The 71,730-nt window shown below is 35.0% G+C and overlaps 5 protein-coding genes and 1 long non-coding RNA gene across 17 annotated transcripts in view; 2 read left to right on the top strand and 4 right to left on the bottom strand.

The window, feature by feature from the left end:
• LOC113702135 (putative disease resistance protein At4g10780) overlaps positions 1-2,518 on the bottom strand; it is a 6,429-nt gene extending 3,911 nt beyond the window's left edge. Inside the window, exons 1-2 of one of the 2 annotated variants that reach the window (XM_027223150.2) lie at positions 2,165-2,518; positions 1,211-1,359 (exon numbers count right to left, since the gene is read on the bottom strand). The gene's annotated coding sequence lies outside the window, so the exon portion shown is untranslated. The remainder of the gene's footprint in view (positions 1-1,210; positions 1,360-2,164) is intronic. The other variant, XM_072058891.1, reaches the window with a different exon arrangement.
• Positions 2,519-7,940: 5,422 nt separating this feature from the next.
• LOC113702172 (disease resistance protein At4g27190) lies at positions 7,941-17,548 on the top strand. Of its 8 annotated transcripts, none has more exons than XR_011818303.1 (5): positions 7,941-8,129; positions 9,408-9,461; positions 12,289-15,288; positions 16,304-16,419; positions 16,922-17,548. XR_011818303.1 is itself a non-coding variant. In XM_027223208.2 (5 exons), exons 3-4 carry the CDS (start codon positions 12,294-12,296, stop codon positions 15,264-15,266), a joined length of 2,850 nt encoding a protein of 949 aa, XP_027079009.1. In that variant the 5' UTR covers positions 7,941-8,129; positions 9,408-9,461; positions 12,289-12,293; the 3' UTR covers positions 15,267-15,288; positions 16,922-17,548. The 8 variants fall into 8 exon arrangements, 7 of the variants coding, with proteins under 7 accessions (XP_027079009.1, XP_071915117.1, XP_027079008.1 ...); XM_027223208.2 differs by lacking the exon at positions 16,304-16,419 and having other exon boundaries at positions 12,289-14,259; positions 14,383-15,288; XM_027223207.2 differs by lacking the exon at positions 16,304-16,419 and having other exon boundaries at positions 7,942-8,129; positions 9,408-9,455.
• Positions 17,549-20,556: 3,008 nt separating this feature from the next.
• LOC113700656 (uncharacterized) lies at positions 20,557-22,486 on the bottom strand. The gene is made up of 2 exons (XR_011818151.1): positions 21,414-22,486; positions 20,557-21,315 (listed from the first exon to the last, which is right to left on the bottom strand). It is a non-coding gene; the product is annotated as an uncharacterized lncRNA (long non-coding RNA).
• A 6,873-nt stretch (positions 22,487-29,359) lies between these two features.
• Positions 29,360-30,983, bottom strand: LOC113701782 (uncharacterized). The gene has a single exon (XM_027222578.2). The coding sequence runs from the start codon at positions 30,874-30,876 to the stop codon at positions 29,638-29,640; it is 1,239 nt and encodes a 412-aa protein (XP_027078379.2). The 5' UTR covers positions 30,877-30,983; the 3' UTR covers positions 29,360-29,637.
• A 21,317-nt stretch (positions 30,984-52,300) lies between these two features.
• Positions 52,301-61,328, top strand: LOC113700398 (2-oxoisovalerate dehydrogenase subunit alpha 2, mitochondrial-like). Of its 3 annotated transcripts, XM_027220835.2 has the most exons (9): positions 52,301-52,639; positions 54,107-54,241; positions 54,376-54,558; positions 58,318-58,475; positions 58,573-58,672; positions 59,468-59,579; positions 59,658-59,797; positions 59,873-60,058; positions 61,058-61,328. In XM_027220835.2, exons 1-9 carry the CDS (start codon positions 52,388-52,390, stop codon positions 61,223-61,225), a joined length of 1,434 nt encoding a protein of 477 aa, XP_027076636.1. In that variant the 5' UTR covers positions 52,301-52,387; the 3' UTR covers positions 61,226-61,328. The 3 variants fall into 3 exon arrangements, with proteins under 3 accessions (XP_027076636.1, XP_071915639.1, XP_027076637.1); XM_072059538.1 differs by lacking the exon at positions 54,107-54,241; XM_027220836.2 differs by lacking the exon at positions 52,301-52,639 and having other exon boundaries at positions 54,109-54,241; positions 54,345-54,558.
• A 1,355-nt stretch (positions 61,329-62,683) lies between these two features.
• LOC113702407 (3'(2'),5'-bisphosphate nucleotidase 1-like) lies at positions 62,684-71,446 on the bottom strand. 2 transcript variants are annotated; one of them, XM_027223603.2, is made up of 8 exons: positions 71,138-71,446; positions 69,270-69,345; positions 68,279-68,352; positions 67,272-67,471; positions 65,520-65,730; positions 65,315-65,413; positions 65,054-65,207; positions 62,684-62,996 (listed from the first exon to the last, which is right to left on the bottom strand). In XM_027223603.2, the coding sequence occupies exons 1-8, from the start codon at positions 71,372-71,374 to the stop codon at positions 62,833-62,835; spliced, it is 1,215 nt and encodes a 404-aa protein (XP_027079404.1). In that variant the 5' UTR covers positions 71,375-71,446; the 3' UTR covers positions 62,684-62,832. The 2 variants fall into 2 exon arrangements, with proteins under 2 accessions (XP_027079404.1, XP_027079405.1); XM_027223604.2 differs by having other exon boundaries at positions 69,270-69,367; positions 71,138-71,339.
• Positions 71,447-71,730: the final 284 nt, after the last annotated feature.

Raw genomic sequence — 71,730 nt, 5'->3', positions numbered from 1 at the left:
ACATTGTAACTCTTTGTAAATTTCTTGTACATCCTTATAATAGATGTATGATATTTTATTACTATTCATGTGGGTCTCATATGTAATAATTGTGTCTCTATTGTTAGATCTTACAAGTAGTTCAAGTAGAGTTATACTTTATTCCAAAAATATTATATTGTTCCGAACGGTTATTACTCAAAATCGTCCAGATCCCGTATCCAGCGGTGCAAAGGATGGTGAGGGAAGGGCGAGGAATGGAGGGGGCAACAGTATGACACCTTCAAAAACACTTTTAAACACCAATTTTTAAGGATAATTTCAAAAATCTCCTTTGAAGTTTTCTCACCATAACGCTGCCCTCTTCTCAAGTTTAAAAAAATATAACCTATCTTCTTTGTCAGCCAATTATGGCCTAATACTAACATCAATAGTGATGAAATGATTCTTATACCCTACCTTTGATTGAGATATATATTTTGAATTAATTACAGATTGCACCGATATAAATAGGAGTATGTAGCAATTTTCTTCATATTTTTAAAAAATATAAAAATTTCCTTGCGATAACTAGCACCACTAACCTTCTGATGATTCTCCACTTATAATATCTTGGATAAATATGCCCCCGTTGTTTTATGCTCTTCTTTTTTAACGCAAACCTCGTATACAGGGCCAATCCAAATTTTATTAATGCAAACTAAAATAGAAGTGATGGATTGGAGAGAGACAAAAAGCTAACTTCCAGTACATATGGAAAAACGAGAACATTACTCTCTCTTGACCTTTTCTAAACTGAAGTCTAGAAATTCGGCTTTTATAAACCTAATCCCAGAAGAAACCTCAAAAGCCGGCAACTCTTGAGGTCCTTCCAGGGACTTATAAACCAAACCCAAACCCCCCCCAGAACCGATGTGGGATGGCAAACCCCACAAGGGCAAGCCAGTAAGGCCGCTGCTGCTAAGAAGTAAAGACCCCTCACGACACTCAGTAAACTACCCTTGCATGAATTTGCCTCTTGACCTTTTCTAAACTGAAGTCTAGAAATTCGGCTTTTATAAACCTAATCCCAGAAGAAACCTCAAAAGCCGGCAACTCTTGAGGTCCTTCCAGGGACTTATAAACCAAACCCAAACCCCCCCCCCCCCCGGAACCGATGTGGGATGGCAAACCCCACAAGGGCAGAGAACATTACTCAGTCACATGCATGATGAGTATATGGAAATCTAACCTTATCTAAACTACAAGAGTGGCGTGTAGCCTAGATGGATCTGTGGTCAGGAGTCCGGTCGTCAGCCAAGTATAGTGAAGTCAGATATCAGCAGCCGTGCTAGGACCATCAAGTTGCACCAGTTGGAGTCCAACTTTGAGTACTAAAACCTTGCACAAATGCCAAGTAGAAATATCAATTAAATGAATAAGCGAAGCCAACAACTTTAAAGTTAATCTTACACGTACTCGCAGTGTATATGCTATCATGATTAGATGCATGATATATATGTAAAATTTAAATTTCAAATTTAAATTTATATTATATATCATGCATCTAATGATAAAAGTATATACACTTTCAATATATAGAAGATTAATCTAAAACTTTATATGTTTTTTTCTTTTAAGTTTCACTCTGTTTATAAGTTTTAACTTTCATACTCTTTTTCTTATAAGTTTGGTAAAACCTTTTTCTTCTTCCTTTTTTTTGATGTTGCCAATGCATTTTATTTTATATTTGTATGTATATATTCAAATAAAATTTTGATTTGAATTAGCATTTTCTCTCATTTATAGTGTAGTTTATGTGATTTCAACATTTGTTAACAATTAATTTATCATTGGTATAGTTCTTGTTCAAAATAAATTACTAATTTCTTGGCAAAGCATTAATTGTTAATAAAATGCAAAGTTAGAAAAGTTAATTCTAGTAATCAATTCTAACAACTAGGAATCACTAATAAAAAAAGAAAATTGCTAAAACTTTTATGCTTTTCTTATATGAATTTATAATAAGTATATATTCTCCTTGAAAAAAATAAGAATATATATATTTAAGCATTGAAGAAAAATGTTATTAAGAATTAAAAAGATAAAGACAATAATAAATAAAAATTGAGCGGAGAATAAAGGATAAGGTTTCTATATTTTGTGAGTATTTTGGTCAAGAAACGTGAAAGAAGAGGTAACATACCTTTTTAGAAAATTCTGGTGGGCAAAGTAAATGAACTGCTTGTTGTGACAAAGATATGCAAACTACAAGAAGCTGCAAACAGTGCAATAACAGAACCAAAAGGGGTTGTCTTTTTACCCTAAAACTACTGAACCAAATAGCCAAGAAACCTGTCAGAGAATAATGGAACAAAGATGTGATATGATTAGGAGTACTCAACAGCATTAGCTAGAGAACAACGAAGGTAGAAGAAGGGAGTCTTTCACCGGGATATGATGAAAGAGGGAGGAGGAGAATGAGGCGTTAGGAGTTGTATTGTATGTTCTTTTTCCAAAAGTTGTAATGGTTTTTTGGTTTATAGACACAGCACTGAAAAGAGGAGGAAAATGATCAGAAGCTCTCTTGGAGATTTACTTTTGGTCTAGGGATACATGGTCTCAGCATGAGGCATCATCATGCAAACATGAAAATTGGAAACACGTAGTTATGGAAAGTGATTGAAAAAAATTCAGATAATTTTCTTCCTGCTATTGAATTCTTGCCATGCTTTCTACCAAAAAAAAAAAAAAAAGGAAATTAAAATCTTATTATGTGCTTCAAGTGGATCAATATATATTTTGTACTTTGTATTAATCTAAAACATGCAATGCCCCCGAGGCTTAGTCTGGTGGCATGGGGTTGCTGAAGACGGGGCTTGGTCTCTAGTTCGAGCCTCGTTGCCAGCAAGTTACGGGAGACAGAGAATTTAGTCTGCGGGATCCACTCCTTGCAGGGATACCTAAAAAAAAAATCTAAAACATACAATGACAAGTTACTACGTTTGGCTAGTATAGTTTTAATTTTTCATAACTACACAAATAATCACAAATCAAACTTGCTAATCATGATATTTTTCTTTTCTAGTTGAATCTTGGTTGCATCACCAAATGATTTACTAATAATGTCAGAAGAATTTATCTGCACTAGGCATTTGACAGGACTCTTCTGTTGGTTAAAAAGGACGGTTTAATTATTGGCTACCCCAAGTCCAAGTTCAGAATTAAGAAGAATAAGTACATGTGTCTGCGGTGTGCTGCCTATAAAAAGCTACCTACTGTGAGTAGTGGAAAAAGGTCAAGCTTGAAGCCTTCAACTGCATTATTATTGTAATAATTTGTAAATGCTGCACCTTGGGCCACCTCATTAAACAGGATTTACCTTGTTTAAAAGCGCCAATAAATTGATTTTCAAAATGTACATCACACACACACAGATGTACCTACGTTGAGAAGGCTTTGGTCTAATTGCTAAACTTGAGACCTAAGGTCATGTTTAATAACCAAATTTAATACTTAAATTTAATGAGCTAAAATCTTAATATGTTTAGGTGTGTTTGATAACCAGGAAGATCTGAATTAATCAAGTGCAATGAATTTTTTAGGCCAAATTTGCTGTAAAAAATAAATGATAAGCAGTTCACTTAACATTTAATGTGATATACGCTCAATGTATCAAATTTAACCTCTGTTTGATAATCCAATTCATCACTTAAATTTAATATATTCGGATCTTAACTTGTTCAGACACGTTTGATAACAAAAAATTGAACATCTGAATTAATTAAGTGGCATTGAATTGTTAAGGCAAAACTTACTCCTAAAAATAGGTGATAAGTTATTCACTTAGCACTTAATATGATATACACTCGAATGTATCAGATTTAGTGCTTAAAAATCAATAACTTAATAGATTCATGTTTCAGTTTTATCAAATGCACATCTTAATACTTAATAATTTAGTAATTTAATGGATTCATATTTCAAATTTCAGTTTTCAAACTTCAACTTTATTAAACGTATCCTTAGAGTTCTTGGGTTCAAATCGCTTTCATCCTTCTTGTTTCTTAGATCCCTCCCTCCCCATTTTTTTTTAAAAAAAACAGTTTGTCTTCAAATTTATCTTCAAAATGTGTGTGTGTACACACATAATCTCTCTCTCTCTCTCTCTCTGCACAAAAGTCACTTTGCTTTGTTACCCAGATTCTTTTTTACAAATTTTTTCCCTTTGGTACTAAGACCCACCCTCCAAGGAATTCATAGGGAAAAAGAAAGAAATTTCCTCCTATTATCTCCAATCTCAATTGACGACCGAGGTCAATGACTGAAATTTGCTAATTGCTTAACCGCGTAATCCTGCATACTTTTCTACACAAGGAAGGCCCGAAGATAACAGGTAAATCCGATTAAATTTCCAAGAAAAATTTCCTTCACTCCAGCAAAATAAAGGACATTTCTTTGAAGTTGCTAATTGCATGCTTTCATCCTCCGGGCACATTAGTCATTTTGGTCCACCTGACATGCACGTGACATCTGCTATCGTGTACCTTTCCTTTCCTTTCCTTTTTTTTTTTCCCCAAGATTGCTATCTTTTTTTCCATTTGGATTTGGTGGTTTGTTTGGATTGTAAGTTATTTGAGATATTTTTTCTGTAACACTTTTTGTGATGTGATGTATGTGAGATAAAAAGGTAATTGGGAAGATAAAAAAGTGTATTGGAAACTGTAATGATGATGTAAGCAAATACATTTGGGAAAATAATCAGCTAATGTTTTCAGGGCATCCCGACAATTATAATAACTTGCAAAATTCAACTAGGGTTTGGGGTCTCACAAGTTTTAGTTCAATCTAGATGTTTCAATCTGGCAATATCGAGTGTAAATAGTTCTTGTTTCAATCTAACAACATCAAGTGTAAATAGTTCTAGTTCAAACTAGTTGTTTCAATCAAACAATATCGAGTGTAAATTTGTGCAATTTCGATGTAAGTTAGTTGTATAAGTTACAAACTTAAATTTTATACCAAAATTGTGGTCAATTTACATCACAAGTTTCAGTTCAAACCAATTGTTTCAAGCTAACAATATCGGGCGTAGTAAATTCGTGCAATTTCGATGTAATTGTAATTTTTGTAGAAACTTTAGTTGTATAAGTTACAAACTCAAATTTTATACAAAAAGTTGTGTCAATTTAGATCACATGTTTTCTTCCTGCTATTGAATTCTTGCCATGTTTTCTACCCTAGAAGCAAAAAAGAAAATTAAAATCCTATAATGTCCTTCAAGTGGATCAATATATATTTTGTACTTTGTATTAATCTAAAACATACAAATGACTCTTACTACGTTTGGCTAGTAGAGTTTACTTTTTCATTTTTTTTAACTACACAAATAATCACAAATCAAACTTGCTAATCATGATAATTATCTTTTCTGGTTGAATCTTGGTCGCATCACCGAATGATTTACTAATAATGTCAGAAGAATTTATCTGCAATATATAGGCACTGGACAAGACTCTTCAGTCGGTTAGAAAAAGCACAAGGCCGTTAAAACCGGTTGAATTTTTCTTTTTTTTTTTTTGAGTTGCGGTTGAATCATTGGCTGTCCCAAGTCCAAGTCCAGAATTAAGTACAAGTATCTGTACTGTGCTGCATATTAAACTTATATATATAGTAGATCAATGAAAATAAGAGGATTTATGATCGTCCGTTTGGATTGTATTTTCTATCATTTTTTATGAAAAAATTATTATAGCGATTTGATATATGTGAGGGGAAAAGATAATAGGAAAATGTGATCACAGAAAATGATGCAATTTTCTGGCAGAAAATGGCAATCCAAATGTTGTATATATATATATATTCTGGTATGAGTGTTATAAATATTTGTTACAAACTTGTATCACCAGATTAACATACATACTGTGATTAGTGGAAAAGGGTCAAGCTTGAACTGCATTATTATTGTAATAATTTGTAAATACTGCATCTTAGGGGCCACCTCTTTAAGCAGGTTATTATACCTTGTTTAAAAAGTGATCTACTACAAATTGATCTTCAAAATGTACGTCACACACACACACACACACACACACAAAAGTACTTGCGTTAAGAAGGTCTTGGTCTAATTGATAAAGTTGAGACTCCCAAACTTAGAGCTCTTCAATTCAAATCTCCCTTCATCCTCTCTCTTTCTTAAATCTCTGCCTCCGTAACTTGGAGAAAAAAATTTCAATAGAAATCTACAAATTTATCCTCAAAATGTACATTACACACACACACACATGCACATATACACAAACACATATATGTATGTGTGTGTATACATATATATATACATGTGTATGTGTGTGTGTATATAGACACACACTCTACAAAAGTCAACTTGCTTTGCTACCAAGATTCTTTTTTACAATTTTTTTTTCCCTTTGGTACTAAGACCCACCTTCCTAGGAATTTACAGGGAAAATGAGAGCAAATTTCCTCCTATCATCTCCAATCTCCATCGACGCATTGACCAAGGTCAATGACCGAAAGTCACAAATTGCTTAACCGCGTAATCTGTACACTTCTACACGGCGAAGACCGGAAGACGACCCGTAAATCCAATTGAATTTACAAGAATAATTTCCTGAAGTGAAGGACATTTCTTTGAAGTTGCTAATTGCATGCTTTCACCCTCCAGGCTCATTAGTCATTTGGTCCACATAGCATGCACGTGACATTGCTATGTGCTCTACCTTTTCTTTCCTTTTTTTTTTTTTTTTTTCCTTTTCAAGATTGCTATCTTTTTTTCCATTTGGATTTTGGATTTTTTATACTCCTAATGTTTTAGGGCATCCCAACAATTATAATAACTTGTAGAATTCAATGAGGGATTTGAGGCCTCACAAGTTCTATCTCAAACCAGTTGTTTCAATCTAACAACATTGGGCATAAATTCGTACAATCTCAATGTAATTGTAATTTTTGTAGAAACTTAGACGAATGAGTTACAATGTCAAATTTTACACCAAAAACTATGTCAATTTACATCGCATGTTGTAAAAATTACACGACCGATTTGAACTAGACAATAAATCAGCTTGTGAGATTCCGGATCCATTCAACTAATTGCAGGCTTTCACCATCCAGGCTTATTAGTCATTTTGGTCCACATGGCATGCACATGACATCTGCTATGGTGTTCTACCTTTCCTTTCCTTTTTTTTTCCAAGATTGCTATCTTTTTTTCCATTTGGATTTTGGATTTTTATACTCCCAATGTTTTAGGGCATCCCGACAATAATAATAACTTGTAGAATTCAATGACGGATTTGAGGCCTCACAAGTTCTATCTCAAACCAGTTGTTTCAATCTAACAACATCGGTGTAAATTCGTACATTTTCAATGTAATTATAATTTTTGTAGAAATTTAGATGTATAAGTTACAAATTCAAATTTTATACCAAAAACTATGTCAATTTACATGACATGTAAGAATTACACAACTGATTTGAACTGGACAATAACTCAACTTGTGAGCTCTACATCCATTCAACCAGTGCTTGCGTCTTAAGCATCTAGACTCCTAAAGATTTTTTTTCTAAGCTTATAATATAATATTGATAGTTGTTGAACCATTTATCAATTTTTCAACAGCACTAAATTATCAATTAGTGACGTTGCAAATAGAAATTGGATGGTGAAATAAGTGTTTTTGACTCTTAGATTGTAATAATTTTAAAATTATAAATTATAAATCACTAAGATATATATTGAGGGACTGATACCCAAAAAGGACCGCAAAATTTTCCTACTTTTTGTGCCTCAAGTCAAGGTTTAAAAAAGGGCAAAAAGAAAAAAAAAAAAAGAAAGAGAGGTGAATTGATGATAAGTAAAATTTAAGAGGCAAAATCACACAAGCTTATAACAACAGGGGGTTAACGGCAATATTACCCTACAGAATTTCGAAGAAAACTGCAGGAAATTTCTTCACATTTTACCGCTATTGACTTCCAAGTTCCCACCTGAAAGTCTTGGCCTTTCGTCATTTGAGTCAACTCGGACTCATGTATTTACTTCACTATACATTTCTGGAGAAATTTTATCTGCATCTGTTCTTCCAGATCGTCCAGGCGGCACCAGCTTCTCTCCATCAAGTTTCGTGAATTTCAGCGCAGCATTTGAGGTAATACGACAATTATTGTTTGCGTTTTATGATTTTCGATGAATTTTCTGTGTCTGATTAATTTTGAATTCAAATGTACGAAGAATTTTTTAGTTCTAGGTTTCCAAAAAGCATGAATAATTTCATATTAAGCTGAATTTTTTTTTGGTTTTTTGTTTTTCTTGGTTTTTTTGGTTAATTTCTTGTTGGGAATTGCTTAGGGGTAGTTTTCATTGGAATAGTTCCTTGTCTTGTTTTTGTTCTTGGTTAATTTTACGAATTTTTTAAATGCAAATAATTTGCCTGTTCTTCATTGCAATTTTAGGATGTATTTGTTTCAACTGATTAGTAAAGTGAGCAAGTGATTTGAAAAGTTGCATAAAGGAACGAGTGTTGAGCTTTTTCAATCTGGATTCAATCAGCAAGGATTTATCAGGGTTTTATGAAGAATTTCAAATGGATGCTTATGGATTGGAATAAATCGTTTGAAAACAAAAAGCATTTGAACAAATTAGTTAAACCCACTGTTCAGTACTGAACCTTGTTTAATCATAAAATGATGAAATCTGATTTAGATGCAATGTGAAAAAATCCAAAAAATAAAAAAGACCAGGTACCATTACTACTCATTTGCCATGTCCAAGCTTGCTCATCGCATGACGATAAACTCACCAGATTCAGACCTTCGTAGCGAAAAAGTGAATCGGGGTTTAGGGCAAAATTATCAGATGCTCCATGTGCACCAGTTGACATTGCTATGTGGTGCATTGGTATCAATCATGGTTGTCAAAATCGCGATCCGGATCGTACGATCCTACGGTCCTACGATTCGGATCAGCAAAATCGATTTGGATCGTGCATAGAATCAAAAATTGCCTTAATATGCATAGAATCATTAGAATCATTAGAATCGTTAGTGAAATCATAGGATTGTACAATCCTATGATCCCATTGCGATCCTATGAATTTTTGAAAATTTTGTAAATGTGGGGCTAAATTTTGAAACTAAATGGAAACATTTGGAGCAGGTTTGTAACTTATCAAAGAATTAGATCCCTTAATTATAATTTTGCAACAATTTTTATCTCAAAAACAAAAGTTACAACAAAAAAAGTTTCAGGAATAAATGAATGAAACAAACAGAGACAAAGTCACAAAGGACAAAAAGAGAGAAATCCTCGTTGGTTTTTCCCCATCTCCATTCCAAACTTCTTTTCCATCTAGATTCCAATAAAATTTTCCAAAATTTTGCTAATCTCCCATTTCTAATTCTCTATTGATTTTGTATCCTTGTTTCAGCTCAAGGAATTTCCAGTAGAAGAAGTCGCCCAACGAAAACAACCACGAGTACCCGTAACCCCTAATTTGATTGTTTTTTTTAATTATGCCTATCAGCTATATATGTGTACTAAATGCTTTTAATATTAAGTGTTAAGATGGGTTGTATTCTTATTTTTAATTAGACAAGATGCCCAGACCTTTTTTTTTCATTTTAGGGTTCCGTTGCTTTTCTTTTTTTTTTTTTTTTGTAGCTATTTTGTGACATTAAAATATATATAGTTGTGGATTTTATTCTAGTGCTTGTTTCTAATATTTGTTGTCCTTGTATTACTTAATATTCTTGTGAATTGCATTTGAAGTTGTGTTAATGGTGTTTATTCTTCTATGTTGGTCTAGATTTTACTAGAAGTCTCGGTTTTACTAGAGGTCAAAAAAGGTCTAAAAATAATTGAGATACGTAAATAATTAATGATTTTAATGTTGGAGGGAAGATATGACTTTTTATTATTGTTGGAGATTAACGCTTATGTTAGATTTGAAATTATTGTTGTGTAAACTGTAAAGCATTTGGTTTTAAAACTTGTAATCATAATTTATAACTGTTTATATTCTTTTTCTTTATTGCTTGTCAAACTATAGGTAAAACATGCTATATGTTTATAAATAATTTACTTATTTGATATCATTTTGGTTGTACAAAGTTGTCTATGAACTTTAAATTAATTAATTTAGTTAATTTGGGAGTTTTTGGTGGGATCTTATGATCTAATGATCCGATCTTATGAAACTAAAATTGATCCTACATAAGATCCCGATTTTGCAAACCTTGGTATCAATAACCGATCACCAAGTAATGTTGGTGGGTCATACCTTGTCTAGCAGGTAGTAGACAAGGTATGGCGCATCGTGGTTAATAATTGGTATTAGTACACTATATGGCAATTCGCGTGGTACACATGGACCTTCTTGGGGTTTAGGCATATACTCAAACTCTTGATTGGCTTTCGTCTAAACATCCCTAAGATAAAAGCTTGCTTGAAGATTAGTCCCAATTTTGGTAAAAAAATAATGATGGTTTTCTTTGTTCACACAACAAAGTTTTGTTGAGCTAATGCAAGGTCACAACTAAAGGTGTCAAAATGGGTGACTTGGGTGGGTTAAAATAGGTAATGAGTATAAGTGAGTTAACCCATTTATGCCCATTTAATTAGATGGTTATAAATGGATAAGTCAAAAAATGAGTTGAGTAATTCAATTACTCATTTATAACCCATTTATTCTAATTTTTTATAGACCCACCTAAATTCATTTTGTAAACTAAATTACCAATTTATACCACCCTTTGCAGTTTGCATCCATCATTAATTTTAAATAGCTACTTATAATGCCCAATAAGTCTAATTACCATTTTTTTTCATCCGTACGCTATGTCACAAAATTGCATACTGTTTAATAATTGAACAATAAGAATATAAAATTTTGGACTAAATAATATGAAAGTTAACATAAAAACTTAATCCAAAAACTTTTAACCCCTAACATTTTTTTCTGTGTGTAAATTTAAATTTTCATTTTGGAAAGGTAGGAAAGGAGGATAAAGATTGTCATAAATTGGTAATGCTGAAAAATGAGTAAGTTAACAAACTACGAGAAAATAAAATGCTGAGATAAAACCAACAAATAATAATAATAATTGAAACAAAAGTAGTTAACATCATAAAAAAATGAAGAATCTAAGAACTTGAAATTGGATACTAGGAAAACACTAACGAAAACACTAATGAAAACGCGATAGAAAAATCTCCAAGTGTATAGTTATTTTTTGTTTTTAAGTTGAAAACTCGCCAACAGATTCTCCCACATTTTCATTAGGTTCTCCATTTTCTGATGCTACGTTTGGTCAAAGGTGCTGAAGAAATTAAAATACTATTGTTGAACACAATTCTAAATGGATGTGATTGTGAAGACAATTCTAAATAGGTTAATTGGGTTTGGTGGGTTATCCAATTATACCAATTTAGTAAATGGGTATTATTGGATAACCCATTTGTACCCATATATAAAAACTTAAGACACTTATACCCAACTATTCATGGGCGGGTATGGGTAAATTTAACTAAATGGGTTTGTTTGACACCTATAGTCACAACTAACATTCCTTCCATAGCCAAATTGATAAAAGTGACTCATGTGGTTCAATCAGAATTCAAACACCTACTCGGTCTGTAATTCTTCTTGATAAATTTGCTATCTTGTATGTGGCGATTATACAGGATTAACAGAGACTTTGTTTTTTGCCTTGTTTTTTGCCTTGTTCGAAAGCGAGAATGGCTAAAGAAAACAAATAGAAAGAAAGAGAAGGAAAAGAAATATGAGATTGCGCTGATTGGTAGATTGAAATCATAGAAAGAGTTAGAGAGAGGAATTTCAAATGACATTAGTTGAATGAATTTCCATTCCAATTGTTTCTAATAGGTGAAATCCTTTGGGACTTACGGTGGATTCTAAATCTGAAGAGTCTCGAGTTATCCAAACAACTCCAATGGACTTGGCCTGTAGGGTATCAAATCCAAACAGTTCAAATACACCTTTTCAAGAGGATTCTGTATGTATTGTGTCAGAGATGCATTACAAGTAAAATCAATTAAAGTAAAAACATATTATTAAAATAATCCTTGAACTATAAAAACAGAGTTGGCCAAGGAGTAATGTCCGTGAAGCTCATCATGAATTTATTGTTAGATACTAACTCTGACATTGTCAGCAATTTCATTGAGGAATTTTATAATATCCATAAACTGATTTCGTAAGGCTTATATGCTTTCAAAAACCTTTGATGTTTTGTCTTTAGTTTTTGGGAAACCAAGTTAATTGTTCCTCTTTTTTTATTTTTGGGTAGGGAACATGGCTAATAAACTTATAGACCTTGGTATCAGACCATTACGTGGTTACATTTCCCTTGAGAAGAAGATGCAACATGTTCAAAAAGAACTTGATCATTTGAGGCATCAATGGGACAATATGATCGCGAGAGTCCAAGGTGCACAGTCACACCTGCGAAAGAAAAGGAAGAGGGCAGTTGAAGAGTGGCTTAAAGCAGTAGATGAAATAAAAATAGAATTTGGAAGCCTCAAAGAACAAGCCCAGCAAGCTAGCTTTTACAGTATATATGCGCGTTTGAAGATGGTGCAACATGCTGATAAAATGATTAAGGAAGTTACAGAGCTGGGTGCATCTCTAGAGGAGATTTTGCCTGATGGGCTGCTAGTAGAAACAGAGTGGCAAGGCCAAAAAATTGAAACAAATTTGAAAGAAATCTGGGCATGGCTTATGAATGATGGGATCTCAAGTGTTGGAATATATGGTATGGCAGGAGTAGGCAAGACAACTTTAGCAAAACGTATCTATGAGGATTTTGTCATTGGAACTAAATTCTCTGATAAAGTTTACTGGGTTACTGCCTCACAAGAGGGGACCATCCATAAATTACAAGACAGTGTTGCCATAGCCATAAATGTGGATCTCTCAAATGAGGAAGATGAGAGGAAAAGGGCAGCCAAATTGTTCCTGGCATTAAGCAGAATGGAAGATTTTGTGATCATATTGGATGATGTATGGATCCCATTTGACATAAATAAAATTGGAATTCCTTTAGGTTTAGATGGAAGCAAGTTGATAGTAACCAGTCGATCATTAGAAGTGTGTCATCAAGTCGGTTGCCAAAAGGAAATAAAAGTCAAACCTCTTTGCGAGAAAGAAGCTTGGACATTGTTTCTGGAGAAACTTCGCCCTTCACTTGAACTTCCTTTGCATGTAAAGGAGATTGCGAAGTCTATGGTTCAAAGATGCGGTGGTCTGCCACTAGGGATTATCACCTTGGCTGGAAACATGAAGGGAGTGGATGACATTCATGAGTGGAGGGAAGCCTTGGAAGAGTTGGAAGGATCTTTTCTTGGGCAAAATGACAATCTCTTTGATAGCTTACATCTCAGTTTTAATCACTTGAGAGATAGCAGACTGAAGGAATGCTTCTTGTATTGCTCTTTCTACCCTGAAAACTACAAAATTCCAAGGGATGAATTAATAAGATTGTTGATTTTGGAAGGATTCATGGATAAAAGAAGATCAAGGCTATCGTTATTTGACCAGGGTCATGTGATGCTGAAAAGACTTGAAAGTATATGCTTATTGGAAAGCCATACTGAAGTTAATGTGAGTAATTATAGAGAAACTGAATGTGTCAAGATGCATTGTTTGATAAGAGATATGGCACTAACGATAATGGACTTTGACAGTAAGTATATGGTAAAATCTGGAAGATGCTTGAAACATATACCAGATGAGATTGAATGGAAAGAGGACTTGGAAAAGGTCTCATTGCTACATAACAACATATCATTAATTCCGTCAGGCACATCACCTAACTGTCCTAAACTTTCAAGCTTGAATTTGGCGAGTAATCCATTGAGGTTAATTCCTGATTCATTCTTTTTTCGGTTGAGAGCCCTCCGAGTTCTGAATTTAAGCCGCAACTGTGAACTTGAAATGCTGCCAAACAGTATTTCACAATTGGGGAACCTTACTGCACTGTTACTGTTTGATTGTTGTAGACTCAGTTTTGTACCGCCAATAGGGAAGCTCAAGGCATTAAGGGAGTTAGATTTATGCCATACTGCTATCAACAATGTACCTGAAGGCATGGAAAGATTGGTCAATCTGAACTGCCTAAACATGGATAGTACAGGGTTGAGGATGATTCCAGATGGTACAATATACAGACTCTCCCATCTTCAAAGCCTTCGGATTCCAGAAGATGTGGAAGTCAGAGTAGAAGAACTAAAGGCACTGAAACATCTGGAAGAATTTCAAGGTGGATTTTATGATATAGACACTCTTTGTCATTTTGTTAGGTATCACCAGAGCTATGAAGCTCCCATTTTTTATACTATTGAAGTGAGACCAAGTCTGAGCCAGTTAAGGTTTCTGTCTCCAGGTCCATGCCAAATAACTAACAAGAAGGTGACGCTTAGGGGCATGGAACTAGAAGGAAAGAATGCCATAGTGCTGCCAGAGGACATTCAACAACTTGCTATAATAAAATGTCACGGCCTAGGCACCTGCTTAACTTCTGCTTTTTCATTGTTCAATATTCAAAAAAGTGGCTTGACTGGCTGTTTAATTGACAATTGTCCTGAACTAGAGTGCATCATGAAGGTATCCTCTTCTGATGACCAACTAGTTGGAAAGAGAATGTTATCTCCTTGGGCCCCCCTGGAAAGCATTGAGCATTTGAGTCTCCATTTCTTGCCAAATTTTGTTGGACTTTTCAAATGGGAAATTGAGTTTGACCGTCCTCCATGTAGGATCTTTTGCCATCTAAAATCGATTAGCATCAGCCGGTGCAATACGATGACAACAATATTCACACCATGGTTGCTGCAGCACCTGCAAAATCTGGAAGTAGTTGAAGTACTGTCTTGTGATAGATTGGAAGAGATAATAGCTGATAAGGAAGGTGGCAACATGGTTTTCAGTCCAAGTGACGATGACCAACACTCATTCATAACCTACATCAACTTCCCAAGGCTTAAAAAGTTGACTTTACAACATCTACCAAAACTAAGGAGCATCTGTGAGGGAACAATAATCTGTGATTCAATTGAGAATATAAGGTTAATGGGGTGTAAAAATCTTGCATGGATGCCTCTGTCTTTTTCCAGCATCGGTGGACAACCAAATCCTCCCCCGGCCCTTACAGCTGTTGAAATCTTGAAAGAAGAGCTGGAGTGGTGGAAGTTGTTGCAATGGAAAGATCCCGGTTTGGGGAATGTCATACAACCTTTTGTTCAATTTGTTGCTGAATTTCCAGTAGTTTAATCAAGGTTCCTTCGACCCTCAAGTAAGTCTCTCTTTTCCTTCTCAGTTGTTCTCCATGTCCCTGCTACACAACTCCCTATTTGCACTACCAACACTTGTCTGAAATGATCTAACATGAAGATAAAGGCGTGAAGCACCCCAAAAAAAAAAGTGAAACACTAACTACTATGTTGCCTTTTCTTTCAGTTCTGTCAAATTCTGTTCATGTGATCTTATAGGTGAAGTAGCGTTTGAATGATGATCTGTTAGCTAGATGTCAGACAGATTCTTTCACCGATATTACTGTGGCCATTAATTTTGTTTTTTTACCAAATTCTGCTTGTATTTCCCTATGTCATGCATCATTGTGCATGTCCCAGGAGCATTCTGGTTTGGCCCTGATTTCTGCTTTTGCATTAAATCGTGTATGTTGTTTGCTATAGGTAACAGCAGTAATTACTTATGTACACTTTAATACTTTGATTAGTTCCTTGTGGCTGATATGGTGAAGATATCTACTGTTCATTTGCATATTCTCATTTTTATTATTTTGCTTTCTTTAGTTATAATTTGCTTGTTCCATCCTTTTCTGTACACAGCACAGGTTGAATTTATGGTCCCCCAAAAAAAAATGCAAGAAATCTATCCATCACTGGAGAATGCAAATTGAAAAACTAGAGGTGCAACGGTTATATTTCTAAATTGGTAGTTTGGGCTTGGGGAATATGGACTTCAAGTATTAGTCTCCAGTGGCTATTCATACCATGTCTGTCATTGATAGAAAAGTAGTAGTTAATCGAGTATAATATATTCTTGGGGTAGTCAGAGCTTACGAATTCTCAAATCTTGCAAAATAATGGTCTAGACAACTTCCTAATATTTCTCCTTTCGACTGACACATTTAGACCAGTTAAGCAAAGTTTGGAACTTAATTTTGAATTCTTTCTCATAATGGTCGGTTGACTCAATGGCCATTGTTTCCCATTCCATAATAATGACAGCTATTCTGTGTTATTAATATTCAAAATTTGGAGATACTAAGATGATCCCCTTACCAGGGAAAAAAGAAACATAAGGTCTCCATCAGAATGGCTGGTGCTCTGGCGAATCTTCTTGATTTGACTTCCATTAAGCCTCTGACCTCATTTTTGCCATGGCATCACCAAATATTCTGGTTGGTGATTGAGATCTTTTACTTTGGCCTTGTTCTCAGTTGCTTTAGATTTTGTAAAATCTAATTATGGAAAGTGATTATAGGAATAATTAGAATCAGCAAAAGCAACTCTTTGGTTGATTGTGGATTTTAGCTTTCTTGGTTATTAAAAAACCTATAATCTGAACACAAAACCAAATAAGAACATCACAAACATGAACAAGCCAAGAAATAATCAAAATAATCAACCGAGAACAAGCCAACATCTACAAACATGGCTAGAAGCCCTTGAATTTCTAGCAGTTTTCATTTTTGGTTTGGCTCTATTGAATCCCAAACTTCTGATTTGCTGAATAATTCCTAAGTTCCAGTTTATGGTGTAATTCCCCTTTCCTTGACTTGACTTGCTTGCATCAGCGCTACCCCTTAGCCTTCTTGGGCCTTGCGGTGTGTTCATATAGGCGATATCTGGTTTATTTTCCTGTGTGTTCTTTTTACTTTAATCTTGACCACATGATTATAGCTTTGCAGCACAGCAGCTGTTGTTGCTGGGAAGCGCCTGAGAATACTCGGAGCCTCTTTTGTGTTCATCCAGAGTTGGAAATGAAGTTTGTTATCATCCTAAATTCCCTTGGAATTTGCGTCAGTGCTTTTCAACCACACCAAGGTTTTGCTTCTCTCAGGAACCCAAGCTAATATGAAGTAACGACAGTTAATCCCAGTTGCCGAGTCTTAATATAGTTCTGAACCTGCATTTGCTAAGCCAGCTAGGAAATGCCACATAAGCAGTTAACAGTTATGGATTGCCTATCTGCCCTTTTGTACAGTTATTTCTCGGCTTTCATTGGCTTTCGATGCTGTCGAATTTGAACTTTTCGGTGCTTAAGAATTTACCCCAGTTCCCTTGAAACCTAGTCCAACTTATTTCAGCGGACACCAAAGTGCTGTCTTTTGGAGGAACAAATTGGACGAGTTGGACATTGTAAAACAGAGAAATCTCCAATAAACCAAATGGGGCTTTATTCATGGATTCCTTTTCTTTTCTTAATCATGATGTAGAAAGTGGTTGGAATGTATTTTTGAGAATAAGAAATGCAACAGATCTGAACATTTTGCCTTCCATTATTCCAATAATCAGTTGTGCTCGAAATCTCATTCTTATTTATTCTCTTAGAAACCTCTGTAACCAGAAAGGTTGTCTAGCATTTTAAGCTCATATAGATGTTTAGTTTCCCTCTTTAGAACAATGGCCAAATCCCATATATGGAAGTGTATGATATTTAATTCTATAGTCCCTTTCTTATGGAAGTGTTATTAAGTTACACTTACTTCAGAGTTTGTGACAATTCCAATGTTTAAAATGACAGTTTTTTTTTTTTTTTTGGAGACGATAATTATTATATAACATATTTATCCTAGACTAGAGGAGAGGGGAGCCTAAAGAGGCTTTATGTTAGGGACTAGTAGGGAGTAGGGACACAGACCTTAATAAATCAAGAAAGTATTTTGGCATAATCCTGATATTTTTTTACTGCAAGTGGAATTTAAGCCTCCACTTATAGCCCAAGCAGGGTCTTAAGACCCACCTTGATGGCCATTGAACTAAGCTCAGTGGTTTTAAATCAACAGAGTTATTAAGTCACATTACTTTCTTTATAGTAGAAGAAGTGGGCGTGAATGACAAAATTTTAGGACAGTTTTCCGGTACCAGGGCATTCGTGGTAGTAGACACCTCCAGAGTTTTTTTTTTTTTTTTTTTGGGAGCGCAAGTGGGGTTATTTTTTCCGGAGTTTTTTTTTTTTTTTTTTTTTTTCCGCAGACGACAACTATTGTATAACCTATCTATCCTAGACTAGAGGAGAGGGGAGCTTAAAGAGGCTTTGTGTTAGGAACTAGTAGAGACAGACCTTAATAAATCAAGAGAGTGTTTTGGCATAATTCTGGGATTTTTTTTACTGCGGGTGGAATTTAAACTTCCACTTATAGCCCAAGCAGGATCTTAAGACCCACTTTGGTGGCCACTAAGCTAAGCTCAGTGGTTTTGAATCGACAGAGTTATTAAGTTACATTACTTTCTTTATAGTAGAAGAAGTGGACATGAATGACAAAATGTTATGACAGTTTTCCGATACCAGGGCATCCGTGGTAATAGACACCTCCAGAGTTTTTTTTTTTTTTTTTTGGGCCGCAAGGGGGGTTATTTTTTCCGCAGTTTTTTTTTTTCTGGAGATGACAACTATTATATAACCTAACTATTCTAGACTAGAGGAGAGGGGAGCCTAAAGAGGCTTTGTGTTAGGGACTAATAGAGACACAGACCTTAATAAACCAAGAGAGTATTTTGGCATAACTCTGAAATTTTTTTACTGCAGGTGGAATTTAAACCCCCACTTATAGCCCAAGCAGGATCTTAAGACCCACCTTAGTAGCCACTGAGCTAAGCTCAGTGATTTTGAATCGACAGAGTTATTAAGTCACATTACTTTCTTTATAGTAGAAGAAGTGGACGTGAATGACAAAATGTTATGACAGTTTTTCGGTACCTGGGCACTCGTGGCAGTAGACACCTCCAGAGTTGTTTTTTTTTTGGGCCGCCTGGGGGGAGGGGTTTTTTTTTTCGGAGACGACAATTATTGTATAATCTATCTATCTTAGACTAAAAAAGATGAGAGTCTAAAGAGGCTTTGTGTTAAGGACTAGTAGAGACACGGACCTTAATAAATCAAGAAAGTGTTTTGACATAACCCTGGAATTTTTTTTACCGCAGGTGGAATTTAAGCCCCCACTTACAGCCCAAACAGAGTTATTAAGTCACATTACTTTCTTTATAGTAGAAGAAGTGGACGTGAATAACAAAATATTAGGGCAGTTTTCCGGTACCAGGGCACCCGTGGCAGCAGACACCGCCAGAGTTGTTTTTTTTTTTTTTGGGCCGCACCGGGGGGTTAGGGAACTTTGACAGGATATAATGCGAAATACTTCCTGCATTATATTTGGCAAGAAATGTCGAGTTCCATCATGCATATTCTATTTGGCAAGGATGTAAGTTTCTTGGAAAGAGATTTCTTCTTATTTATCTTCAACAAATAGACATAAAAGGGGTAGGAGTCAACGAGTCAAAATATTGGAAATAACTATAGGAACAGTACGACGACATATTTAATGAGTTGGTCAAACTTTCAAAGTTTCACCTCAGCTGGTAAGAATAACACTATCTAATGAGTCCTTATTTCAACTTTCAAGTTCTCCCGTTTGCTTCTGTGAACTTAGTTGCTCATTCAGCAGCTAGGTACCTGCAATCATTTGCGATTGAACCATTTGCTTGAGTTCCAAGCTGAGAAGGCATCCATGCAGCTCAACCAGCAAATTAGATGCTATTCCTAGTTTTCCTACTGAACCCTTTTATTCATTCCCCAAAGCGATCCGCTTGAGTCCAGCTCTAGCAGGGCTTAAAGTTTCCTTTGGTTGCTCTGTAAGTGTCGAGCGTCTGGAGTGGCGTGTGTATTGCGGATTGTCTTCCTAGTGGTAACCATCTTTGTTCTCAACTCTTCGAGCCTTTGGCACATTTATCATGTGTTCGCACTTGTAGCACTATATGCTGATGGCAAGGACTTCAAATCTTGTACTAGTCTATCCATTTTTCTGTTACCTGCTATTGATCTTCTGCCTCCTAGTCTACTACTTGTCTAGTCTACTAGTCAAATGCTGGGCTATAACCCTTGCTTAAACTCTGATATTCAGGTTAGAACATGAAGAAAGAATAAAGTTGAATCTATTCAACATGATTAAAATGTGACTTTTAGGTAGTATAGAAAAAATACCTGACTCTTGTGTTGGACTTGACTGAATTTAGTGTCTATTAGGCTGCAAATGGATGTGACTCTTGTGTATGATCCAAGTCAGGTCTTGCCATTTGATTAGGTGATCATTTTTGTATCACCACACTTCTTCTATCAAGACGAGTCAAAAGGGTTTAGTCACTTAATTATAAAGTTCAAGTTTCATGCATTTACGTGTCCATTCCCTGGTGGTAATTTTGGTTTTTTTTTTTTATTGTTTTCTGGTTCAACTCCAACCGATTAACAGCATAGGTTAACTTCCCTTTGTTGGTCACTGGGATATGACATTCTGTTGATATGTCTATTGATTTGCACAATGTTTGTCACTTCCAAATCAAACATTAGTATTCATATTGTCTCTACTTTGGGGAAAAAGAAAAGAGTAATACTATACCTAAAAGCAGAGTAATTTTTGCACTGCACCATTCGTTAATGGTACCATCTCCACCTTTTGAATCATATGAAAGGACAACAATACTCCTACTTCCATTGCAATTAGACTTAATTCCTAGTCCTACAAAGGAAATGCAGGAAGAGAATTGTTTTATCATGTAGGTTGGGTCACTCTTCATTATCTCAGCGGCCATGTCTCTTATCAAAGGATGCATCTTCAAGCAATCCACTCCATCATCATTCACAACACAATCCAGCAAAAAAGCCTTCACGAGTGCTTTGAGTATGGTATGACCCTGATGAAACTTTGCTTCTCTGCATCTTCTATCTAGCAATCCTTTCGAGATGAGCCCTCGAACGACTTCATCCCTTGGAATTGTTTCATCTTTCAAGAGGATAGAGCAATGCAAGAAGCAGGTCTTCCACCTTTCATTTCTCAAGCCATAAAAACTGCTTTTCATTACCTCAAAAACCTTGTCGTCTGGTCCTTCTTCCATCTCTGCCAATGCATCTCTCCACTCACGAATGTCATTAGCCCCTATCATGCTTCTCACCTTAGCGATGATTCCAAGCGGCAAACCTCCGTACTTTTTTGAAAAGGACACGGCCCACCTGGCAATCTCTAGGACATCTGGAGGGAGCTTTTGGTCCCTAATATGAAGTTTCTCCATAAACAGCAGCCAACCTTCATGAGCAGAAAGAGGGAAGTTGATGATTGGTTGAAAGAAGTAGAAATCAAGAAAGTGAAATACCGACACCTGAAAGGAGAATACTAGAGGAGACCATTTCGTTCACGTATTTCATTGGCACAGTGTGTTGATGCAATGATTCGGGAGACATCAGATCTTCGTGAACAAGGGTCATTTTGCAGTGGCTATACGATTCCTGTCCAAGTGGAAAATAAGCCTTGGTAACAGAAGAGCCAATCAGTTCAACAAAATTTGACGGACGCACGGGCTTGGTTAACGGATGACAAGGTTTCATGCAACGGGATCTATGGTATGCCTGGAGTAGGCAGAACAGCTGTAGTAAAAGAAGACAAATTTTTGAAGCATGTATATTGGTTCAGTGATGCTAATTCTGCAGTCTCCAAATTGCAGGACGACTTGGCAGGAGACTTGCATGTCGATATCTCAAATATGGATGTTGGTGATGATAGGAAGAGGGCAGCCAAATTATCAAGGGCATTAGAGAGGAAGAACAAGTTTGTGATCGTACTTGATGGTGTATCGACACCTATTGATGTTGGAAAGATAGGAATTCCTCTAGGAAAAGAAGGGAGGAAGTTGATTGTGGTTAGTCTATCATTGGACGTGTGCTACAAAATGGGATGCCAGAAGGAAATTAAGGTAGGTGGAACCACTTTCTGCTGATGAAGGTTGGATGCTGTTTATAAAGGAACTTCATATTAGGGACCAAGAGCTTCCTCCAGATGTCCTAGAGATTGCCAGGTCCTGGTCGCAGGGACAAAAATGGGCAAAACACAAGATGCTGCAAACAGTGCAATAACAGAAAAAATAAAAAGGAAAAAGGGATTGTCTTTCTGCCTTAAAACTACTGAACCAAATAGCCAAAGAACTTGGGAGAAAATAATGGAACGTAGATGATTTGAACAAGTACTCAACAGCATTACCTAGTGAACAATGAAGGTATATGGGACAATCCCTACTTAGATGGATTAATATTGGGAATGAAAGTTGGGCAAAATAAGGGTGTCTTCACCCCTAGATATAGGGAAATAAAGGCACTAGGAGTTGTATGTATTGAGTCCAGAAGTAATAGGGTTTTGTGGATTTTAGACAGAGCACTGAAAAGAGGAGGAATATGATCAGAAACTCTCTTGGAAATTCCTTTTGGTTGAGTGACATATTCTCACAGCATGAGGCAAGCCAAGGATTGGACTCTTGGCACTTAAAGCAGATTAAGATAAAATTACTACCAAAATAGTGTGGCCATAAATATTTTGAACAGAAAGTTAATTTTGTGTAAAGTGCAAAAAAAAATTTATATAATTTTCCTGCTCGTATTGAATTCTTACCACGTTTTCTACCCAAAAAGAGGGAATTAAGATTATACATATACATATGTATATATATATATATATATATATATATATATATATATATATGTGTATACATATATACCTATATTGAGGATGCGTTAATTTAATTGTTAAGATTGAGACTCTAAAACGTAGACGTTGTGAGTTCAAATTCCTTTTCACCTTCACCGTTTTTTAAATTCCTCTTTCCCTGCTAGGACAAAGTTTTTTTAAATAAAAAAACCTACAGTTTATCTTCAAAATGTGCATTATATATATATATATATATGTATATGTATATGTATATAGACAGACACGCACATAACCTACAAAAGTCACTTTGCTTCGTTAACAAGATTCTTTTTTTTATTTTTTCCCTCTGCTACTAAATAAAGACCGATCTTCCTAGGAATTTAGAGAGAAAAAGAAAGGAAATTTCCTCCCATCCTAGCTACAAGTTCCATTGAGGCATTGACCAAGCTCTATGACCGAAAGTTGCCAATTGCTCAACCGCGTAATCCTGTAAATGAAGTAATAACTTCTACCCTAGGAAGGAAGACCGGAAGATAACAGGTAAATCCAACCAAATTTCCAGGAAACTTTAGTAAAATGAATTGGACATTTCTTTGAAGTTTCTAAATGATTTTGGTCCCCATGGCATGCACGTGACATCTGCTACGGTGTTCTACCTTTCCTTTTGTTTTCTTTTTTCAATATTTAAATAGGTATGAATCCTAATTATCACTGTGTTATTTTTCCCACTTTGAATGAATTTTGGTTTCCCACCTAGCAATATTTTCCCTTTGTACAATACAATCTTACATTTTCTAAAAAAAATCATACTTTTTTTCTTGGCTTTGTTTTTAGTGTACAAAAAAAAAAATTAGAATGCTCTGTCGAGAATTAAAATATAGGGAAGTGACCTAAAAAAAGAATAGAAATAATATCTGTGTGTTTGGATAGGTATTCTGATATTACTCAGACTAGAAAAAAAAAATTTGATATTACTTTTGCTTTTTTCTATTTATCTTTCTCTGACTAAAATACTTTTGAGGGATTTAGGCGGTTAGGGAAATAGACTTGGAAGATAAAGAAGAAGGATTCTCATTTCAGAAAATTTACTCCACAAAACATGATTAATAGAAGTTGACATCTCTGGCCAAATGGTAGGTAATACAATAAACTTTTTCACATTTATATCCTCGTGAACATGGAAAAGATTCCCTTTGTACTGAAAATTTTCTAATGAACATTTTCGTTCTTGTCCAAAGCTATGTACATTATCAAAGTAGTATTGCTCAAGAACTTAACTTTCTTTCAAGATATACCCAGCTTTTCAAAGACTGACTAAAATGTAGAGATTTTTATTTGACAAGCAGTTTGTGGTTATGACTTCGTAAGTATGTCAAGTTTTGGATAATCCCTAAATCTTTTTTTTTTTTTTTTGGTCATATGACCACCTGTGGTATCCTGAATCACCAGACTAGTCTACACGTGTCCCACACCAACCTACCCAAGCTATGTGGGTTGTTTCACCGGGGATTCGATCCTTAGCAGTGGTATTCACCTAACTAGCCTACTACCACCAGACCAAAACCCCAGGGATAATCCCTAAATCAGTAGATGATGTATTAGTGTGGTTCGAGTTGCCTATGGAGGTGGGTTGTGTCCTTTCGGCTTCCATAGTGTGCCTAAGTATAAAATTTTTCGGCGAAGGAACAAATAAAATAAAGTTATGTTCACCCTGTGAATATAAGTGGATAATAAAATGCAGTCTAACTGGTGAGACATTTCATTTGTAATTCACAGGCCACGAGTTAGAGTCATTAATTAAAAGAGTAGGTTGAAAACTATTATTGATGATACACTTAAAAAAAAATAGGTGGACAATTATGATATTCACATAACCTATCGAATAGTAGAATATGTGTTTAATGAATTACATAATAGGAGGCAACAAGCCACTAATATCCTACAAGTTATTAAAGTATGAATTTTTTGTGTAAAAAAAAAAAAAAAACCCCCCACGAAGCATAAAGATTGTATTTGTAGTGATCAATTATATATAGTGACAAATTACTCCCATTACTTGTTCTCGTATTAAAAATTGTTATAAATTACTTGTGAACACGTTGACACACAGACATGACTTTCAACTAATAATTTGGGATCATTATCAAACTTTTTTCCACCCAATACCAAGGATGAATACCCTTTCATCACTGGAGGCACATTTATATACTTGTTGAGACAACTTGAAATTGACCCATGCAAAAAAAATAAGAAGAGAGGACTAGAAAATAAGAAAAAAGGAGACAATTGTTTAACAATAATTAACATGTTCCAATGATTGCATACACTATACTGATTCCAAACATTTGCTCAAACATTCTGAAATTGAACTCCTACAGAATCATTCAAACTAAACAACCAGAAACAAAATCAAGAATAAATTGCTGAAGAGATTATAAATCCCACCTCATGAATATCTCTGACGAACACCCTCACTTGACTAAATTAGGAAAACAGTGACGAATTAAATGAACACCCTCATTTGATTGGCTTAGGAAAAAATTGAATGACCAAAAAAAAAATGTAGGAAAATGACCGCTTCAAGGATGAAAAAGAGCCAAAAATCATATCCTTACAAGGAGACAATCAGAATGGTGGTTTTCTTTTTCTTTTTTTGTTTCTTTTGCCAAATTTAAAAAGGTGGTTATGGTGAGGAATTGTAGGACGAAGTTGAGAATACATGGCAGCTATGCGGTGATGAAACCGTTAGAGAGAGAGTTCTAGAAAGTCAAGACGGAGGAAACAATAATACTATAATCGTATGTTGAAATTATCAAATTGCCACGAAAGTTGCTCAAAATTACAGCAATAGCCACCGAAAAGAACTTTTATACTGGAAACTAATTTTCTTTGCTAATTTAGTGCCCACGTAGAACTCTATCACCCTGCCGTATTAGTCGCATCTTTTGCTTTTTTTTTTCTTTTTTTTTGGGCCGGAGGTGGGGCCAGGGGGGGAAGAAAATAGAAGGAAATAATTGAAGGTGATCTTCATAGAGAAATCTTATTAAAAAATTTTAAGCAGACAAGGCATGAACTAGGAATTTGTACAGGCATAGTATCGCAAAAAATGGTCCGTCCTCTTTAGTGCATCCCAATATACAAATCTTCTTCACTAGAACACAATAAAGAATGCCTATACACAATAAGGAACATAGGGTCAACATCTACACAGTATCGAGCAAAGGATGTTAATATTGTGTGGTTATACATCTATTTGGCACCATTCTGAACAGAATAATCTTAGGGGCACATAGTTTTGGTTCTTCATTAGCGAGGTCGAAAACCATACCAGTCTTCATTTATGATCTTTTTTGCTTGGCCTTTGTCAGGTTGAAAACTATTCTCTCGACTAGAATTTTTTCGTTTCTTGCTTTTAAATTAGCTTTTGAATATACTCGTATGATTATCAATCATGTTGCAAACTACTGACAGAACATTGCAGTGTCACAAAAACATGCATCTTTGTATTCAAATGGCTTTTTGAGAAGATGGCCGTAGAAATCAAGCAATACAGGTGAGAATTTGAGCTAATTTCTTAGAAAGTGGATCAATATATGATCCACCAGCTTTCATGCAAAAGCCATGGATCATATTGCTAAATTGTATCCCCCCAAGAGTCTAAAATATCCAAGAAACCTTGACGACCCAAATAACAGCTGAGCACAAATCAACGACCTAAGAGTAAAGTAATAAAATGTGCGACACCAGACCCATCCAAATCAGATTATAACTGGCTCCAGAGCTCCACAGAATCAAATGGTATAATTTAACCTATGATTAAGCAAGATGATCAGGATGGATGAATCTAGTATGGAATGCTGCAGCCCTTAGCCTGCAGAGACAGTTCTCTCATAGAGATGCCACAATGTCCAGGAAATATACCTATATTTTTTGTATAGCATCAGAACTGTTAGCTAAAAACATAATGCCGTGTTAGCAGGACAGAACTAGCTGTAGAATTTTCAGAAACTGATCCTAGCATCTTTTGATATAGCTTGTACTATTTGTTAACATCCATTTATTGCCTGGTATCCAACAACTCGGCACACATAGAATGACTTGTTTGGTAAATCATAGGAAAAACAAAACTGCAATAACTCGTACAGAATAAATAACTAAACTAAAACAATACAGAAATTGCTGCTGTTTCAAACTATTGAACTTCCAGGAATACCCAATTGCTATCAGTTCATACAATAATTAGAATGAACCAAGTCTTCTAGGCTGTTAGCGGATTTCACAAAATAAGTAGGAGAAAGTCAAAGCATTACTCCATGCACATAGCTATTCGTGGAATAAGGATTTTACAAGCAGAAGTTGCCGTCCATCTTCACAATTGATAAGTCCTAAAATCATTCTCAAGGAGTTGATCACTTTTTAACATCAATCAAAATCAAAGATATAGAAATCAGTATGGTAATCACCAACTGATTGCTAAGGAAAAAATGAATGTGGCAAAATTAAACTATACAGCTGACTGCATATTCATTATGATAAAACCAAAAAATAGAATATAAAATGCAGTATGAACTGAGGTTCGCCAAAGTTTTGCATGCAATCCAACTGTTTTCCAACTGACATGTCGAGAATGCCAATTGTAAAAAGGGCTGGCCTATTACATTAAACTCCATCAGCATTTTTATAATTGCAGATTCAGATTCTGGATAATGAAATAAAGAAGCAGTCCGAGAACTCAGCTAAAGCATAACCCAGTTTAGGTTTGACATGATGCATAGCAGTTCTTGATTTGGAAAAGTACAAACCCATAATTTGAGCACAAGATAAACTTTCACACAACAAAAAGATGATTACAGTTTGAAAAAGTTAAGAGCAGCCTTACTGGTAACAAGCTATACAAGATTACCAAAATGTATACAGATATTGCAAATCTGGAAATGGGACACGAAAAGAGTTATCGCAAAGTCACTAGTCATGACTTCATTAGTATAATTGAAAGGTGCATATCATATTACTGCAAACCATGTAATTAATGATTAATAGGAACGATTCTTCAAAAAGTCTAACATAAGGCTCATTAGCCCTAGTTTTGCACACATCCATTGCATTCTGCATTGCCTAATTGTATGTTGTACTAAATCCATAAAATTAGAGGCCACTGATAAATTTACTCCCCAAAATTAAACTATTCCACCCTGATTAAATGGCCTAAAAACACCACAGGTAAAAATCCAGAAAAAAAAATTGAAATTATAAGCCAATTTTGGGTTTGCTTGCAACAACAACAACAACCCACCAATTAGCAGCCAAACTTACTCAAAAACACCCAAAGGTCTACAAAACGATCCTCAAGTTTCATTTTACAACATTTTGTCAATTAAATTGACTTCAAAAATCTAATTTTGGTGCAAGAAGAGATATGGTACACACAGTTGATCAAATAAAACTAAAAAAAAAAGTGACAAAATTGAAAAGATCCTGGCATTGGGACTCCAAGTCATCGCTTAAAAATAATTTGATTCTACAGAAAAGTGGAAGCGAGAAGATGGAAAATAAGAGAGAAAATAGAAGGAGAATGGTGGTTATAGATGGTAACTCAGCAAGCAGAAGAAAAGAAGGGGAGCTGACAAAGTAGGAAAACCTCGTGGCACTGGACATGTCACTCAAGTGGCACTTCTTGGCATATATGTCATTGTTAGGTTACTAGTGGCTTGGGATTAAAAGACTTAATAGCATATCAATCACGTTGCAAGTAAAATTAACTTCATCCATCTAAAAGGAGGTTTTTCAATACAAATCTGGAAACCATGGGGGAGAATGATGGATAAATCTTTGAAGAGGTCAGTGCCATTAACCAGTGATACTTAACACTCCAAATAAGTAGTTTATGCTAGAAGAAATGCCAGGAGAACAATTAGTGCAACCATACTTTGATTCAAAATGGACTCTAGGTTTCCAGTGGAGAACTTGAGCAAATATCTTGACTAGGGCGCTAACCTGTCACAAACCGTCAAAAGTTCTTGGGGAGGATAAAGAAAAGCTGAATGCCTGCATTGACACTGTGAGTAAACACTTAGAAAGAATGTTGCAAAAGGGCATAGATACCTTAATGGTTCACATAGTTTGCTCTTTCTTTCTAGTTTCTATATCACATACCAAGCAATATAGAGTTAAAAAAAATTTCAGATATTTGTCTTAAGCACAAATAACAGGGATAGAGAATATAGGAATTGGGAGGTGATTACTAGATCTAAATCTTAAAAATGGCTTCCGCATGGTTATAGTTGCTTCTTCTAGAGTTGCACTCGTCAGTGCTTCATGTCATAGATTATGGGTTACAGAAAGGATCGACGCCAAACATGGAACACGTGTTAATTGCTACTAAGTTCTCTCTCTTAGAAAAATGGAAAATGGTACTAGCAGATTATTGTTGAGTCGGCCTTTGTAGCAAAAGCTTAAAAGAAGTTTTTATCAGCTACTATTAATTCCTTACCATCTCTATATGCCCACTTAATCATCAGGAAAAGGTAACCAATATCACAAAGCACATCATCAATATAAACCAATGTAGATGCATCTTGTTTTGCATACCAACAAGCAATTAACATCACATTTAAAGTCAATTACCATAGGAATCCAACTGCAACACTAAACAAAATACGAAAAAGCAAACATCCTAATTCAGCACATAAATACTGAAACATCCAAATCATCCCAGTTTCAAAATCATTAACATTCAAAATATAACCTAAAAATGGCAAAGTACAGGAAACCATAATTTGCTAATTACCGAACCTAAAACCATAAAAGTACTAAAGATATATTCAACACCATAATGCTGTGCTGCCTTTTGCCACTACATTAATCATCACCAAACCCCACTAATACAACTAACCTTTTCAGCATTCTTCCAACAACTCAATATCAACCCCCCGATCATTTCAAGCCCTCCAAGACCAGGTTACTCTGCTCAGCCATCAACTCTGATCTCCTAGCCAACAACTCAATCTCCTTGACTTTCAACTCCCTCCACTTCTCCTCCAATTCAGCTCTCTTCTTTGCATCCTTAATCAAATGTGCCCCATTCTTAAGAACCCACTCCTCAATCCTCAAACTGTCAGTAGGACCAAAACTCTCATTCTTCAACCCCTCCACCACATTCTTCTCACCCACCAAATCCTTCACTTCCTTCAGCTTCTCCTCCACCTCATCAACTTTAGGCGTCATACCCACCACTGCGCTTCTACTCCGGCTCTTCCTCACTGCAGTCCCATTAGCCTTAGTACTCTCAACATTCTCCTCCCCATCACCATTCTTCTCTTTGCCCCACACCTTTTTCGAAAATTCATAAGCTTTTTGCTCGTGGGGCTTCGAAAAGGTGAGTTCTTTATTACCCTTCTTCTCTCTTTCAGCATTGTTTTCATACTTCTTCTTCAGCCTCCTGATCTTATCCTGCAACTGAGTCTTGCTAACATCGGTATGGATATTTTTCTTAATAAATTCAAGGAAAGCATTCAAATCATTAATCGGGTCAGCCTTTTTCTTGGCCGAATAATCGAGCATTCCCTTGAGGATAGCAATCTCATCATCCTCGCTCCACAGCCTTTGAAACAACCTCCTCAAATCATCATTAGAATTCCCTTTTCTCTCCGAACTTTCAGCCTCCGCTTCGGGTTTTTTCTTCGACCTCTTTGCATCTTTCCCCTCATCACTCCCCGCTGCCGACGCCGTCCGTTTTGCTCCGGCGCCGGTGGTTGACTTCGCGGGGGAAGTGGGACCCAGCGCGTTGGGCTTGGATCTGGGCTTTTTTGCAGTAGTTGTAGTTTTCTGCGGGCCATCCATGGGTTTTGAAGCAATGGGTTTGATACTCGGGTCGGGTTTCTCGGAAGGGGTTTCGGTGTCGGAGTCGGTATCGGATCCGGACTCCTCATCTTCAGATTCGTCAGATGAAGAGGCTGCAGCAGCGGCAGATGTCGGTTGGGTTTTCGGTGTTGCGGATTCGGGCTTCTTGGTAGCCGGAGCGGGAGTGGAGGCGGTCTTTTTCTCGGAAGGTTCGTTTTCGGGTTGGGATTCTGATTCCTCCGACGAGCCTTCCTCTTCTTCCTCGCCGGATTCTTCCTCTTCTTCGGATTCTACTGGTGGATCAGGTTTTGCGGTTTCACGGGGCTTGGCCATTTTTTGGGAGAGAGAAAAATTGACAGAAGGGTTTTAGCAGAAGTCGATCTTCTGTGAATGATTAGGGAAGAGTCGTGGACGCAGGGGAGAGAATAGTTGACCTTTTGGACATAGAAGTGGGAGAGGGTATAGTTGTCATTTTGTTGAAAGGATGGGGCAGTTTTGCTACATCATCTGTGAGCAGTGACGGTTGTTGGAGTCCATCCATGATAACCAATGGATGGTTGGGATCACTTTGGATGGGTGGATCAAGGCATTCAAAATTTTGAAATAAACGGTACAGATGGTAATATACTAGGATCGGTCCGGTTTTATATAATTGGAGGCGCAAGCGTATGTTGAAACCAGCCGAAGAGAGCTCAGATTGATCTCAGTCATTCATTTGAAATTCAAATGAGCTGGGATTGATCTTGACTGTTCATTCAAAGTTCTGTTTGTTAAAAATAGATTAAATCGAAGTCTTCTTGGTTATTGTATTGATAAACTATACCAGCTGCCCAATCCCAACTAAGACATATCCCTTCATGAGACGAGAATCCATGCTTGTAGATTATTTTAAAAGTAAAATCTTTTTAAAACGTCCTTCATATTTTGTTAAAATTACACAAATCTCCTTTGAAATTAAGGTTTTGATAACAAAATTAGTCCAATTAGAAAAGTAATATTTAAAAAGTAACTTAAGGAGAGGATAAAACTTTTATTCCATAAATACTTCTTATGCATGTATATAAGTCGTATTAGTATAAGAATAAAAATAATTAAAAGTTAGAAACAATTAATATACACATTTAACCACTCAAAAAGTTCATATTTAATAAGTTAGACAACATAAATAAGCAAAAAAAACTACACTAATGATTACAAGATTCATCAAAACAGATTAGTCATCTCTTTTAACATAATGTTTATTATAATTCTTGTGATTTTGAATAGAAAAATTTTCGAATTTTACCTTTCTTTTCCCTCCTTTCTCCCTTATTTCCATGAAATTACTTTACAATTGTCTCCTTTATTTCCAAGAAATTACTTTACAATTGTCACAGTTTTAAGAGTTTCAAAGAAAATTGAAAGGAAGGAAAAGAAAGACAAAATTTGAAAATTTTTCTATTCAAAATAATGAGAATCATAACAAACATCACGTTAAAAAAGATGGCTAGTTTGTTTTGCAAAATCTTATAATCGTTGGTGTAGTTTTATTGCTTATTTATGTTATCTAATTTATTAAATGTGAATTTTGTGAATGGTTAAATGTGTGTATTAATTGTTTCTAACTTTTAATTATTTTTATTATTTTTATTCTTTTACTAATACGACTTATATACATGTATAAGGGGTATTTTTGAAATAAAAGTTTCATCTCTTTTTTTAAAATACTTGTTTAATATTACGTTTTCTAATTGGACTAACTTTGTTATCAAAACCTTAACCTCAAGAGAGGTTTGTGTAATTTTACAAATTTCAGGGGAGGCGAGTGAAATTGTCAGAAACCACTGGGAAGGTTTCTAAATTTATCCCTTTTGAAAAACTTATACCAATCGTCCTTCACATATCACTGATGTGAAAGTTTAGTTACTTTGAATGAAAATGAGTAATTTGAGTCCCTAATAAATAAATAAAAAATGATCAATTTTGGTCCCTGATCACTTCTCCATTGAATTTTTGCAAGAATTAGTTATGTGCACATCATGTGACCAACTTTTAAAGGGTAAAAATGGCATATCACTCTAGTGTTGACCAAAATGTAAGGGATCAATCACTATTCTTCTTTCATCTCCCCCAATTCTTCAATCTTCTAAACCTTATCACCACCACCACCACTACCACCGTGGTAATTGAAACTCTATCATGAATTACCTACATCATGGCAACAGCAAAGGGTGCAATCCCAATATTCTGATGATTAGAGTACTAAAATTCCTTAGATTCACTTCTAAGCTTCAAATTGGTGCCTTAACCGGCAAGCCCGTGAATTACCTGCACCATGGCAACAGCAAAGAGTGCAATCCCAATATTCTGATGATTAGAGTACTAAAATTCCTTAGATTCACTTCTAAGCTTCAAACTGGTGCCTTAACCGGCAAGCCCAATCACATGGGCAGATAACTGGCGAAAAACATGAAGACAAAACTAGACGGGGTCTGTCGAAGGAAATGTTCTCAAGCACCTTGCTATGATGATACCCAGAGGAAATAATAGTCCCCAACTCACAACATTCAGGATTCTATGAATCTACAACAAAGATTACCAACTTTAGTTGATATCTAAGGCATAAACTAATACTTTAGGACAATAATTCATGTTAAAAAGTTGGGAAAATTACCAATTTAGTCCCCAAACTTTTTCACTAAACCCGATTTGGTCCCTAAAAGTTTTGTCGCATGAATTAAATCCTTCAAATAAAATTCTTGTGCCAACTGAGGACCTATACGGTGTCATCACCCGAACTTTGTGCTTTTGTACCCAGACCACCGGCAAGGTAGGGCATTTTTAAAAGTAGAAAATACGAATTTTTACGAAAAATAAGATATCAACCATTTTGAGACCAATTTGAGAGCAAAAAGAGCTACGAGAGAATAGAGTAGAGGTGGTAATTTGTCCCAAGTCCCAATAGGTTACCCATGCCCATGGGGACTTTGGACGGGATGGGTATTGAAATTTGATATTGGGTTTAAAAGGGGACAAATCCCAATTGTACCCATTAATTGATGGGAAATCTTGGGAAATACTTGGGTACCCATTGGGCTCAAATAGCAAGGCTCCGTTTGGATTAGTTATTTTTGGGGGGTGTTTTTGAAATATTTTATTGTAGTAGTGTATATGAAAAATTTTTACTATAAATTTTTTTTTTGAAATATTTGATATACTAATATGGATGGGATATTTTTTGAGTTATTGTATATTACTGTAATATTGTATTTGAAAAACTTATTTTTTGAAAAAATAGCCAATCCAAACTGAGTCTTAGATTCAAAAATTATCTTTAACAATTTTTATAGTCATACCAACGAATATAATCTAGTAGTCTTCCTAGTCATTATCCACAAGAATTTCCAGCATTTCAGTCAGTTTAGACCTGTCATCCTTGAACAATGATGAGGATAAATATTCAACACCCTAAGTACCTTGACCATCTTGATATATGTTGGAATATGATTGTATATCTATTTTTTCCTTTATTTGTTAATCCAATTTTTGGTGGGAATTCTGATTATAAAGCACTTGCATGTTTATTTAATAAAACTAAAAGAAATTTAATAAATCAAAAATATTAAATTTATATAAAAAATAAAAAATGAATTAAAGGAAAAAAAATATGTAGAAAATAGATTTGGGTATTGGGCGGGATCAATCTAAACCCATCCCAAAGTGATCCTGCCCAAGTTAGTCCCAAAACACATATGGGTAAGATTGGGCCCAAACCCATATGACTCGGTTCCATCTCAAACCCAATCAAATCCAGCCCATCCCGCCCATTTTGCCATCTCTAGAATAGAGGAAGAAATTAAGGTTCTTCCATCTATTCCCAATTTTAGGTTTCAACTAAAATATCTTCAAGTTCATCCTTTGAAATGCATAACAAATGGAGAATTTTGGGTTCATGTTCATCAAGCTCAACTACAAATCGATCTTCAAGGAATGAGACATATGGAAGTTCATATGTTGAAGGATTTAGCAGAGGAAAAGCTGAATACTACAATGGAGAAGAAATTGTGAAATGCCATTGCCAAGAATCCTGCAAAATAGTGTATTCTTGGACTGCAGCAAATCCATCAAGAAGGTTCCATGGGTGTAGAAATTATGGTGTAATAGGACTAGCCAAATGCTTAAATTTTAATAATTTTTGTAATGGTTGGGTTGTATTTATTTATTTATAATTACTAATGGTGGATTAATTTTGAATGCAAGCATCTCATTCTTGTAACTTTTTTTATGGTATGATCGGCCCTTACTGGAGTATATGAAGAACACGATTGCTAAATTGTTAAGAGAACTAAGGAAAGCTGAGGGAGACAATAGGAAAATGAGATAGAAATTCAAAAATTGAACAAAAAAACCAAGATGTTGATATTGGCACTGGTAAGAGGCTACATCTTATTAATGGCATTGTCGTTTCACAATGCAAGAAGAAGGCCTGTGGAAGTAGGACTCAAAATGCTGCATTAAAATAGTCAAGTTGTTGGAAAAAATAGCGTTTAGTAGATTTAAGCTGATTAGGCTGTTTGTTGGAAAGTTGTGTACGTGCAAACATGTGTAAAGGCAGGTTAGTGTGCAATGGAATGTTCTTGTTTGTATAGATGCATCTATTTATTATTGGTCTTGGACATGATAATTTATATGCTATTTCATGTAACTTTATATTGTGTTAAAATTTGGAAAATTTCGATAGAGTTTCGACAAAGCATATGTATATCCTCTAAAATCTTTCTTTACCACTTATATCATCAACCATTGTCTCCATATGCACAGTTGAGCCAGGATTGCAAGCCAGCAGCTCTTCACAGTAGTCCCACATCTTTGTGTATCGATGTTTGTAGTTGCTTAGGAAACCTGAATTGGCTTGCTTGTGGTAAAAAGTCCTACCACAATTGCAAGGTCGTCCCATGGTTCTAATAACAAAGGCATCACTGTCAACTTCCTTTGAAGCATAAATGAACCAACTACAATTTGTACTATTTTATTTAAGCCTGTATTCTACCAATATCATTCTTACCCTACCTAAAACCTTTACCCCCATTTGACTCTATAATAATCAACAGCTCATTTAAATATCTGTTTATCATCAAACAATAGTCCAACAAAGAATTTTGGATTCACCATATCATGCTCAGGTCTAAACTTCACGTATCTTGGCTTCCTCCTCTTTGAACTATCATCATCCGAGGCTTTACTGTTGCTATTTAGACCTTCGGAATTGATTGACTCTGATTCTTCATGCATTGGAATATTTTTTCCATCGTATAATTTGAAGTCGTCAGTTTTATCATCCCTATTTTGTTGCCCAAATGCTTTTCCAGCAGCTAGCTTTTTTTTGTTCATTTTTCTGCATTCATTCTGGCTTTCAGCAGCAATTGTTTCTGCCATTTTCTTCCCTGTTTCAAGCTCTTTATTAGCACCAACAATAGATTTCTTGAGAATGACATCATCACTGAATACATAATCAGTATCAGCCAAACTTTCATCTTCTGTAGAATCTGATTGTGTATCTTCTTCAATCCCACAACTATCTTCTTTCTCGACTAATTCAACTAACACACTTGGTTTCTTTGAATGTGGTGGAGTCATCAAACATGATATCAACATAAAAAGCATCTTCATTTGATACATCAACTCTCCAACATCCATATTAAAGTTGCCCAATTTACTATCAATAAATCTAACGTGAAATTTCTACACCAAGTACACCTCAACCTCACTAGTTTATTTCCCAATAGGGGCCATGTCTATAGCATCATCTTCACCTTCTATATTACAAAGTTTGAAGACACAATCTCCACATGGAACTCTATAAAGCAATTTCACATTTTCTTGGTATTTGACTAAAGTACAGAAGCAATGAATATGTGACATGTTATCCATATTCGCAATAACACCTTTAAAGGATTCCATATTAGCCCCCACATACTTTTCATGTGGTGATCCAAAATATACCCCATCATAATATATTTTTAGTATAAAATAGTCCAGCTCATGTCCTATGTTTTCTTTTTCACAAAAGACAAAAAAAAAAATTAATTAGGCATTCACATGCTCAGTCACTATCCTATAACCCAACTAAGCAGCATGAAAACAACAATATAGTGTATTTTTTACAGCAAAGGGACCACCGAAACTAAAGTAAGAAGGAAGGCTACAATACATACCATGGCATACCCAATATCTCATATGTACTAAAACTCTATCATTCAAATTATAAAATTCAAATCCGACAACTGTAATTCAACAACCAACAACTTGTTTCAGACATAAACATCAACTTATTCAAAAAAAAATCAATTTCAAACACTTACGAGCAAGCTAAGACTCATCGAAAATATTCACTGCCATTCTGCCAGAGTTTAGGACTAAATAGAAGTCTCAATGAGTCAAACAGAGGTATGTTCAGGATTGGTTTGAAAATTCAAAGGAATGTTTGAACTTGGCTTGTGTTTGATAATTTTTTGAAAGACATAGATCAAGTTTGGTTTGAAATTTTAGATGTAAGTTCACGAAAAGTTTGGCTTGGCTTGTCAAAGTATTAAGTTCAAACACAGACAATCAAAGTTTGGTTTGACTTGAAATTTCATGTTGTATTATATAGAGATTTTCACCCTAATTTGTTGCTTTTTCCCATAATATTTACTTTATGATATTCAAGAAATTTATTATGATGAATTAGGGATGTGATTAAAGTCAATTATGCCTATTCAAGAAATTTATTATAATGAATTAGGGATGTAATTAAAATCAATTATGCCTATTTAAGAGATAAGAGTATTATATGCTTACTATTTTATAAGATAAGTAATATATGAGAAGGAAAGAAGTGGAGTTTAGAAGGAAAACTATAGATATATTTTTATAAAATTTACTTATTTTATATGTTCCTAAACATATCGAGTCGGATAATGTGAAAATCGTGATTGATTCGTTAATATTTATGATCTTGAAATCATGTTCGGGTTTGGATTGATACCTAAACAAACAAGTTTGAACAAGTCTAGTTTAAGTCGAGTTCAAGTCGTATACCACACTGTTTGGTTTGATTTATAGCCCCTACCAGAGTTGTCATCCTCGAGCTTTTCCTTGCTTAGTTGTGCCATCTGTAAACCAGCTTCTCTATTCGGCTTTGGTTCTTTCATCCAATCCCTCTCAATTGGTGGCGATTTTAGTCAAAAAAAAAAGCCCTAATTTTGCTTGCCTATTTCGCTTAAGGTTTCCTCCAATTTGGCCCCAAATGCTTGATGTTTGGTTTCCTATAGAAAATCGTATTTTCTGCTTTAAAAGATGCCCCTAACTCGCTGCTAGTTTGAGTATAGAAACACATGTTTGGGTGGTGACACAGTATAGGTCCTCAATTGGCACAAGAATTTTAGTTAAAGGACTTAATTGATGTGATAAAACTTTTAGAGACCAAATTGGCTTTAGTGAAAAAGTTTGGAGACTAAATTGACAATTTTCCCCGAAAAGTTCCAAAAACCTGAACTTTTTTAGTACAATAGGATAAAAAAAAATAAAATGATTACAAAGTACTGGACAAACTAAAGAGAAAATACCAGTTATGGTATTTTACTATTCCTAAGAATATTCCTCCCAATTATGGCAATACTAAACCAATCTTAGATCCCACAAGAAAGCAGACTTATTTCTTCAATATTGTCATATTCTATCAATGTTTTTCCTTTTTTTTCATGGGGTGGGGATATAGTCAAGTATAGCAGAAACTGTATTTGCTATTTTCTTACAACTAATAAATTTTGTAAACTTCGTCGCGTTTAGCTCTCCTACATTAGTCTTGCAAACCCTTTAAGCCAACACAATTCAGAATAACGTTACAAATGAAAAATCTAAAAGAATTCAATTGATTGAGGATCAAAATGATTTTTCAACTGTATTGAAACAACGGAAAAAGCTTACATATTTCTTTACATTTTTTCTTTTGACCCTAGAGTTTGAAGACTAAGAAGAGCCACTGTTATTAAGCTACCCACTCATTAAAATTTGCCAGCAAGGATTCATGCTTGTCTGGCTAACCATTGGTAGCAGGCGTTCCCATCTACCACACATGATTCAAAGCTTTATCCAACTAGTCGTTCCACTCAACTCGTTGTCGCCTATGTTAGTGGTGGACCACGGTGGTAACGGTAGCACGGTTTAGAAAATTAAAGAATTGAAGGAAATGGAAGAAAAATACTGGTTGGTTCCTTACATTTTGGTAAACACTAGAGTGATATGGCATTTTTACCTTTTAAAACTCGGTCACATGATATGCACATGACTAATTCCAGCAAAAATTTCAATGGAGAAGTGATTAGGGACCAAAATTAATCTTTTTTTTTATTTATTAGGGACTCAAATTACTCATTTTCGTTCTGAGGGACTAAATTTTCACATTAATAATATGTGAGGGATAACTGGTGCAATTTTCTCCTAAATTTTCAATCACTTTTTAGTTTGAAATCATCATGTAACTCACATATAATAAATTTTTAGGTACAAAAGGATCAAATCCCAATTATTTAAAGGCAAAAATGAATATAAATCTGGTCAGATCTTACTTTTTAAGAGAAAAATGAATACATAATTAGGGTCAGATTCTACATTTTTCAGATGTAAAAATGAATATAGATTAAATCATTTGTTTAACTACAAATGGTATCTAATCTTTTTGCTCCTAAAAAATAACTATATGTGAGTCACATGATGGATTCAGGGTAAAAAGTGATGAAAAATCTAGGTTGGACTAAAATTTGCTAACTTGAATTTGTGAGAGACATAAAATTAATAATTTTAAAGTGAAGGATGAAAAAAATTATTTGATGGAATGTAAGGAATATTTTAAATGATTTTATCTTATATAGAACTTGTTTTTAAAGTTTGTTTTTATTATTCTATCACAGTGTGAAGCCGACAAGATCTTATTAATTGAGAGCGATAATGACAACAGTAAAGCAAATGCAGCCAAACAAATGATTAATACCACTAAAGAAAATATATGACATAAACTATTCTCTCTCTTTCGTTAGTAGCGATGTTTTATTTAAGTAATTTTTTTATTTCACATTAAAAAAATAAAGCATAGGTAGAGAAGGCCTTGGACAAATAATTAAGATTGACATCTCAAGAATTAAAAGTCCTGATTCTACTTTATGTAATCAACTTCTTTATCACATTATCGAAAAAAAAGAAAATTCATCAGACATCAGTTAACTTCTCCACAAGGTTTGTCATCACATGACAACTAGAAAATTTCCAAAGAAAAGAATATAAGCAGGACAATAAATGAATTTAGCACAGAAAGTAAAATTGTATATAACTTTGCTGCAACAATGAAGCCATTTAACCCATGAGTTTGGGAAAGTTGGTAAGTGGGTTGTTAATGCCAACAAGAGATCGCAAGTTTGACTCCTGCATGTGGCATTTTGAAAAGTTTTAAACCAGGCTTTCACCCCAAAGTAAAAGTCAGACTTTGTGGGCGTTTCTCGGGTCTCAAAGAAAAAAAAATGAAGCCATTTTGATCCTTGTCAAAAAATATCTTTGGAGCTTCTTTGATTTGCTCCTAAAATTCTGTTTTCTTCATACACATAAAATGGTAGACTTACAAATTGCTGCATGTCCATCATACCAGGAGAGATAAATAAGATTAAATGAAAGAATGTGGTTCAGGTATCTAGCTATGGACACAAGAATGTTTTATCACCAAGAAAATAAGTGTTTAGAATCGTAAAAAGATGCATAATGAACAAGGATAAGCAACCTAATCAACCTAGCATATGATTGAAACATTACACCACAAGTATTTTAGAGTTTATTTCCAAAGTAACCCTCTTTAGAAAAAATATTCCCAATGTGATGCTCTTTCACAAATTATTACCTTTTTAATATCTTTTAAACTTCTATCTTAAATGGTGTGAGATCTATATCAACAAAACTTCTCCTTGTTTTGAGGGATAATTTCACAAACCTCCCCTAAAATTTATGACAATTACATTTAGCTCCCTTCACCTCTAGGAAATTATGCATACCTTTCCTAAATAGTAGTTGTGGGTTTTATTTGACTGATGTAAGGGAAAAAATCATACTAATAACTCAAATTTTGTTTGAGGACTTTTTATAGTATTTAAATCAAATTATTCAATGAATACATTCTTGTTTTTCTCCTAGTCTTAAATAGTCTCACCTCAGGCATAAATCAATTTCTCCATTTTCCTTTGGCCAAATTTACAACTTTATATTTGTGTTTGCAACTATTTATTAAACTTTGGTCAGAGAAAAAATGAGGACAAATGAAAAGAATGAGAGATGAGTCAATTAAAAAGCATGATTAACACTGGAATTTTGAGGCATGGAGATTTGGATTATGGAAAGGACAAGAAAACTTGAATAGGGGAAAAAAGGTGGATTGAAGCTATAGGAAGGAAGTAGCATGGGGGTGATACAGTATTTGGTGATAGGCAAAATTCTTGGTGATACGTTTTGCAAGTTTGACAAGCATTTCATTACTTTTTTCCCTTTTTCAAAAAATTGTCACTGGAATTTTTTGTAAAGTTTGGGAAGATTATTATATCTTAAAAAAGCATGGCAAGTACAATAATATTTGAATATAGAGGTGTGCAACATGAAACTATCAGAAATCTTGGAAGAGGTTTTCGTAATTATCCTTTGTTGTAATACTAATAACTTTTTTCTACCTTGTTATTATTGGTTTCCACATTCGCACTTGAAATGCAAATGCAAAAAGCAAAATTTAAGGATGAAAAATAAAAAAAACCCAGGCAATAAACATAGGAAAAGACTATATTTGAATAACACTAAAATATTATAAAATGATTATAGTATTTCTTTTTCATTTTTTTTATTAGTAACCCTTTTAAAAAAAATTAGTGGGGAAATGGTAGGATTTAAGAAGCGAAAAGGGGACAGGGAGATCAAAATTCAGGATCTCTAATTCTTGGGAGTAATATGACAATATTATTTCTAAAAACCCAATATCGAATCCTATTGGTTTTGATATAAAGGAACTTGGATGATTGAAGAGTTTAAAATATAAAATACTTCTTAACTATAATATCTTATCATTAATCAAATGTCGAATCTTATATTTGTTACCTATTTTTGCTTTCGATTTGGTTTTTTGGTGTTTGAACTTTGAGTATGAATTGAGTAAGATTACTACAATGACAAGATTCATTTTAGTGAGGTCTTCCTCCATTTAAAATGGAAGCTTACATGGCATAAAAAAAAAGATTAAAATGATAATAATTTATAAAAGAGCATCGTATTGGAAAAATTTTTTCCAAAAAAGGTTACTTCAGAAATAAACTCAAGTATTTTACTCATAAATGTAGTTATTAGTTAAGTAGCAAAATTGTTTAAACAGTTGTAACAGAGCCAACATAGATAGTCATCAAAGAAGAACAGGGAAAAGAGAAAAATAATCAACCCAGATGGTCAATCAAATAAGACTAAGGTTCCGTTTGATAAAACTAAATTTGAATTCTGAAATCTGAATACTAAAACAATTAATTTGCTGAATTTTAAGCACTGAAAAGAAATATATGAATGTCTGAATTTTAATGCTAAATCAATTTATACTGTTTGATAAACATTTATAACCGAATGCTTAATAAGTTAAATTTGACAATTTTGCCATTATATCTTTTCATCCAAAAAAGAAATAGAACCTATGATTTAATTAGCTAAAAATGTTAGGTATGAAAATGACAATATTTATTTTTAAATCAAATTAATATAAAAGATGAATTATATTATATGAGGAGTATGGAGAAGAAATGAAAGTCATTCAAAAGGGACAAAAGAGAAATAGAAAATCATTAGATAGAGAATATTAGATTGTTTAATTATATAAGAATTTTGAACATAATTAATAAACAAGGGTAGATTTGGTAGATAAGATAAGGTAGTTGAAGTAATTCTATTGATTCTTATCAGAATTAAGCATTCACTTATGATTCTTGTGCTGAAAAAAATACACACAAATTCAACACTACTTAACAAGTTCAGAAAATGGATTTTCATTTATCAAACACTCAAAACATCTGAATGTCTAAAAAAATTCAGATTCAGCACTTTTTTATAGGGATGAGCAATTATGGTAATTACCGAATTACCGATTGAAATCGATTTGAATTTGGTAATTCGAAGTCGGTAATTCGGTAATTTGATCGGTAAATCGATGATATCAAATTAGTAAGAATCGAATTAGGGTCGAAAATGGTTTTGGAGTTTTTGAATTCGGATTTACCGAATTCGAATTTATTTCGGTAAAACGGTAAAATATTATCGTTTTCAAATTCGAAATTCCGAATAAATAAAATAAATATATTCAGAACTTCGGATGCTTAAAGAAGTGGTTTTAAACTTCTATACAAACAAGCAAAATGATTGCTTGTCATGATTGTGTCCAAGTGCCAGGGCCAGGAAATAATTGCTTGTCATTATTATGCTTTTGACAAAGTTGATTACTTGAATGAGGAGTGTGAGCAAGATGATGAGAGATTTGATATCTTGTTATGGTGGAAGTTCAATAGCCTTAGATTTCCAATTCTTTCCAAAGTTGCTCGTGATGTGTTAGCAGTCCCAATTTCTACCATGGCCTCCGAATCTGCTTTTAGCACCGAAGGTCGTGTTCTTGATACATTTAGGAGTTCTTTGACTCCTAGAATTGTGCAAGGTTTAATATGTGCTCAAGATTGGTTTCGGTCCTCCAAGACAGAATTAAACTTAGAAGAAAATCTGGAAGAGCTTGAAGCCTTCGAATCTGGTAAGCTATCAAAATTTTTATTGCAAATTTTGAAGTATTTCTTTGTTTCTAATAATTGCCTTTATGATACTTGATAAATTTTGTTTGTTCTTGTAGAGTTGCTGAAGACCGGAGTTGAACCAACTATAATTGACCTTTGAGAGGTCACAAATGCTGAAGTTTGCATTTTGAGAGTTGAATCAACTCTTATTGCAAGTTGCAATTTCTGGACAATTAGCTTTCTGGATTGTGGATTGTAGTTTATCATTTCTGGACAAGTTAATTAGACTTTTATCTTTGTTGAGTTATGATTTCTAGATTGATTTATAATTTTTTAGTGTTGTTTCCTGAATTTTATTTGTGGACAAGTTAATTTCGACGAGTTAATACTTTTATGGACTGTGGAGTGTAAATTTTAGTTTCATCAGTTTGTAATTTGTGGATCGGTGATCCAACTATTATGTGTGTTATAAATTGTGGAATATCAGTACTCATCATTAGTTCATGTTTGTGTTGCGCCCCATTTTTTTTTTTACAAGAAAAATAAGTAAATAAATGGTTTAAAGAGTGAATTTTTTGATTGAAAATGTGATTTTTGATTTACAAAGAAAGTGGGTCTAAATGGGACTTGAAAATGCGACGATTTGACCCAAAATATAGTTTAAAAAGGGTTTTTGAAATAAAAATCGGAGTCGCCACTTGGTATAGAGTTAAGGTGTACCAAGTCACCTAAAATGAATTTTTTAAAGGAAAAAGGTAGAAAGAAACCCCTTTTAAACGACTCCTAGTCTACGTAAACCAACGAAAAAGGTTCGGGAGTCACATTTGACGAAGGGGAAGGCAAGGATAAAAATCCAAGGCACCCCTTCGACCTAGCCAAGGCTAGTTGCGCGATTTAGTCAAAGATTTTCTTGTTTTAACCAAAGCATTTATCACATTTGGATGCACTATATGAATGCAAGACCTAGACCTAGGGGGACATCGGGGGACAAAATTTCTCTTCAAAGCTTGAGTAGTGCCAATCACATTAGTTGTGATGCCCAATAATGACTCTTTGGAGAGGTCACGAATGATGCAAAAATATAAGACTCTAAGAAGAGGAAAAGAATAAAATAATTATAGAAATATACATGTCTTAAAGGAATGCATCATGTCGGGTACGGGGGACTAATGTTCGTAATTCAATTTTCCCTTTTAATAGAGGGAATACGAGCGTGCTAAGGTTAGAAAAGCCAAACTCGTCTATATCCCATATCCAAGAGGTTATTCCCTAATCTAATCAAGCAAATGCACTACCCTAATCCTATTTCTAGAATGAAATGCAATTCTAATGTCAGGTATCATACATAGGGGTATATATATAGGGAAATTAGGGATAAGGGTTATACGTATAAGGGGAATATCATACAAAATGATAAAAGGCCCTAAAAAGTACAAATATGCATGAAATGAAGTGTTTTTATCATGCAATCATGATCTAACGCGCAAAGGGTTTCTAATGGTCTAGCGTTGGACTAGTCCTTCACTAACGCTCTCTCACAAGCATTGGACTTGCAAGAGCTCGAGGGGACAATCATGACTAGCATTGGACTAGCCACGATTACGTGCATTTGCATCCATCATACACATATATAAGTAATGTGCATAATTAAAGCAAGTAGACATGTGAGCACGTAATTCACATAACACATAAGCATGCATATCTAGATGCCAAAACCTAAGAAAGCGATTAAACACATAGCACATAGACATGCAAAACACACAAGGCAATTAAAGCCCTAACTATTACATTTTTTGGGGGAAGGCCTACTATAATCTAAAAGGGGAAATAGAAGGAATAAAACAATTAAATCCCTAACTATTACAATTTTGGCATTCGAGTGCCTCCCAAATGACGAAATTGAACTAAAATTAAATCAAAACTAAGCAACTAAAGAAATAAATAAGGTAAAAATGAAATAAACACTTAAAGTCATGCAATTGCACACATAAGACACATATATGCACGTAGGGTCAAATAAAGTCAAGAAATGAAGGATAGAGTGTACCTCCCTCGCAATGGTAATCAAAGGAAGGAAAAAATGGCTTCAAAACAATAAAAGGGTCAAGGTACCACTTTAATTAAGAAAAATTAAAAGAAATGTGCACATACAAAGCTCACTTGATCGTGAAGCCCCTAAAGTCATGACTTAAGTGCAATTGAAACAAAGCATAGTAGTTAATTGAAGCAAACAAGCAATGAAGTTGTAAAATTAAAACTACCAAGGATCAAATTGAGGAGATTATTCAATTGATTGGGTCATAGCAGCATTAGTTGGAAGCCAAGGGGTCAAAGTGAAATTATTGAAAGATTTCCATGCAAATGCTACGAGGAAGGCAACAGATAGGAATGCTTGCTGCAATTTTCAACTTTCAAACGCAAATTTCAATCCACATGCACAATTTTGATCTAAACTTTACCCGCCAAACATCAAAACTCTAAACTAAACAACCGAGTATAGAACTTTAACATCTAAACAAGCGAAACATAGAAGGAAACTCATGCAAAAAAACACAAAGAAGCTCATGCATTCTGCAAAATTCCAGCCACCAAAAATGCAAACCCAACACCCCTTATCTAATTCCTCTTTCCAACATAAGGTCAACCAAGCAAACTGGATGGCCGAAACTTTGGTGAGCAAGTGCAGGTAAGAAAACAGCAAAGAGAATGCGAGAGCTTTCTTCTTTTTTTTCTGTTCTGCTGCAAATTTTACAGCTTCAACTTATTGTCATTTAACATCCCCAAGCATAATCATCTAACCCCCATAAGCTGATTGAAACAGCAGGGCATGAAATGCAGCGAAAGAGAAGGTGAAACTTGCGGCACTCTAAGGAAAAGAAAAAGGGGTTGTGCACGCTGCTGCAACAAGACCAAGAGCTTCAAGCGTGGCTTGTTGCAGCAGGTTTGTATGCGCAAATTTAAGCGCAATGCAAACTGAATCCAGACAACAGGATTATCAAACATTGCTCCTATTTTTCGACATAAAACTTTTGGATTTGAAACACAGAATTCAGGAAGAGAAAGCGTGCAAAACTGAAAATGAGATTTATGCAATTCTTGGTTTCTTGATCAAACACAGAAAAATCAGCGTTATCCATTTTGTTGGAAGCCAAGTAATTTAAGCGCCTAATCCAATCATTCTAATGAGGTTGAAGACTGAATCTAAACACAAGCCAAAGGCATGCATCTTCAGTTTGGTTCAAGCACAGCAAAAATGCAGGAGGAATAAAACAGGGAGCGCCAAAGCTATAAGTTCTTTCCTAGCTTCTGGTTGACCGAAACCTTTTGCAAAGAAAAATCACCCTCTAAACACTGCAAACTTACTCATTATCACACATTGGACCCAAAAATGAAAAGAAAATTGCGGCAACAAAACCGACAACTTCAAGCTTACTGCAGCAAACATTATATACAAGGCTCTGCCCAAGAAAATCTAAACCCCAGCAAGAAGGATTACCAAACATTCTAATGGCCATCAAACCGAGAGTTCAAGTAAAGAAACAAAAAGACAGACTAAGAGGTCATGCGAAGTCTGTAAAATTTTGCAACTCTTCTATGTCTACTCTATTAGATTCACAAACCGCACAAACCCATCTCCAGTCTAACAAAGTCGTGCAATCATACAAACCAACGCTAAACAAAACCAGTAAGCAGCAACAAGAGGCGAAACTGTGAAGCTTTGCTATGTTTTCAACCTCGGCAAACATCACTCAAGTCAAGCAAGCATAACAGTCCCACTGTGAATCATAAACCCAAATCCAAACTTAAGCCAGAACTACGGAAATGAAAATGAGAGACTACAAGGGACAACCGAACCAGCAGATAGCGAAAGGGTGCAAACCAGCAATTAAAGAAAACAGTCTCTAACTCTAAGAGATCAAGGATATTACCTTAATCACAGAATGAGTCGGGGAATGACCAAGAAAGGATTCGGATGATTCTGCCAGGCCTTCGAAGGATGTCAATAGGAGAACAGTGATGATAACACAGCACCGTCCTTGCAACCCCAAAGCTCCTTTCTTCCTCCCTCTGCCACCACTGGAATCCTCCCCTTGCTCTTTTCTTTTCCTCTGTTTTTTCTTCTTTTTTCTTTTCAGACCTCCACGAAGCTTCCCCTCTGTTTTCCTTTGCAGCCGCCAATTCTTTTTCTCTCCTTTCACTCTCCCCGCTGCCCTCTCTCTCTCTGTTTTTTATCTCCTGGTCGAAAGCTTCTCCTTTTCTACGCTCCTCTACCTTCCCTCAGATTTTTCAGCCGTCATTTTCATTCTCCCTTACTCTCCTTCAGCCGTCATCCAAAAACCCCCCTATTTCTGAACCCTTAGCTTTGCTTTTATATCCCATCCAAACCCCTTAAACCTCATCTCAATGGTTCAGAAGCAGCTTCAAGTCTCCGTTCTCCTCTCAGCCATCGGATTAGCTTCCATTTCTAGATTGCTCTGGGCTTGTAGATGAAAGCCAAGTGTAACAGTACTATGATGATCTAACGGAGCCCAAAAATGGAGAAAAAATGGAAGAAAACTGGAAGAAAAACAAACCAGGGCTGCGCTATTTTTGCTGCCTCGTACGAAACTGGAACGGAATGCAGCGCGCGTGGCTTTTTTTTTTTTTTTTTTAATCACTTAATTAAATAACAATAATACAAAAACAGTTTAAACAAAATCTTAAATAAATGTACAAAACTAATTAACAAAAGATAAAACGAAAAGCTAAGATTTTTCCTCTCTTTTCCTCTTTTTTTTTTCGATTAATAAACAGTAAAAGGAAATAAAACATATTTTTATAAAAAAATTTCTCTTTTTGACAAATTTTATGCTAAAAAAGTCCTATAATAAAAAATAAATAGCTAAAGGGTGAAAACGAATACAAAAATAAAACTAAAATAAAATAAAGGACAATAATAATCTAGAAATACTAAAAGTCCAAAACTAAAAATCATGAAATTAAAGAAAAATAAAAATAGATAAGAATTATTACTAAAACTAAAAATAAAAAATTAGGATAACAATTATTTAAAAATTTGGTGTCTACAGTTTGTTTCATTGTTTGTGGCTCAGTTAGTGTAATAGTATTGCTATTTGCTGATAAAAAATGGTCCAAAGAATTTGTTTTCTGAAATTCGGTTAAATCGGTAAATGTCCGTTTTCCGAATTGAAATCGGATTGAATTCGAATTCGGTAATTTCTATTTCGAATGCGAATTAGGTCGAATTTTCCTAGAACCATTTATCGAAAATTACCGATTTTAAGCTACCAAATTACCGATTTCGAATTCGATGCTCACCCCTACTTTTTTATGTTATCAAACAAACCCTAAGAAACAAATCACCCATTAAAAATAGTAGAAATAAACGTGTTAATTGACCAAACATGAAATTCACTTGGCCTTTACAAGCTTTTTTATTTATGAGAAATAAAATAAAATTAATAGCACATGATAAAACATAGATTAGGCAGCCAGAAAAACATGCATTGATGCAACCAAAACATTCAAGAAGAATAGATTAATTAAGTCAAATGATAAGATACCTTAGTTAAATAAAGCTAAGACCCCATTTGATAACCCAATTTAATATTTAAATTTAATAGATCTAGATTTTAATATATTCAGACATGTTTGATAACAAAAAATAGAACATATTAATTAATTAAGTGAGTCTGAATTGAATTGTGTAAGCAAAACCTACTTCAAAAAAAGGGGCTGCTTGGTTAGAGGATTTTGGTATGGGGAATGACGATGATTCCAATACTTGGTGCCTGGTGTACTGTAATGGGAATTAAAATATTGGAATCATACCTAAAATTTTGGGGATTCATGATTCCTGAGTAAATTGGGAGGAATCACTCAAATCCTCCGTTTCATTTCCAACAGTATAAATAAAAGATAAAACATTTCCTCTCTTCTCCAGTAGACCCTTTCCTCTCCTCTCTCGCCATCAAATCGTCCTCCCTATCACAATCGATCTCTTATGTTCTCTTCTCTTTGTGAAGAGAAAAATTAAAAAAATTAAGAACCAATCTGTTCCCTCGATTTTGCTCAAATTATTCACCAATAAAGTTTATCTTTTGGCCCAAAAATCAGCCTGAAAGTTGATAAAAATGGTGTCTTCATCAGCAGCAGCAGCAACCCAATTTCAGAACCCATTTTTGCATTATAAAACTCCATTTTTATAAACCTCAATTCTACAGATCTTTGAGTGTAGTGAATGAAAAGGTTGTTGGGATTGATTTGGGGACAACGAATTCAGTAGTGGCTGCCATGGAAGCAGGGAAGCCTACTATAGTTACTAATGCTGAAGGGCAAAGAACGATGCCTTCTGTGGTGGCCTATACCAAAAACAAGGATAGATTGGTTGGGCAGATTGCAAAAAGACAGGCTGTGGTGAATCTTGAAAACAAGTTTTTCTCTGTGAAGAGGTTTGTTGGGAGGAAGATGTCTGAGATGGATGAGGAATCTAAGCAGGTTTCGTATAAAGCTGTGAGAGATGAGAACAATAATTAAAAAAAAAAAGAAAAATTAATTTTGATGTCATTCCAACTATGCTTGTACCAAGCATCGGTCTGTGGAATGATACCAGGGTTCAAAACCCATACTGATTTTTTGTATATTATTCCATCTCCAATTCCAATTCCAGAGCATGAAACAAGCACCGTGATAAGTTATTTACTTGTCATTTAATGTAGAATGTGTTCAAATGTTAGTATTTTCAATATTTACAAGTCAACGACTTAATGAATACAAATTTCAAATTTCAGATTTCAGATTTATCACACTCACTCTAGTTAACCTTGATTACTTAAATTCTGCACCAATGTGTGTTGAGTGTCAACACAGTAACCTTGATTACTTAGATTTTGCACTACTTAAAGTTACAAAATCTTAGCACTCATCACCGAAGAGAAAATGCGTAATCAGCCACTATTTCCTTTTCTTTTATTCCTACAAAACTTATATATATATATATATATATATAAATGATAGGATTGTAGGCATTTGCTTGTATAATTTTAAAATCACATCACATGACAAAACACATATACCAAATGGTTAGAGGGCTAAAATTGTACAAACAGAAAAGTTCTTTTGCCCTTTAATGAATCACTCTTAATTAAATGAATGAAGTTTTTATGCACTATCACTATAATTTTTTTTTTGCTAACAAATGTAGATAGTATTATATAACTTATATTTAAAAAAAATTTAAAAATTTAAAAATACATTACATGACATGTATCCAAAACCCGAAACGGTTTGAAATAACGTGGCATGTACCTTTCCAACACACAAATGAACCCTGAATCAAGTCATGGTCACCTTGTGTTGACTCATTAGTGTTTTCCTCGTCTCTTCGACCTTTAAAAGAAGGGATAATTGCAAAAACCTTCCCTGAGGTTTCTGATATTTGCACTGACCTCCCCTGTGGTTTGAAAAATTACACTGACCTCCCCTGAGGTTACTAATCCTTTGCAAATTCAGTCCAAACGATTAAAATATTATTTTAAGGAGTGAAATTAGAATTTTTTACCAAATTTGTCCTTTGTACTATATGTTCAATGAATGACAAAATATTACAAATCAATTAACAATTAATAAACTTTAAGGAGTATAGTTTATAGGCAAATATGCATCACCTATTTAAAGTACTGGCTCTTTATGGGTATTTTACTTTCAAACATTTAATTTAATACAAATATTTAAGCTCAAATACATATTTGTATTTACTTTCAAATATTTAATTTTTGTTAAATACAAAACTACCAATCTCTCTTTCGTAAAAATATTAATATAACACTTTTTCAATTTTAGTTACAAACATTTATGTATTTAACATAAATTAAATGATTCAAAATAAAATACCCATAAAGAGCCAATACTTTACTCATGTAATGGATGAAAGTCATAAAGAATTAATACTTTATGGATCATTTTTTTAAAAAAAAATATTTAATTTATATTAAATAAATAACCTACCGATTTCCTTTTTACAAGAATATTACTGTAACACTCTTTGAATTTTACTAACAAACATTGATATATTTATCATAAGTTAAATGTTTGAAAGTAAAATATCCGTAAAAAGTCGGTACTTTAAATGAGTAATGCGTGTTTGCCTATAAAGAGCCGGTAACTATTCAAAGTACCGGTTCTTTAAGGGTATTTTACTTTCAAACATTTAATTTAATACAAATATTTACGCTCAAATACAGATTTGTATTTACTTTCAAATATTTAATTTTTGTTAAATACAAAACCTACCAATCTCTCTTCCGTAAAAATATTAATATAACACTTTTTCAATTTTAGTTACAAACATTTATGTATTTAACATAAATTAAATGATTCAAAATAAAATGCACATAAAGAGCGAATACTTTACTCGTGTAATGGATGAAAGTCATAAAAAATTAATATTTTATGGGCCATTTATTTTTTTTAAAAAATATTTAATTTATATTAAATAAATAACCTATCGATTTCCATTTTGCAAGAATATTACTATAACAATTTTTGAATTTTACTTACAAATATTGATATATTTATCATAAATTAAATATTTGAAAGTAAAATACTCGTAAAGAGCTGGTACTTTAAATGAATAATGCGTGTTTGCCCATAAATTATACTCCTTAAAATTTATTAATTGTTAATTGATTTATAGTACTTTGTCATTCATTGGATATGTAGCACAAAGGGCAAATCTGGTACAAAATTCTAATTTCACTCCCTAAAATAATATTTTAATCGTTTGGACTAAATTTGCAAAGGATTAGTAACCTCAGGGGAGGTTAGTGTAATTTTTTAAATCACAGGGGAGGTTAGTGAAAATGTCAGAAACCTCAGGGGAGGTTTCTGCAATTATCCCTTAAAAGAAAGTACTGCTATCTTTCGTAATCTAGTACTATTATATATTCGGTGCCAAAAAGGCTACGACATTTTTGTCAGTCCATAACAATCTTATCATATTTTCTGCTAAGGCAATACTATCTACCTTGATTCTTTCTTGACTTCCAATTATGGGCTTTTACTTGTCCAAATCAAGAACTGTAATGCATAATCTCAAACCAAAATTGGGTTCTCTTGGTGTTATGTTTCATCAGAGTTCTGGGATTGCTTCTTTCTCTCATCATCAGGAATCTCAATCTGGATTAATCAAAAACCTGGGTGCGGGTTCATGTAATAGACCGACCCTTTTCACCATTTGGCGCTCTGAACATTTCAAAGCTGAAAAACAGTTGGATTGCAAGCAAAACTCTGGTGGACCTCAGGTATTTACTGCAGTTTTGTACACTACTTTTGAGTTAATTACAAATCATTATCTGCGGTATAGTTTAACTTAGCGACATTTGTTTGTTCCTTGGCAATCAGTTGCTAATTACTGTTCTTTGGTTTTGATTGATGTTAAAAATTTACCTAACTCCTGAAAATAGATTGAGCTGTGAGCTCAAATTTGTCAACCTTAGCAGTAACTTCCCCTTTTTATGTCCTTATTTCCGCAAACGGGAATGTACATTGAGTAATGCTTTGACTTTGTTCTACCTTTGTGCTACTTATTAATGCGAAATTTGCTAACACCTTTGAGTATCTGGTTCATTTTTATCCTTTTATAGACTGATAGCACTACTATTCACTTAATCGAATGCGCAAATAGACTTATTGTACTGTGTTTCTATAGATTGAATGGAAATTCTGAAAAATTATTTGCGTATTCTGTGTTGTTTAGCTTCCATATGTTGAATGTCGTCCCAGATGTCATTAGCTTTTTCAATCCGTATGAATTACTTATTTTAATTCTGTTCTTACTTCGATTTGTCAAATACAGAATTCGATGTGAGCCAAGGGGTTGAATACCAAGTAAAAGGGGAACTTAAAAACAATAGGAGCAACATCAAAAGATGCTAGAGACAGTTTCTAATAATCCTACTGTTAAAGTCATATTCAGCTAACAGCAATATGTTTCTAGGTGACAGTTCTGACACGATACAAAGAAATCACTATAATCTCCAGACATTTTTTATTTCTTGGTAGCATAACTGTCTCCATGAGCCCAAAGTGGTTAAAGATGCTTTATGCCCATTGTTCTGTTCTTTTTTCCTTTTTCTAGGGCCTTGACTACCAAAACCTTCGAAAGAAATTCTTTTGTGCCTGAAATAGTCTTTTTTAAAGAAACAATGGAAAAACTTACCCGCCTAACACAAGACTCATACTATATCATGCTACTATGAATTATTCTTGCAGATGCAAAATTGCAGACAGAAACAAAGGAAAAATTGTAATCTTACAAGTTCAGTCCTTTAACACATTACTACAGGTTTAAGTTGTGTTTGATGCTTAATCATTTTTTCCATATAATCTTAATTTTGACCCCTGAGGTAACATTAGACTAATTTAATATAATTTCATGAGCAAGTGTTCGATGAATATTTCTGGTGCATGCTCTTTATTCACATGGGCTTTGAATTAAAAAGAGGACTTCTAGGAATATATCTGCACATGCATATCTGTGTACCATATATGGTTTGAAAATTAGGATCCTTAATAGTTTATTCTGATTGAAGTTTAAAATTCTTTCTGACTGAGAATTAGAAGGGCAATTTAGATTAGCAGTTCGTTTTAGCCAATCATGTTCTTCAAGCTAATATGTGAAACATTGAGCTTTTATTTTTCCCAGGTTTTATGTTTAAATATCTTTTGCTAGACTTGAAAAATCATGTAGATATGTGTATAATTGTTAGGTCCTGAATTTTCCTGGGGGAAACGTTAAGTTCACCTCGGAATTAGATTTCTTACCAGAAGGTCTTGAGGAGAGAGTTCACTGCTATCGGATCCTTGATGAGAATGGTCAATTAACCTCTAGCAATTTTGTACAGGTATTTAATGGTACATTTATAGAAATCATATGAATGGATGCCTGTTTGGTTGTTAAGGAATGTATTTATATCAAATGACTTATCCTTTCTGCAATGTCGACAGACGCACTCTTATGGATTCTAAGTGTTTTCAGATATCAGATGAACTTGCCGTTAGGATGTATACTTACATGGCCATGCTTCAGACTATGGATACCATTTTCTATGAGGCTCAAAGACAAGGAAGAATATCCTTCTATGTCACCGCAATAGGAGAAGAGGCAATAAATATAGCATCTGCAGCTGCATTGCAATTGGACGATCCTGTCTTTCCTCAGGTTATTGAGCATAAAGCCATTCTGCAAGCATTTTTATGTATTCGTAATGCTTATGCTTGAATTTACTTTGGAAGCTGGTTTGTTCTCAAGTATGAGTTCTCATTCATGTGGAGAATTTTCATATTCACCATGATTTGATTTGTCGCTATTTTCCCAAACAGCAAGGAAGATTGAGCTGAAAACTAATGAAGGCTGCAGAGGATTAGACGGATTTTTCTTTTACCATCCTAAAAGCATGACCTTATGTTGGGATGATTTTGCTCCCTCTGATCTATGCTTTCTTTTGAACCTTTCCTCAAGGAGATTGACAACCTTACTGAATTCCTACTCTTCTAGAAATCCATACTTGCAGATCCCTTGCATCATTTGTGTGCCTAAATTTTAATTTCATGAAGTAAACACTTGCAGTTCCTTTGCTTCATTAGTCTTACAAGTCTTGTAGTACCTTTTGAAGAACTGACTAGAATCTAAATTTATATGGCACTGCAGTTTGTGCTCATGTCTTGTTAAGGATGACATGTGTAGGATATCCTCATATTAGCAAATATCGATACTAGTAATTTGAAGCTGCGTCTGAATTACAAGCTATATTGGAACACTGACATCTTCTGTGAGAAGCACTGGTATAAATCTGAGTAGGTTGTTTATAGCTTGAGGCTTATAATCTCCCTTCTATTTATATAACAATGTGATTGTAGGGTATGCAGCAAAGCAAAAGGAAAAGACACTTTCACAAGCATTGTTTATTATCCTTGTAGCATCCTTATCCAAAATGCTGTATCAGCACTGTTCATGAAACTCTAACAGTACCATAGGCTAGTGATTTTCAGAATTTCTTAGTATTTCCTTTAATTAGTTGATTTAGGATCTTAGTGAAGTTTATTTCACCTATTTGGTTTAGATTCTTGTAAGAAAAGAATGTTTACCTTGGTTCGGACTCTAGTTTGGGGTTTAGAACCTATAAATTTATCTGTTGTCAAATCGCATCATGCATTCTTAATTGATAATTACTCGAATCACCTCTTCTTTTCTTCTGCTTACTCTGCTACCCTCTGTAACCTCCATTCTCCTATTTTCTCATTTAGTTTATCTTTCTGTCTTCTCTCTCCTTTTGTCCCACTATTCCGTAGTATCACAATGATCTATACACGATGATTTATATTTAGATAACATGATTAAGCTTGAGCTTAGATTCCCTCCCCCAGGAATTTTTTGATTTTATTGCTAATTTTAGTTTTACTTAACGAATTGTGCGTACTGTCTCTAGTTTGCCAGTGAAGTTAGATTTTTAAGTTAAGGGAAGATCAAATTCTGTGAAATAAAATTGTAGGACCGTTTTGGAGTTGGGTGTCTTGTTCTGAGTTTGGCCTGTAATTGGAGGTGCGATGGAGTTGCAAAAAAAACCCAAAATTGGGTTTTAATTTTGAGATTATTGTAGATATTTTTCTGCAATGTGACTTTAGATTCATAATCTACTCAGAACTATGAGTTTGGTGGTGGTTTGGATTTGCCAAGTTGTGATTGGATATTGCCAGCAAGAGTCACCGATGGCATTGCATATATGGAAAGACAGTGTATAGAACAAAGCAAAGAAAAGGAGAGGTAAAGATATAAAAGAAAGGGAAAAGATCACAATAAACAAAAGGAAAATGAACAGAAAGTGAAAGAGAAGACATACTGCAATGACATTAAAATTCTTGGTCAGCCATTTAACAACGTCCTAGTAAATTAAAACAAAAAACAAAAGAAAAAGAAAAATAAATAAAACAGAGGAAGCTAGATTTATTTGACTGTAAAATAATGAGTACTTTGTATATTACCTTATTTCAACAAAATATTACAGCATTAATAATGATGGGATGGTATATGGCAGTGCAAAAGAGCCGTCAAGATGGAAGTCAATGGATATCTTGAGCCTAAAGGGGAGTTATCTGGAATATTGCAGCCCCTAGGGGAACTCCTGGTACTAGCTAGTAGTTCACCACTCAAAGCTTTGATGTCACAGTTACACTCTCTTGATTAGCAATGTGAAGGACGAACATTTGTCATGGGAACGAGCTGTAAATAAGTTGGATCAATATGTATATACCGATTTTCGTGTTAAAAGTTCTTAAGGATAAATTTGAAGTGAAAATATGTTTAATGTAGATCTGAGTTGCTGAAGTTTGAAGCACTGCAGCCCTAAGTTCTTCTAGTTAGCTTAAATTTAACTACCTTATGGCTGACCATTAGGGCTGTCAACGGGCCGGGTCCGGGCCGGAATTCATTATTCCGGACCTGGACCCGAATTACTATACCGGATCCGGATCCGACCAGTTTACCCGACGGGTCTTTTATTCTATGTTCTGGATCCGAATCCGGCGGGTCCCGGATCCGGGTCGGGTCTACCTGAACAAATTTAGCCAAATTTATAATTTCTAATAAAAATGAGAAAAAAAAATATTTGTAAACTAATTTCTAACTAATGCAAAGAAAAAACCAAATAAGAAAAGAAATCAAATTGACTTTACTCAAATACATCACCCCTAATCAAATTATATTGATAAATATATTTTTTTTATATTATTAATTCATTTATATCTGGATCCGGGTCTAATACGGGTCGGAATACTATATTCCGTATCCGACCCGTTTTTTGTTTGACAAAACGGATCCGGGAAACGGAATTAAATCCCTACCCATACCCGCAATAATTTCACGGATCCGGTCCGGATCCGGGTCTAGACCCGACCCGTTGACAGGCCTACTGACCATTTCCAGAAGCTGCATTAGTGTCGACCTGGCTTTCTGATGTACCATTTTGCAATTGAAGAAGTAATGTTTTGGACTAATATAACTTCAAATTATCACATGCTAAATTTTTCCTTAAAGGGAACTTAATTCTTTAAGATGTGAGGTGTGAAAGTAGTCTTACACGTCCAAAGTAAAAGAGATAATACGGTACAATATATTCCCATAGCTAGACTTTTCTTTTCATTTTTCTTTTAATGTGAGTAATAATAACTTGGAAGAGGAAAGAAGCTGAGCTCATGTAATATTTGCATGGACATGTCACAAGAATTAATAGTAGCTGGCAATTCCTAAAATGAGGTTTTGACTGGAGGGTTAGATGGATAAGGATAAGAGGCCAAGTGTGGAACAGTGAAGGACATAGTGTAACCATACTGCAATGACAGAAAGGTGCAAATATTTTAGTTCTGGAAGAAGCATTCCTGGCATTAGTTGGGGGAATATGATAAAGTTGAATCTTGGGAGTGGCTTAGAACTTGTCATGAACCCAGATATGGAACTTTGTTAGTGCTAATACCTCAAAATTCATTGCCAACAAGTGGAAAGACCTCAATCAGGTTCCACACTACTTATCTTTGAGCACAATCCTTGAGGTGCATTTGTAGGAAAGAAGTAACTTTTATCCTTGCCATTTTCCTCACAATATTTGAAAGGATGGGTCTTTTTTTGCTATACTAGTTAGTGGTTCTTATGTTTGCTACTCTGAAGTTCATTCTTGGTAATTTTAGTATCAGATGGGTTTCCTTCATTTATTTCATTCACTTCTGGATGTAAGGATCTTATTTATAAACTTATTATTTTAACTTACCAGAATTTGCATGATACATTTCAATACCTGTTTTTAATTAGTTAGCGTCTTCCCAATTGACACATCCACCTGTGATATGATGATTTTATATCTTATGATGGTCAATAAAATAAATGCGTCTAAAAGGCAACTGCTATTTGAACTGGTTACATCCTTTGCAGTATAGGGAGTCTGGAGTTCTGTTGTGGAGGGGATTTACTCTGCAAGAATTCGCAAACCAGTGTTTTGGAAACAAGAATGATAATTGTAAAGGAAGGCAGATGCCAGCGCATTATGGCTCTGTCAAACATAATTATTTCACCGTGGCATCAACAGTTGCGTAAGATATTCGTCTTTCTCATGCCTGTATTTACATGTATATAGAATTATATTGAGTATCGTAATCATAGTTCCTAGTAATTGTGTCTGTATTCCAGTACTCAGGTTCCACATGCTGTTGGTGCTGCTTATTCTCTAAAGATGGATCGCATAAATGCGTGCAGTATAACTTATTTTGGAGATGGAGGCACTAGTACGGTAGTAAAAGCCTTACTGCTTTCAAAGATTATTTTCCTTTCTTTGACATCAATGTCATCATGTCATTATACATTAAATTGATCTATCTCATCATATGATATATTTTGATCTTAGTTCTTTGCATCTTTATTACTAGTGCTCATTGTGTAATATAATTCGAATCTGATTCCCTGCCTTTCGGAAATAATACTCCTTACTGTCTATTCAGTATTTTCCTTGATGTCGATATTATATTCTATGGCTTGTTTTGCTGCACCACTTAGCAGTTATGATGGCAATAGGAGAGTATGGCATCCTTCTATGCTTATGTGTGATTCTATTGTTTATTTAAAGATGGAACATCTCTTCTAAAGTTTATGGTAGTGAATGGAATTTACAAGTAGTTGTACAGGGCATACATTATTATATCCTAATGAGAGCATTCCTGTTTCTTTATTCAGTCTTTGGTAGTTTTAATACAACCATAATACAGAACAGAAGCATCGAATAAAAGCCTCATCCTAATTTATAGTGTTTTTTTTTTTTTGTTTGTTCTCATATAAACAGCCATAACCTCAACGCTTCTGGAGCGCCTCATTAAGCTTAGAATTGAACTCAGTATGAGACAGTTTCAGTTATACCTGTAGTATTCTTGGAGGTTTCCATTTCTTCTTTCCAAATCTACCTGGAGTGTGAGACAATTTCACTTTTACCTGGATGTTGGAAATGCAAACATATTGAGCATGTTTGTTTTGTTTTCATGCCTATTGCAATGACTGCTGTTTTATAGCTCTCTGACTCAATCATCAATTTTAGGGAGATTTCCATGCTGCTTTGAACTTTGCAGCAGTTATGGAGGCACCTGTGATCTTTTTCTGCCGGAACAATGGATGGGCCATCAGTACCCCTGTTGGAGATCAGTTTCGGAGTAGGTTTTCTCCTCTTAGTCTAATCATAGGTAATTTACAATTTCTGGATCTAAAAGACACTTTTGTGAATATACAAGGTGATGGTATTGTTGTTAGAGGGCAAGCATATGGAGTTCATAGCATCCGTGTAGATGGTAATGACGCTCTTGCTATTTATAGTGCCGTTCGTGCTGCGCGCCAAATGGCCATCACTGAGCAGAGACCTGTTCTGATTGAGGTGATTCTGTGATCTGGAGTTGTTTCCCCCTTATCGTGTCCAGAATGGTATATTATCAGCTTTTTATATCAACAGGCGCTGACATACAGAGGAGGCCACCATACCACATCAGATGACTCAACCAGATATCGTTCCGCTGAAGAAATTGAATGGTGGAGAGTTGCACAGTGTCCAGTAAGCAGATTTAGGAAATGGCTTGAAAAGGAAGGTTGGTGGAATTCTGATGCTGAAACTGAACTAAGAGCCAGCCTCAGAAAGCAGGTAAAATCCTTAACCCTTTACAATTTTAATATTTTTGTTCCGGAATTGTCACTTTACTTTTCTTTTAGTTGTTAAGTCCTAATCGAGAAAAAGTGATAGTTATCCTTACACCTTTCTCCTGTTATTATCTAAGTGCACCTGCATCATTCTGTGGTCTTCCAAGATTCTGGCTGACGTATCTACCAATCTATCTTCTTCTTCTCATGTTCCTCTTTGTTCAGCTGATGGGATAGATGGGTGCCTTAGATGGAGAATAATTGGGGCTTTTACTGACAATATGCCATGGGAAATTTGCTTAGGACTTTTACTGACAATATGCTATGGGAAAGGCTTACAAGTCTATGCGGCAACACTTGCTGCAGCATGACTGAATTTTGCCTTAAACAATGGAGAGAAGAACCATGCCTTTTTTTTTTTTTTCTATTTCTGTTTCCTCGTTACATTGTTAAGCACAGCTTGCCCTGCTTGATTAATCTCTTCAACAAGTTTAGTATTAAGTATGGCGGCCCTTTTAGTTTGATGGAGAGAAGAACCTGTCATTAGCAATCAATTTCAACGAAATCTTTTGGTTTCTTGTTTTTACCATGTTCAACTCCATAAATTCCTTTATGAATAAAGTCACATTGAATGCATAGACATGCTTGGTCTTAAAATTTTTTGTTTGCACAATAATGATATGATTGCTTCTCGCATCATCTTTGACTGATCGCGGACATAATCCTGGGTGTGAAGGATAATAAAGGGTTTTCCTTTTACCTTATGTTCTTTTGGTCTAATGTGACTTAGAATAAAGGATATGTAAAACGGATATGAAGCATTCGTTTTCAAACGATACTACTTCATTTAGCTGCAATTGTGTTGGCAACAAAATAATCCTAAGAACCCGAGGGTCTTAGCTAAATTTTTCCTCTTCATCTTGTGTTTTCAAGACGGTTTCAGCATCCATGTTTAAGCCTTTTTCATGGCTCCTAGATTTTAATCAGTTGTACATTATTTCAGGTGCTGCGTGCAATTCAAGTTGCAGAACAGGTTGAAAAGCCTCCTGTTGCAGATATTTTTACAGATGTATATGATGCTCCCCCGTCCAATCTCCATGAGCAAGAGACAACACTCCTAGAGACGATCGAAAAACACCCCAAGGAATATCCTCCAAACTTTTCATGTTAGGTCAACTTAGTGATTCATTCAACAGGGTACTAATCTTTCAATTTCAAATTCATCTCATGATGATTTCAAACTGCTTTTGGTAAATAAATCTTCTTGTTTGTTATGATAGGTTCTTGGTTATGTGTTAGTTGTGATTTACTTGACCAATTCATCTTAACTACTGTATCAATCATCCCCCATGCTTTTCAAGTTTCGTCAACATGATAAAACCAACCAACAAATCCAAATTAAATATGATCTGGTACTTTTCCCTGTCAGATTGAATGAACATGCTATATATGGTTCCAATGAGCAGTATTTGAATTTCGGGCGAGGCTTGAGGCTTGCTCTATCCCAACTCTCTTCTCTCATTAGAACTGCAAACAAATCGAGCTGCTCACGTCAAAACTTGACTCGAGTTCAATTAATACGGAGCTCGAACCAGTCAAATCGAACTCGAGCTCAAGTTTTAGTTCAAAAGTATTAAACTCGTTCGCTTGCGAGTTCAAGTATATATATATATATATATGTATATATTTTTTTTAATAGTAAAATTATATATATATTTTTAATATTTTATTATTTATTAAGAAAAAAAATATTATTTTATATATTTTTTAAAATATATAGCCCAAAATTCTACTCGATTCTAATCGTTTGCAGCCCTTATCCCTCACCACCCCACCCCCCTCCCCCCGGCCTCATCTCAAACTCCCCTCTGGTACTGGTAAAGTCCTACTAGCTAGATAAATATGGAATGCACAAAAAAGTAGACAAAGGAAGGATTGGGATCGAAATCTCTGAGTCACTCCAATAGTTAAGGTAGAAATTGTTTTACACATATAAAGAGAGTAGGTAGTAGTAAATGAAAAGGGTGGGTGAGTAAAGATTTCTTCGCCCCTCGGGGTCAGCTCGGCTGGTGAGCCTCGGGGGTAATCTTCGTGAGCCTCGGGGGTAATCTTCGGGGTGGCACAGGTTCGAGTCTGACCTCACATACCGCCTGCGTGCTCTTGGGGGGCGGGGTACTTCAGGCGCAGGGGATTAGTCGGGCCGCCTTCGGGTCTTGACCCGGACACCCCTGTGTTGAAAAAAAAAAAAAAAAAAAAAAAAAAAAAAAGATTTCTTCTTACCACTTATGGTACCAAGATGGGGTATTTATAAATGCAATGAGGTGACAGATGCCTGAATTATTTGGATTTGCCATTAATGAACGGCTCCAATTCTGCTATCTTCAAAATTCTCATGCCATTTTTTTCAAAGCAGGGTGGCTATATATAGTCATCGTGGTTCAGTGGTAAGAAAGACAACTGACTTGTGAGTTCGACTGTTGGCAAGGCCTAATGCTGCTAAGGGAGATGTAACTTAGCAGCTTTCCTTTTGACTTTACCATTGCAAGAAAAATCTCACCAAATAATAATCTACATCTTGTAAGACATCTTATGCTACATGCACAGCCAGGAAATAGTGAATACTGTAAAGTTTAAAAAACAGTTCCTTGTAATGTCTTGTGGGCATGAGAAGATAAAGATGCACCAGTTTCAACTTATAACAGCCTCTAAGTTGGTGATTCATGATACATTCAGTTACAAGGAAGATTTTATGGAAGATAAATGCATAAAAAAAAAAAATCACAAGGAAGAAGCTTTCTCCTTTAGAGATTCTTGGACAGCATTCAACAAAGTTGGCATTAACTTCTGATTTGTAACAATTATTCCAGTGTCTAGATCTAGATATCTTCCCCTAGAAAAGTCCAGAGGCTTTCCTGCAGCATCTGTGACAACACCTCCAGCTTCTGCAAAGCATATTTGACAAAAATGGTCAGTGATGCAATAAAGCTCAAATTTTTTTCAATCATTTGTTCCCAAATTACAATTACTAGATTTCTCAAGCATGAGAAATACAATGCAATAGGGTGATCTACCAAGTGAACCATGCAAGCGTAATGATTGCCTGATGTACAGCCTCATATAGAACAGTGATGTTATCCACAAAACCAGCAAGAGGATAATACAAAAGAACTCTAAGCACATCCTCAAGAAGGTCAACAATGTAAGCTACTTGCAATATTTCCAGCTGGTTTTACATATGTTTATGTTTGGATTTCACACCTTAATCATTCAAGGTCCTTATAGGATGTACTCATGCTATCAGTATGCATTGATGTGCAATCAGATTATCTGTTAAAATCAAACTATTTCTATGCTTTCACTAGAACAACTTTGTAGTGTAGATATCCAACAGGTTAATTCAGCTAATGGACTTGATCAAAAAGTAAAGGAATCTACAAATGATCAATTCAAAAGTTCAATACTGTTTCTGACCGATCAATTTTTAATTTATTTTTACATGGTAGGAGAGAGGACAATACCAGTAGTCTATATTTTCTTGATTTTCTTTTTGATGGTGCTTATCATTGCATAAGAATATACCTACTTGCCTATTTTGAGACACCCTCTTGGTAATCTTATTGAGATTATTACCTTCTTAAGGGGAAAAAACATAGTTTACACATCAACCACGAAGTCACTTTAATTGGGAAGGAGGGAAAAAATTATTTTTTATTCTATTCCCACCTTTCCAGGTGGATGATCAGATCCCTAAGATGTAGCATGATGACTCCTTCCAAGACAAACAAAAACTAAGCCTGGGATTACGACAGACTACAATCTGAAATAATGCATAGGTGAAACATATGCATAGATGAAACATGGGCAAAGATCTGACAAAAAATAGGACTTAATTGAAATGCCTCAGCGCTGTGAGGTGAAGCAACTATGAAAGGTGCATGCTTTGTATGCTAAGATTCAAGGTGCATGGGGTTTGAGGCATATGACTCTTAAATTTCCAAGTTGATTTTATTACTATTTATCTTCTTGATAACAATTGGCTTCCCTTAAAGTAGTTAAATGCAAAAAACAGTGTACAGCATGTATCATGCATTTAACCCTTCTAGTGAAACAAAGACGCAAGACAGAACAATCAACTTCCTGTCTGGATCCAGATCAGCTGACATTCAAGGTTCTCTCAAGCTATCTATCTTCAATTCACCCTCCCCACCTCAAAAATCGCTTTTCTCCATCTAGATCAACTAAACTTGAATTCTCTCTCAAATGTAAAATCTTCTCTCTTCTCTCTCCATCTCTCCCATATTTTCCTCATTCTTATCCACCCTAGACATGTCAAGTATCCCATTCTCTCCCATTTCATTCTTTTTATGCAAATGACAAAAAATTGCTAGCTTATGCAGATATTTCAAGAGCTGTGACTCTAGGAAATTGGATCACGAATGGTCTAGACATTGACATCTTTTGCAACAAGTGCCTTTGATAACTGTCATCCGGTTTCTTCTTCTCAATAAATTTATCTTTGGTTCATGGTATGCCCTTGCTTCAACTAATTGTCTTCATTTCCAATATCTAAAAGCATATTCATTGGATTCAAATTAAAGTTTGAAATTTGCAAAAGGATAGTGTTCACAGGGGACAATATTCAATCAAATTTCTTTTTTGCAAGACAAGTGCTAAAATTGAATTTGAGTAGAATGAGCATAGCAGGGCTGCAATGAGGTGAAATTGAATTAAGCCATCAAAAAAAGAATCTAAACAAAAGAAACAAAACACTTACAGAATCTTTATAGGTAAATCCATATTATATGCTTTGCAGAACTGTTTTCACAAAATCCCAATGTTCTTCAACATCAATGATTATTTTGAACTAAAAGACAACTCACTTTATGTCATACAAGTTTCCGTAGGTGGTGGTAGTGAATAATGACATTGAATCATGATATAATGCTCCACCCTAGTTGATAGTAAATAAATGAAAAATAAAATAAAACAGATTCCAGACCTGTAACAACTACACTTCCAGCGGCATGGTCCCAGATCTTTTCACGGTACCCCCTGTGGGGGAAACGCATATAAATTGCCCCATCTCCTCTGGACAAAGCTCCATACTTTGCCTGGCTATCTATTCGCACTGGTGGGGCTTTAACACCCAATTTCTGTATATAACAGTGATTAAAAGTTTTACTACATCAAAATAGATGTCAAAGAAACAGATGGTATAAAAACAGATAGTGGTAGGAGAATAAAGAAAGTCATTTTGTACCTTTGCTATCAAGCTTGTTAAGTCATGCATTGAATGAGCTGCTTCATAAGATTCAAAGAATGATGCTTCTTCAGGATTTTCAGTACAACTGACATTCACCTGAAAGAAAAAACAAATCTGAATCAAATTTGATATAAACATGAAGAAAGCAAAGTCAAGAACAATCACACAGTGTTTCTCTATATTTGTGTGAAAAGGAGTATACCTTTCTAGGTTCTGAGCCATCAAGAGACTGCATGTAGGTTCCTGTACCAACTTGGGCAAAGAAAAGACAACCAGCTTTGCCTTGGATGGTGTGCTGATCATGGCAGGCAAGAGATTGTAAAGGAAGATTTGGACAAGCTAGAACACCCAATACAACTTTCCCTTCATCTAGCAATCCTAATGCAATAGCATACTGGTCTCCCCTTAGGAACCTTCAGCAAGGAAAGGCAGACATTAGAAGTATCTAGAGAAAGGAACCCACATGCAGTTCTTAGGATTCACGTAACACTAGAATAATTAGAATTGACGTGATGGTGTTAATCCCAGTTTCTTTAGTCATTGAACTTTACCTCTCAACAGAAAAATAAGAACAGTAGAGGGTGTACGCTTAATGAGTCTTAAAGCATATAGTCAGGCACATAATTATTTTGGAAAATTTCTCAAGTAACATAAACATAACTGTGCACATATGCCAGAGGGTGGGTGGGTGGGTGTTGGGGGAGGGGGGGGAAGAGAGAGAGAGAGAGAGAGAGAATCTGTAAGCAAGCATCTAAATTGAGTTGCAATAGAACTTCACTAGTCTTCTGTTTGTTTCAGAGGTTATCAGCAATAATCCATTGACCCCTCCAGGTTTATCAATTATCATCCCATGGGATTTGTTAGCTCTGAAAATAACAGGAGATATGGTAGTAGCTTCTCATACTGTATTCCCAATCTATTCTACACTCAAAACCAACCATGAGAAGCCTCTGAATCCTATTCTGGACATAACACCAGCTGATCTAAGTATTTCTAACAACCCATCAACATGACATCAGAAAAAATGAGTTCCTTGACTATCAAACAAAAGCATATTTGCATTTCTAAAAGGCATATAATGAAAATTTGCTGAAAAAAAAAAGGTTTCCAGATGACTTTTAAGGCCAGGTATCATTGTCTTAGAAATCAGATAGAAAACCTTTCATGCAATCATCAAGCACATTTCTGACATTTCAACGTGTCAGGATTTGTGCCGTTCAACACTTCTTCAGACATCAGAATAGGTATGACAGCATAATGATGGACCAAAATTACCTCAATCAGACAACTTTCTTTTATAAAAGCTAAACCCCCTTGTATAAAAGAGTTACCAGATTATCGTAATCAACAAAATTAGCAGATAATACACTAGGGCCCGGAACACAAGTAACGTACAGCCCTACAAAGCATTTATTTGCATCTTGTTGCAAGAGATTACGGGATGACAAGATTTGTTATCTGGTTAGCTGGTAGCACTATATCAAAGGTTGCTAGTGCAGACTTTTCGAGAAGTAGGTGAGTTTAACATAAGCGGAACATATTATTTGGTGCCATTAAGTTGCCTAAGATATGCCACTCAATCAGATTAGAATAGGCATCCAAACACATAAAACTCACTCTCTGCGAATGAGCATGAGAAATACATGTTATGAATTGACAAACATATAAAGCCTCCAAACAGGACCATTCAACCAATTATAAAATAAAACAAACTCCTATCGTTGTGGACAAAGGATGTGCAAACAATTAGACAATTAAATAATCTCATACTCATGTAGGGCCACCTTCAAAGAACTTGAGTAAAAAGTCAAGTCTCTAATCTTATTGCATGCATTTTAACTAAATAAATGCATACACACAGCACATAAGATATACAAAGACACGAATAAACCCCCATGCAATTACAAGCATGCCATATTTTGATATTTAACTTTCCATTCAACTGAAAGCTCACCCCTTAGTACCGTCTATAGGATCCAAAACCCAGTGTTGACCAAGAGAACCTCCTTCAGATTTTCCTGAGTCTATGGCAGCAAGTACATCTTGATCAGATAAAGGAGATGCTGTTCCCCCATTAGCAAGAGTTTCATTGACAAGTTTTGTTATTCGTTGCAGTGTTTCTTGGCCATCTTCTTTACGAAGATCTCCTGAATCCTAGAGATACAAGAACAACAACAATTATATTAAAAAATAGAAAAGGAAAAGATTTCCACATGAATGCTGGACTCCACGAGCTTGAAAAGCCTGTAAATATAAAAGTTTGACAGAAAGAAACATGTAATCAAAGATCATATTGTTGTGAGTAGGATGACTTTGAGCTAGAGCATTTATAGACATAGCAATGGTAATGAGCTATGAATTGAATTCTTTCACTAATCATCTTGACCACCAAAGTTTGAAGTCCATAGCCTGAATAATGAGAGATGACAAAGCCATATATGAGTCAGTGGATTATCACATTCTCCTGGTATCTAACTGGTGGTGGTGGTCATAGAAACAAAGCAAGAGGTGATGGTTCTTGTGGCAGGTTTGAAGATGTTAAGTGCCAACTGGCTAGCCAGGTTGTAACAATTTGCAGTGAAAACATTGAGCCAGAGCAGTAATTTTCCAACTGACAACGAGTTGTTGATTCTGGACTAAGTATTGGGCACGGTAACAGCCAGTGGTGGTTACCTAGCTGGCTATGGATGGTATGTCATTGGAGGAAACTTCTGGTAATTTAACCTGGCTAATATGGTTAGCTGATGGTTTTAACATGTTCAAAAGTTAAAGGAATGAAGTCTTCACAACCCGAGATGATAAACAGCATGGGGAAACTTCTTCATTCCAAACGCCCTTAAGCAGGGTCAATTCACAAATCTATTTCCGCTGAACCACTGAAGGTCCAGAACTGTATGATTACTTCAGATTCCATATGTTCACAAATTTCTTTGCAAAAACCAAGTATAAGTTGAAAACTACCTCCTCAGCTACTAATGAGAATGGACTCGAAGACAGCTCTTTCTGCAAAACAAAGCTTACCACAGCCTGTGAGCCTGACAATACAAAAGAAACAGCGGAAGGAAATCTTAATCCTTTTACACAAATGCAAATCCTAAAAACTTTCGATACTGGCAATGTGACATGAGAATGCAGCAACGCTTTGCCTCAGCAGTTGAGGGGAACAGAAACACTATAGGGAACTGCTGAAGGCAAGTCTGTGCAAGGGCATGTGCCAAAGCTCGCTAGGCAGTATTTATGATGAAAAACCAAGCAAAATGACGCAGGAATAACAAAATGAATGGTGCTAGAAATTTTAAGAATAGATTACACGTCAGCCAAACTTGGAAAGGTTATAAAAGAGACACAGAAAATTCGACCAAACTTGAGAAAATATTCTAAACGATTTTCCTCCAAAATCAGTTCAAAGGTCACCATCCTTTTGAGCTTGTCCTCCGATACAAGGAATCACAGGTCAAGTAATATGCTCAAAGAAGTTAGTGAGTCACACCTAGACCTAGTAAATTTAAGTTTCTCCTCAAAAGGAACAAAGAAATGAGAAAAGGACACATGTTAAGTTATCCCCAAAATCTGCAGCAAGCTAGCAAGTAATGACCAGTCAACAAGGACAGAAGAAAGCTGCCATAAAACCATTGGCCAGACTGATATTCTTCAACTTCCAATAACCAAAAGAAAAGGACAAATATTTAAGCACAGAGTTGGTCATGGGAATTCTTAAACTAATTCATTTTTTGCTTAATAAGTATCCAATAGATGAATCCACAGGTAACAGAGCAATCACAAATGTTTGTCAATGAACTGTGGATGGAGTAACAATGATTAGTGTCTTCTTAGTAAGTTCACACCAAAAATAGAAAAAATAAAAAATAAAAAACAGAAATGTTTGGATTAATTGCAGTCTCATAAAAGAATACAACTCCAAGGACTTAATATTAAAGTAAATATTACGTACCATAATCAGCTACTGTTACAGGACTTTTATCAGATTTTGCATGGACATCCGACTGCAATAATGCTTTCTGCACTTTCTGCACACAGGAGTTCCAAGTGCTACACAGGTCTCAGACAAAACTTAGCAGAGAAGTGTACAAACACATAAAACTTTGACTGATGAAGATGCGTATAACACTTATTCGTGGTAACTGAAAATTTGATAATGCAAAACTCAGGGATTTTTGCTCATGTAAGTTTCTGATGTTGCCGTATTGAAAACAGAAGAGGAAATCAAACTCATAGCCTACTTTCATATGTCTTACAATGGAATGAGTTACTTTTAGACAGTGAAAAGAATTATTTTCCTGGTGCAAGTCAGTCTAAGAAATTAGAAAGGAGAAGTAGAGTTCTCCAACATACCAGAAATTAATTTGCAGAAAATGCAATACAGAATATATTAAATGAGCTATCTGTGCTATTTCATCCCTAAAAATTGATAGGCTATTACAAAATTGCAGCTCTATGGAGAATGTATCTACATAACCAATGGTCTACACACAGATAGCTAGAAGCAATAAAAAGATAAAACTTTGCAGTGTTTTTAAAAGGCTATGTTTTTCCCTATGCCAGTGGAAGTGTTACTACAATAAGTATTCTGCCAGAAGTACTTAAAAATGTTTAAGAAGAACAAGGACATTCACCCTCATTTCCTGGGTTTCAGCTCAGTGAAGCTCTAGCAAAAACTTGCTCCTAGAATACCCATATCACTAAGCTTGGATAAAGAGTGAAAATGTCAAATACAAAAGTTCACGCACCATGCTCAAGTATAGTTTTATTGTTAATGCAGGGTGCATATAAGTCATTATATCCTTTAGAATCTTACTTTTAGAGACTTAAAGCATCTAATGAAACATAATTATTTAAATCTCAGAACAAAATTGTCAAGAGCGAAGATTACGTTAAATAAGCTCTCATGAAAAGGCTCATTCCATTAAATAGAGATGAGCAGAGAAGTTATGTTAATTAAACACAAGCTCATAATAGATGGAGTCAAGCTGAACATGACTTCTATCAATAGCTTGACTAAACCATAGTCTTTCAAACGACTGAGTACCAAATGACTTACTATTTCTCAACTCGAGTTGTAAAATCCTGTCTGAATTGTAAAAGGTAACAATCAACTGCTTTATGGAGTTTTATCCTAAGGTGCAATATCCAAATGCTGAAGATGATAAAGAACAAGGCTGTCAACAGGAGAGAAATACTGCTACAGCTGTTTCAGGACCAGCTTCAGTCTAGTGGCAACTAGTTTGCCTTTCAAATTTTTGCTGTTAAAGGCACTTTAATTCTCTACTGACAATACTAGATTACCAAACTCTCCATCATTTCCCTCACAAACCAAAAAAATCTTCTTCTAAATCAACAGGCTCATTTTTTACAGCACATCCTACTAACATTAGATGATCAGATTCTCAAAGTTTTTTCCTATATCACTCCAAAACAGAGATTTAGCAACTGAGACGCAGAAGTCAACGTTGAAATGTAATAATCCTCAAACCTCAAAACAAACTTAGTAATACTTGCAAAGCCGTGGTGTCAAAATGCAGCATCCACATTAAGCCATTGAAGCCAATGCTAAGACAATCCCTAACACGGTAAAACATTCCGCCTCAATACACTCGACCAGAAAAAGGGTTTCAGGTGAAGTAATTAAAACCAACACTCATATCAAATTAGCCAAATTGGTTATGCTAAAGAAGCAATTTTGGCATCTGGGTTCTGCTTAAATTCTCAATTCAAACACAAAAAAATGAGCAAATTCAGATAAATTCATGTAAGATTAAGCAAGAATTTCAACTAAAGAAAGAGGGCTTTACGAAATAATACTTGGCAGAGGCGAGCAGCAAGAGAACAAGCTTTCTTGGCAGCAGCAAGTTCTTTATCATAAGACATTGTTGCAGCAGCTCTAGATGAAAATCTTGGCCTTTTTAGGGAAAGGGAGAAAATGGGTTTTAATTTGGGTGTTGAGGAATAGTAGCAGTTACGGTCGAAATGCAGAACTCTAGTCAATGGGTTTATAGTCCCTTTCCCTGATAATGCTGCTGATGATAGTGCAATGGCCATGGCTCTTCCAAACAACAAATTTGTTAAGAAAATGTAGCCAGGTACACCACGCAAGAATCCGACGAAATTAACGGTAGTTTTTTTTCCCTTTTTTCCCCTCCTCTTTTGTTCAACTAAAACTGTAAAAAAGAAATTATACAAAAGAGGTGTAATTTTACAAGTTACAGACGTATTTGCAAAAAAAAAAGTCGTAATTTCTAGAATCTCAATTTTAGCCATTACACCAAAATCCGGTGGGTTTGTTGAGGTTTGTTGTAGATTTTGTAAATGTTTATTATAAAAGGTAATTATAGAGAAGAATAATAATCAACTAGAGCTACTATTGGGTAAATTTTATATTTTAATTTAATTTTTTT

The sequence above is a fragment of the Coffea arabica genome, chromosome 7e (genome assembly GCF_036785885.1).
Source record: "Coffea arabica cultivar ET-39 chromosome 7e, Coffea Arabica ET-39 HiFi, whole genome shotgun sequence".
Classification (NCBI taxonomy): domain Eukaryota; kingdom Viridiplantae; phylum Streptophyta; class Magnoliopsida; order Gentianales; family Rubiaceae; genus Coffea; species Coffea arabica.
The sequence above is the reverse complement of the archived record's forward strand: the minus strand, read 5'-3'. Positions and strand labels throughout refer to the sequence as shown.

Coding starts and splice junctions, on each gene's coding strand:
- LOC113702172 (XM_027223205.2), top strand. CDS start 12,294: ATGGCTAATAAACTTATAGACCTTGGTATCAGACCATTACGTGGTTAC.
- LOC113701782 (XM_027222578.2), bottom strand. CDS start 30,876: ATGGCCAAGCCCCGTGAAACCGCAAAACCTGATCCACCAGTAGAATCC.
- LOC113700398 (XM_027220835.2), top strand. CDS start 52,388: ATGGGCTTTTACTTGTCCAAATCAAGAACTGTAATGCATAATCTCAAA. Junction 54,242..54,375: donor CCTCTAGCAATTTTGTACAG/GTATTTAATGGT, acceptor AAGTGTTTTCAG/ATATCAGATGAACTTGCCGT. Junction 60,059..61,057: donor GAGCCAGCCTCAGAAAGCAG/GTAAAATCCTTA, acceptor ACATTATTTCAG/GTGCTGCGTGCAATTCAAGT.
- LOC113702407 (XM_027223603.2), bottom strand. CDS start 71,374: ATGGCCATTGCACTATCATCAGCAGCATTATCAGGGAAAGGGACTATA. Junction 65,414..65,519: donor ATGGCTCAGAACCTAGAAAG/GTATACTCCTTT, acceptor TTTTTCTTTCAG/GTGAATGTCAGTTGTACTGA. Junction 65,208..65,314: donor TAACAAGCTTGATAGCAAAG/GTACAAAATGAC, acceptor TGTTATATACAG/AAATTGGGTGTTAAAGCCCC.